Source organism: Pecten maximus, chromosome 8, assembly GCF_902652985.1.
Source record: "Pecten maximus chromosome 8, xPecMax1.1, whole genome shotgun sequence".
NCBI classification, from domain to species: Eukaryota; Metazoa; Mollusca; class Bivalvia; order Pectinida; family Pectinidae; genus Pecten; species Pecten maximus.
Genome location: NC_047022.1, coordinates 28,669,740 through 28,741,828, shown reverse-complemented (window position 1 = coordinate 28,741,828; position 72,089 = coordinate 28,669,740). Strand labels below are relative to the sequence as shown.

The following is a 72,089-nucleotide window of genomic DNA, read 5'->3' as shown; positions in this document are numbered from 1 at the left end:
GGTAAACCAAGCACGACTTTACATACATTGTATCAAACAATGTTTGTCTCATCCTAGATTACCTATTGTATAAACAATTCTGTAAATTTCGTCGTCGTAAGAGAAGGTATTATAAAAATAATATATAAATTGACGTGATCGTTGTCCAAAGATACATTACTTCAACAGTGTTTGTTTTAATTCAAGCAGATATAAAGTTTACGACTATTTAATAGCCGATTATTATACTCATTCATATTGTCAACTCTGACTTACAACAATAGGGGCCTTTTTTAGTTACAACTTCTTCGTTATTATTATCTATTGTAATCAGTTTACGGAACAGAGGTTGCCTGCTTAATACGCAATAACAAATAAGTAAACAAATAATTATTAACAAATAACAAAGAAATATTAAGAAATAGGTTATAACAAATAAGTTTTAAGAAATATGCAATAACAAATAAAAATTAACGAACTAGAAATTACCAAACAAACAAATAACAAAAATTGAATTAAATAGTTTTCAGACAATAAATGCCCGACGATACACAACGGAACACAAACGGATCAGTCTACATGAATACTTGATATGAAACATCAAAGATAATATTAGTGATATAATACATAGTTATCAAAACAAAATGATTAGTACATTTGTATTTATAATGTTTTTTTAATTATCAATAAATATATCGTAATAAATACACGCTAACAATTTAGTTGTAACTAAGAATTCCATCAGGAGCCTCCTTAGGTTTATATGACGGAAGTATTAAAGTGTGAGGGAACAGATCACGAGTTCGAGATAACAACAAAACTGAAGAACACTTAGTAAAGACACGTCAACAGTAAATACTGTAGGATTATTTGTAGACATGTCAACAGACATACTGACCGCTACCCGATGTGGTTCAGGAACATTATTGTGATACCGGAAGTGTAATACTTTGTTTTCTATGTCAAACTCTGAACTGACAAAATATATATTCACATATTATCGCTGTCTCCTGATGCTCCTCGGTAAGGAAAGTCATGGTTTCTGTCATTGCTATTTTTAATTACTCTGTTTTCCAAGAAAACTTGTTTACATATAGCCGGAAAGGCCCCGTGTCCCATATTTGTCTGTTATTTATAATACGTTTCGACGTCCATACAACTAGTTGCGGGTATCATCGAGAGACGCTTACTATCCTGGACACCTGGTCTTATGTTCCTTGTAAAATCAAACGGTTATACACATCTTTTATCGATTTTGATTTAGATTACACTATCGTTGTAAAGTTTATAATCTTTTGTTGTTTTCATAACGCATTAGGCTTTGTCGAGTGATCGACATCAGTGCTTTTTAAAAGGTGAGTCGGACAAAAAGGGAATAGAACAGTAATGTTTCGGGTTATAAGGTTTGGTGCCGGTAATTGATATGCAGTAGGTTTCATTTATAATACTAAAATAAAAAGGTCTCTTTATTTTGTTCTGTTTAATTAGATATTATATATATAGCTGGCATGATACTTTGTAGTTTGTTCCTCGTGGTTTATACAATTATATTTTATCATTTTCTTGGTCATGAACAGGATCGTTAGAGATTATTTTTTTACGTTTTATGAAATGTTACTTTAAAAAAGAGTATTACATTGTATTCAAATATTTGAATTTGCACCATCAAATTGTTTAGCCACGCACCTGCTATGTACTGCATGACCCAGGTGTAGATAAACAGAGTATTTTGTAATTCTATACTAGATCCTGAATCTATAATCTACACAAAAGACGTACGTTAACCAGCTCGGACGGGATCACTGGATTAAGATAATTGTTTTTGTATACTCAATCATCATTACAGACGGCGGTAAATTTTGCCTGAAGAGACATGTTTTGACCGACTTTTTGAAATATCCGGTAATTTTCCACACGGGCCCAGCTATTGTTCTTCGCTTCGATCGTAAACATCGGCAAATTTCAATGAGGTGAATACAAAAGTTCGCTCGGATTGGTCAAAAATGGAAACTTACATTTTCACTGCAAAATCTTACATTTTCACTGCTATGTCGCTGCAGTGAAAATATAAGTTTTATTAGTATGATAAATTTCTATATTTCACTGGCAAAAGTGCAATAAAAGTTTTCGTTTGTGACCAATCAGAACGAACCTTTGTATTCAACTCATTGAAACTTGCTGATTAATTGGTTATTTTGCTGTATTTCTGAAATATTCAGATTAGTTTTTGACAAAACACTCACTTGACGTTAGCTTTTCATGCACAAATTCTCCGATAACAGTAGAATAAGCTAAAATTGCGCTGATCAGTCCTTTTAAAATGGCGCCGTCAAGTTGACGTGGAGTAACGTCACAAAAAGATGACGTCATGAATTATGTTAATGATTCCCGCACTTTCTGACACTATTAATTTTTCGATGTTTTTAAGTACTATATAAAATGCAATAAACAGAGAATTGAATGGTTTCCCGTTCTCGTATGACAGAATATTTCGATATTTTTCACTCGTGCTTCGTGAAAATATCGATATTCTGTCATACTCGTGAAATATATGTTATATTGAACGGGAAACCATTCAATATCTACAGTTTGCATAACAAGAACAAAATACATGGATGATGTGTCTGGTTACAGTCCCTTGTTTATCCCACAGTTCACCGGTTTATCTCCCGTTTTAGACGTGAGAGATTGCTCTGTCAACCCCTAGGGTGTGGCAGATTGCATGCGCTAATCTTCTGAACCGGAAGTACTTACGGAAGTACTTTTTGAGTGACGTCACTAATAGTTCCCGCGTTGTTAATGTTTAATATGCGCATGAGTTTTATGAAATGAGAAGATGTTCTGTTGTTAACATCAGAATAGTATCACTGATACCTTATTTCAGTGTCTTTTTGAATAAGTATTGTGAATTAATTTTAGACCTATGTTTTCTTGTGTAATGATAATGGGATGCATTTTTTGGGGTTGTGATTGGTACTTCTTCAAATTAGGATATTCGTGCGCCGACCATGTGCATTTGTTTCAACCATTGGGGAAATCCATGAATTCTCCCTCGTGTTGAAATTTCTTTGACACACCTCCAAGGCAGGGAAAGATTCTATTAATCAATAGTATATCACAACTTAACCAAGTTCCTTATGATGAAAGATTGTTCAAAATACATCAGAGCCGGGATGGAGATGGGGAGATAATTTTCAATATTGAATTCACTATTCAAATGACATGCTGCTGAAAAAAAGATCACGGCGAACCCAATTCAACCACCAGTATCTACAACCTGCAATCTCAAAGGATTTTACAAAAGACAGATCTATTACTTTAAAGCATCCATCAATGCAAATCGGGAGTTACATACAGTAGAACCAAAAATGAATTTGACTACATCATACAGCTGTTTCGTCCATCTAAGAATCGTCAGTGATGTTATGGGCATACAGTTACTTCGTCTTTCTAAGATTCGTCAGTGATAGTAGGGACATCATACAGCTATTTCGTCCTTCTAGGACTCGTCAGCGATGTTAGGAACATGCCGACTTTCATATATCGATGAAGAATACTCAAAGGATGAAATAAAAATGTAGTTGTGCAATACAGTTTTAATTGTTATCCGACATAATAATAAGCCTGCATGTACAGATTTTTTATTGAATCAATATTCAAAGATGATATTCAGCCATGTTTGCCTTTTGTAAAAGCCATTATACATACGTCTTCAAATTGAATTGTGTATTATGTAATGAGATATGACATTGTGTGAACAGGTCAGCTTGATTTGGAGAGGGCGCGATCTAGTGGGGTATAACCGATATAGGTGTCGACATTGTGTCAGCTGGTCCGTGCACCAAATTCTTCGCCAATATTAGAGTTTAATTACAATGTATTGAACGAGTAGAATTATCAATGGAATTGTCTAAAGAGACATGGTTGTGTTCAGAGGTTTCGTAATTGCTAATTAATCATTTGCCCCTTTGATCAAACTTGATCCATTGTTAACAAGCATTGATAATTAAAATCCTGAACTAGATAAGGTCCCATTGTCTCCGTGTATTGGCCTAGATATAAGTATAGAGATATAACACTTTGTTAATGCCTTTTCCCCTAAATATTTTGCCTACAGAGCGAAAAGCTACAATATGTTCCAAAAGTATATGCAATTTAAATCTAAATATAGAAAAATATACCAAGTATTTTATTTCTTTATAGCATGCCCCATTAGATAACACATGATATGTTTTGAAGAACTGCGAGGATAAACTTCCAGTTCTGTTAAAGAGCCAATTCTCAACTAATGCCTTTCGGAACGTTATCAACAGCAGTTTATTTTTACGATGTAATTTTAAAAATTCCACATTATCACGACGTTATTGTTTCCAGTTTGTCGTTAATCAATCAGGTGAGTGGCTTAGAAATATGTCTGTAAGCATGTGCTGTAACAGATCTCGGACACCTGTGACGACATGACGACTGAATCATACTTGTCAATGTATTGGCAACCAGTGGTAAAAAAATAACGTCAGCTCGTCCCAAAACATATAGTGACAACCCCTAACATATAATGACAACCCCTAACACACACTGACAACCCCTTACATATAGTGACAACCCCTAACACACACTGACAACCCCTTACATATAGTGACAACCCCTAACATATAGTGACAACCCCTAACACACACTGACAACCCCTGACATATAGTGACAACCCCTAACACACACTGACAACCCCTAACACACACTGACAACCCCTAACACACACTGACAATCCCTAACACACACTGACAACCCCTAACACACAATGACAGCCCCTAACACACAGTGACAACCCCTAACACACACTGACAACCCCCTAACACACAGTGACAACCCCTAACATATAGTGACAACACCTGACATATAATGACAACCCCTAACACACGCTGACAATCCCTAACATATAGTGACAACCCCTAACATATAGTGACAACCCCTAACACACACTGACAACCTCTAACATATAGTGACAATCCCTAACACATAGTGACAACCCCTAACATATAGTGACAACCCCTAACACACACTGACAATCCCTAACACACACTGACAATCCCTAACACACACTGACAACCCCTAACATATAGTGACAACCCCTAACACACACTGACAACCCTTAACACACGCTGACAACCCCTAACATATAGTGACAACCCCTAACACACACTGACAATCCCTAACATATAGTGACAACCCCTAACACAGTGACAACCCCCTAACATATAGTGACAACCCCTAACACACACTGACAACCCCTAACACACACTGACAACCCCTAACATATAGTGACCATCCCTAACATATAGTGACAATCCCTAACACACACTGACAACCCCTAACATATAGTGACAATCCCTAACATATAGTGACAACCCCTAACATATAGTGACAACCCCTAACACACATTGACAACCCCTAACACACACTGACAACCCCTAACATATAGTGACAACTCCTAACACACACTGACAACCCCTAACACACGACATGACGACTGAATCATACTTGTCAATGTATTGGCAACCAGTGGTAAAAAATTAACGTCAGCTCGTCCCAAAACATATAGTGACAACCCCTAACATATAATGACAACCCCTAACACACACTGACAACCCCTTACATATAGTGACAACCCCTAACACACACTGACAACCCCTGACATATAGTGACAACCCCTAACACACACTGACAACCCCTAACATATAGTGACAACCCCTAACACACACTGATAACCCCTAACATATAGTGACAACCCCTAACATATAGTGACAACCCCTAACATATAGTGACAACCCCTAACACACACTGACAACCCCTAACATATAGTGACAACCCCTAACACACACTGACAACCCCTTACAAACACTGACAACCCCTAACATATAGTGACAACACCTGACATATAATGACAACCCCTAACACACACTGACAACCCCTAACATATAGTGACAACCCCTAACACACAGTGACAATCCCTAACACACACTGACAACCCCTAACACACACTGACAACCCCTAACATATAGTGACAACCCCTAACATATAGTGACAATCCCTAACATATAGTGACAACCCCTAACATATAGTGACAACCCCTAACATATAATGACAACCCCTAACACACACTGACAACCCCTAACATATAGTGACAACCCCTAACATATAGTGACAACCCCTAACATATAATGACAACCCCTTACACACGCTGACAACCCCTAACATATAGTGACAACCCCTAACACACACTGACAGCCCCTAACATATAGTGACAACCCCTAACATATAATGACAACCCCTAACATATAGTGACAACCCCTAACACACGCTGACAACCCCTAACACACAATGACAACCCCTAACACACAGTGACAACCCCTAACACACACTGACAACCCCTAACACATAGTGACAACCCCTAACATATAGTGACAACCCCTAACACACACTGACAACCCCTAACATATAGTGACAATCCCTAACACACACTGACAACCCCTAAAATATAGTGACAATCCCTAACATATAGTGACAACCCCTAACATATAGTGACAACCCCTACCATATAGTGACAACCCCTAACATATAGTGACAATTCCTAACACACATTGACAACCCCTAACACACACTGACAACCCCTAACACACACTGACAACCCCTAACATATAGTGACAACCCCTAACATATAATGACAACCCCTAACACACTGACAACCCCTAACATATAGTGACAACCCCTAACACACACTGACAACCCCTAACATATAGTGACAACCCCTAACACACACTGACAACCCCTAACATATAGTGACAATCCCTAACATATAGTGACAACCCCTAACATATAGTGACAACCCCTAACACACACTGACAACCCCTAACATATAGTGACAACCCCTAACACACACTGACAACCCCTAACATATAGTGACAACCCCTAACACACACTGACAACCCCTAACATATAGTGACAATCCCTAACATATAGTGACAACCCCTAACACACACTGACAACCCCTAACATATAGTGACAACCCCTAACACACGCTGACAACCTCTAACACACACTGACAATCCCTAACATATAGTGACAACCCGTAACATATAGTGACAACTCCTAACACACACTGACAACCCCTAACACACACTGACAACCCCTAACATATAGTGACAACCCTAACATATAATAACAACCCCTAACACACACTGACAATCCCTAACACACACTGACAACCCCTAACATATAGTGACAACCCAAAGCACACACTGACAACCCCTAACATATAGTGACAACCTCTAACATATAGTGACAACCCCTAACACACACTGACAACCCCTAACATATAGTGACAACCCCTAACACACAGTGACAACCCCTAACATATAGTGACAACCCCTAACATATAATGACAACCCCTAACATATAGTGACAACCCCTAACATATAGTGACAACTCCTAACACACACTGACAACCCCTAACATATAATGACAACCCCTAACACACAGTGACAACCTCTAGCACACACTGACAACCCCTAACATATAGTGACAACCCCTAACATATAGTGACAACCCCTAACATATAGTGACAACCCCTAACACACACTGACAACCCCTAACATATAGTGACAACCCCTAACACACACTGACAACCCCTAACATATAGTGACAACACCTAACACACACTGACAACCCCTAACATATAGTGACAATCCCAAACACACACTGACAACCCCTAACATATAATGACAACCCCTAACACACACTGACAACCCCTAACATATAGTGACAATCCCTAACATATAGTGACAACCCCTAACATATAGTGACAACCCCTAACATATAATGACAACCCCTAACACACGCTGACAACCCCTAACACACACTGACAACCCCTAACGCACACTGACAATCCCTAACATATAGTGACAACCCCTAACACACAGTGACAACCCCTAACATATAGTGACAACCCCTAACACACAGTGACAACCCCTAACATATAGTGACAACCCCTAACACACACTGACAACCCCTAACATATAGTGACAACCCCTAACATATAGTGACAAACCCTAACATATAATGACAACCCCTAACACACAGTGACAACCCCTAACATATAGTGACAACCCCTAACACACACTGACAACCCCTAACATATAGTGACAACCCCTAACACACACTGACAACCCCTAACACACACTGACAACCCCTAACATATAGTGACAACACCTAACACACATTGACAACCCCTAACACACAGTGACAACCCCTAACATATAGTGACAACCCCTAACACACACTGACAACCCCTAACACACACTGACAACCCCTAACATATAATGACAACCCCTAACATATAGTGACAACCCCTAACATATAATGACAACCCCTAACACACACTGACAATCCCTAACATATAGTGACAACCCCTAACACACACTGACAACCCCTAACATATAGTGACAACCCCTAACACACACTGACAACCCCTAACACACACTGACAACCCCTAACGCACACTGACAATCCCTAACATATAGTGACAACCCCTAACACACAGTGACAACCCCTAACATATAGTGACAACCCCTAACACACACTGACAACCCCTAACATATAGTGACAACCCCTAACACACACTGACAACCCCTAACACACACTGACAACCCCTAACATATAGTGACAACACCTAACACACATTGACAACCCCTAACACACAGTGACAACCCCTAGCATATAGTGACAACCCCTAACACACAGTGACAACCCCTAACACACACTGACAACCCCTAACATATAGTGACAACACCTAACACACATTGACAACCCCTAACACACAGTGACAACCCCTAGCATATAGTGACAACCCCTAACACACAGTGACAACCCCTAACACACACTGACAACCCCTAACATATAGTGACAACCCCTAACACACAGTGACAACCCCTAACATATAGTGACAACCCCTAACATATAGTGACAACCCCTAACATATAATGACAACCCCTAACGCACACTGACAACCCCTAACACACACTGACAACCCCTAACATATAGTGACAACCCCTAACACACAGTGACAACCCCTAACATATAGTGACAACCCCTAACATATAATGACAACCCCTAACATATAATGACAACCCCTAACAACTAGTCTAGTTGCCCTACCATGGAGCTACCATTAGCCAAGTTGTATCACCATATAACTACGACTAATCTAGTCTTGAATCAATTTCTTACTTTTATTTTTCCTCGATATTTTTTTAGAAGTGAACATGAAGTATGTGTGTGTATAGCTGATACTCAGAATGTATCAACCGTCCAACTAACGCCAACAGATCTAGAGACGTTGGGGCGGCTGGATAATTAACACTTCTAAAAGAGTTCTTATCACCGATTGCGTGCATTACATCTGAAGTGAACACACAAACTTTTTATCTGTTAATGACACTGTCTTAGCACTCCATGTTACAATTTAGGGCTGTCAATTCAACTCTTGTAAATTAGACTAAAGCGTTTAAATTTTAAATTGTATAACATTGTAATCGACACTGATCGCCTCCCCGTCAATTCGCCATTACAACTACAACTTCTGGTTAGAAAGTATTGTATATAATCGTATATTAGAGAATTACCACTATAGAATACCCAGAGTATTAGTACATATCGTCCTCCCATTGACTCGATAATTACATTTTCACTATAACATCCCGATATCCAAGGCCACTCTCCTATTGACTCGGTAATTACATTTTCACTATAACATCCCGATATCCAAGGCCACCCTCCTACTGACTCGGTAATTACATTTTCACTATAACATCCCGATATCCAAGGCCACCCTCCTACTGACTCGGTAATTACATTTTCACTATAACATCCACATATCCAAGGTTACCCTTCTATTGAATCAGTAATTACATTTTCACTATAGCATCCCGATATCCAAGGCCACCCTCCCATTGACTCAGTAATTACATTTTCACTATAACATCCCGATATCCAAGGCCACCCTCCCATTGACTCAGTAATTACATTTTCACTATAACATCCCGATATCCATGATTACCCTCCCATTGACTCAGTAATTACATTTTCACTATAACATCCCGATATCCAAGGCCACCCTCCCATTGACTCAGTAATTACATTTTCACTATAGCATCCTGATATCCAAGGTTACCCTCCCTTGGAATCGGTAACTACCAAGGTACATTTCCGCTATAGAATCCCCATAGCCTAGACCAGCCTCCCATTGACATAGTAATTACATCTTTGCTTTAGAATCCCCATTCCCTGGGCCACCTTCCTATTGACTTATCAATATACCATAACCTATGGGCAACCTTTCTATAAAACCGGGAATCATCAAAGATATTATAATTACCGGAGAAGTGTTTGCCTGGTACCAAGCTCACAACCGCATTCTTACATAGAGTGTTACTGGTGCCTAATAGGGTCAATGCGTTGTCTACAATACCGTGTAGTGTATTGTAAACTATGATAACACTACCCTTATTTCCCTAAAAAGCTGTGACATAAGCAGAAACACACCTGGAGGGTAACTGTACTACACTTTTGTTTTTATTCTCTTTTCTTCTCGACATCAAACGTAACTTACAAGTTTCAAGTTGTATTTATAACTTTAGGCCATTAGCCATACAGAACAGTGACGGTTTACAGGAAACCAGCAGTGTGTATAATCTGTTAGGATAAACTTATCTCAGATAGAATATACAGGTAAATACTTCGAATTACCTAGTTTCTTTTTTCGCGATCAATACGGTGTTTATGTAGATCTGGCTTTTATGTAACTTTAATTTCTTTAAGGACAGACACACTAAATAAAATTCTGTTATGAATCAATAACAGCTAGGATATTTACACGTTAGAGATTTCAGACACCAAACAAGGCGTGGTATTAAAGTCTCGTCAGATATTCATAAACCGAAAGTATGGAATAATAATTGACATCAACAAATAATCTAAAATAAAATTGACATCAACACTATCCTCAGTCTAGAGACTAGTTATCCTCAGTCTAGAGACGAGCTATCCTCAGTCTAGAGACTAGCTATCCTCAGTCTAGAGACTAGCTATCCTCAGTCTAGAGCCTAGCTATCCTCAATCTAGAGACTAGCTATCCTCAGTCTAGAGACTAGTTATCCTCAGTCTACAGACGAGCTATTCTCAGTCTAGAGACTAGTTATCCTCAGTCTAGAGACTAGCTATCCTCAGTCTAGAGACTAGCTATCCTTAGTCTAGAGACTAGTTATCCTCAGTCTAGAGACGAGCTATCCTCAATCTAGAGACTAGCTATCCTCAGTCTAGAGACTAGCTATCCTCAGTCTAGAGACTAGCTATCCTCAGATAAGAGACTAGTTATCCTCAGTCTAGAGACGAGCTATCCTCAGTCTAGAGACGAGCTATCCTCAGTCTAGAGACTAGCTATCCTCGGTCTAGAGACGAGCTATCCTCAGTCTAGAGACTAGTTATCCTCAGTCTAAAGACTAGCTATCCTCAGTCTAAAGACGAGTTATCCTCAGTCTAGAGACTAGCTATCCTCAATCTAGAGACTAGTTATCCTCAGTCTAGAGACGAGCTATCCTCAGTCTAGAGACGAGCTATCCTCAGTCTAGAGACTAGCTATCCTCATTCTACAGACGAGCTATCCTCAGTCTAGAGACTAGCTATCCTCAGTCTAGAGACTAGCTATCCTCAGTCTAGAGACTAGCTATCCTCAGTCAAGAGACTAGTTATCATCAATCTAGAGACTAGCTATCCTCAGTCTAGAGACTAGCTATCTTCAGTCTAGAGACGAGCTATCCTCAGTCTAGAGACTAGCTATCCTCAGCCAAGAGACTAGTTATCATCAATCTAGAGACGAGCTATTCTCAGTCTAGAGATTAGTTATCCTCAGTCTAGAGACTAGCTATCCTCAATCTAGAGACGAGTTATCATCAATCTAGAGACTAGCTATCCTCAGTCTAGAGACTAGCTATCATCAATCTAGAGACGAGCTATACTCAGTCTGCAGACTAGCTATCCTCAGTCTAGAGACTAGCTATCCTCAGTCTAGAGACTAGTTATCCTCAGTCTAGAGACTAGCTATCCTCAATCTAGAGACGAGTTATCATAAATCTAGAGACTAGCTATCCTCAGTCTAGAGACTAGCTATCATCAATCTAGAGACGAGCTATACTCAGTCTGCAGACTAGCTATCCTCAGTCTAGAGACTAGCTATCCTCAGTCTAGAGACTAGCTATCCTCAGTCTAGAGACTAGTTATCCTCAATTTAGAGACGAGCTATCCTCAGTCTAGAGACGAGTTATCCTCAGTCTAGAGACTAGTTATCCTCAGTCTAGAGACTAGCTATCCTCAGTCTAGAGACTAGCTATCCTCAGTCTAGAGACTAGTTATCCTCAGTCTAGAGACTAGTTATCCTCAGTCTAAAGACGAGTTATCCTCAGTCTAGAGACTAGCTATCCTCAATCTAGAGACTAGTTATCATCAGTCTAGAGACTAGTTATCCTCAGTCTAGTGACTAGCTATCCTCAATCTAGAGACTAGATATCCTCAATCTAGAGACTAGATATCCTCAGTCTAGAGACTAGCTATCCTCAGTCTAGAGACTAGCTATCCTCAGTCTAGAGACTAGTTATCCTCAGTCTAGAGACGAGCTATCCTCAGTCTAGAGACTAGCTCTCCTCAGTCTAGAGACTAGTTATCCTCAGTCTAGAGACTAGTTATCATCAGTCTAGAGACTAGTTATCCTCAGTCTAGAGACGAGCTATCCTCAGTCTAGAGACTAGTTATCATCAGTCTAGAGACTAGTTATCCTCAGTCTAGAGACTAGTTATCCTCAGTCTAGAGACGAGCTATTCTCAGTCTAGAGACTAGTTATCCTCAGTCTAGAGACTAGCTATCCTCAGTCTAGAGACTAGTTATCATCAGTCTAGAGACTAGTTATCCTCAGTCTAGAGACGAGCTATCCTCAGTCTAGAGACTAGTTATCCTCAGTCTAGAGACGAGTTATCCTCAGTCTAGGGACTAGCTATCCTCAGTCTAGAGACGTGCTATCCTCAGTCAAGAGACTAGCTATCATCAATCTAGAGACGAGCTATCCTCAGTCTAGAGACTAGTTATCCTCAGTCTAGAGACTAGTTATCCTCAGTCTAGAGACGAGCTATTCTCAGTCTAGAGACTAGTTATCCTCAGTCTAGAGACTAGTTATCATCAGTCTAGAGACTAGTTATCCTCAGTCTAGAGACGAGCTATCCTCAGTCTAGAGACTAGTTATCCTCAGTCTAGAGACGAGTTATCCTCAGTCTAGGGACTAGCTATCCTCAGTCTAGAGACGAGCTATCCTCAGTCTAGAGACGTGCTATCCTCAGTCAAGAGACTAGCTATCATCAATCTAGAGACGAGCTATCCTCAGTCTAGAGACTTTAAACCTCAGTCAGAGACTTGCATCCTCATTCAGAACGAGCTATCCAGTCTAGAGACTAGTATCCTCGTTGAGATAGCTTCCCCTCTAGCGCGAGTATCCCCAGTTAAAAACTACATCCAGTTACAGACGGTATCCTCAATCTAGAGACGATATCCCAATTAGAGAAAACATCCTCGTCTAGGAGAGCTATTTAGTCTAGGTAGTTATCCCCAGTCTAAGGGCTAGCTACCTCAGTCAGAGAGAGATTCCAGTTAAGAAGTTATCCTCATTAGAGACTAGTATCCTCAGTCAAAGACTAGATCATCATTAGAGATAGTTACCTCAGTCTAGAGACGAGCTATCCTCATCTAGAGATATTTCCTCAGTCAGAGACAGTTATCCCCAGTCTAGGGAAGCTATCCTCAGTCTAGGAGTGCTTTCATTAGAGCGTGATCCTCAGTCAAAGAGAACTATCATCAACTAGAGACAGTATCCCAGTTAAGTAGTTTCCTAGTCTAGAGACGAGCTATCCTCAGTCTAGAGACTAGTTATCCTCAGTCTAGAGACTAGTTATCCTCAGTCTAGAGACTAGCTATCCTCAATCTAGAGACTAGCTATCCTCAGTCTAGAGACTAGTTATCCTCAGTCTAGAGACTAGCTATCCTCAGTCTAGAGACGAGCTATTCTCAGTCTAGAGACTAGTTATCCTCAGTCTAGAGACTAGCTATCCTCAGTCTAGAGACGAGCTATCCTCAGTCTAGAGACTAGCTATCCTCAGTCTAGAGACTAGCTATCCTCAATCTAGAGACTAGCTATCCTCAGTCTAGAGACTAGTTATCCTCAGTCTACAGACGAGCTATTCTCAGTCTAGAGACTAGTTATACTCAGTCTAGAGACTAGCTATCCTCAGTCTAGCGACGAGCTATCCTCAGTCTAAAGACTAGCTATCCTCAGTCTACAGACGAGCTATCCTCAATCTAGAGACGAGCTATCCTCAATCTAGAGACGAGCTATCCTCAATCTAGAGACTAGCTCTCCTCAGTATAGAGACTAGTTATCCTCAGTCTAGAGACTAGCTATCATCAGTCTAGAGACGAGTACCCCAGTCTAGGAGGGGGTTTCCCCTTTTAGGACTACTATCCCCATCTAGAACGAGCTATCCAGTTAGAACGGTTTTCCTCAGTTAGGAAATATTTTTCCTCGTCTGGGGAAAATTCCTCAATTTAAAATAGTTTTCCTCATCTAGAGACTATTTTCCCCGTCTGTGCTAGCTATCCCCCAAACTAGAGCTAGCTATCCCTTTGAGATAGATTCTCAGTCTAGAGACGAGCTATCCTCAGTCTGAGACAGCTATCCTCGTCTGAGACTAGTTTTCCTCATCTACAGACGAGCTATTCTCCTTAGAGACTAGTTTTTCCTCAGTCTAGGACGCTATCCTCTTAGAGATAGTTATCATCTCTGGGACTAGTTATCCTCGTCTGGGAAAATTCTCGTCTAGAGAGTGCTATCCTCAGTCAGAGAGTCTTCCTCAGTCAGAACTAGCTTCATCAATCTAGAGACGAGGATCCCCAGCTAGAACTAGTACCTCATTAGAGACTAAACTATCCTCAGTCAGAGACGGCTATTCTAGAGGACAGTTATCCCCAGTCTAAGATAGCTATCCTCAGCTAGGACGAGATTCTCATCTAAGTGTTATCTCAGTCTGAGATAGCTTTCCCCAGCTAAAAAATAGTTAACAGTCTAGGACTATTTTTCCCAGTCTAGAGACGAGCTATCCTCATTAAGAACTATTACCCCGTCTAGGAACGGGTTTTTCCTCTTAGGGGGAAATTCCCCGTCTAGAGACGGCTTCCTCGTCTAGAGACGTGCTACCTCATAAGAGACTGCTTCATCAAACTAGAGACAGCTATCCTCAGTCTAGAGACTATTATCCTCATCTAAGCTGTTTTCCTCAGTCTAGAGAGAAACTATCCCAGTCTAGAGGGTAGTTTCCTCGTTAGGACTAGCTATCCTCATCTGAGACTAGCTATCCCCGTCTAAGACTAGTTTTTCCTCAGTTAAATCTATCCCCAGTCTAAGACTGCATCCTTAGTCTAGAGACTAGTTATCCTCAATCTAGAGACTAGCTATCCTCAGTCTAGAGACTAGTTATCCTCAGTCTAGAGACTAGCTATCCTCAGTCTAGAGACGAGCTATTCTCAGTCTAGAGACTAGTTATCCTCAGTCTAGAGACTAGCTATCCTCAGTCTAAAGACTAGTTATCATCAGTCTAGAGACTAGTTATCCTCAGTCTAGAGACGAGCTATCCTCAGTCTAGAGACTAGTTATCCTCAGTCTAGAGACGAGTTATCCTCAGTCTAGGGACTAGCTATCCTCAGTCTAGAGACGTGCTATCCTCAGTCTAGAGACGTGCTATCCTCAGTCAAGAGACTAGCTATCATCAATCTAGAGACGAGCTATCCTCAGTCTAGAGACTAGTTATCCTCAGTCTAGAGACTAGTTATCCTCAGTCTAGAGACGAGCTATCCTCAGTCTAGAGACTAGTTATCCTCAGTCTAGAGACTAGCTATCCTCAATCTAGAGACTAGCTATCCTCAGTCTAGAGACTAGTTATCCTCAGTCTAGAGACTAGCTATCCTCAGTCTAGAGACTAGCTATCCTTAGTCTAGAGACTAGTTATCCTCAATCTAGAGACTAGCTATCCTCAGTCTAGAGACTAGTTATCCTCAGTCTAGAGACGAGCTATTCTCAGTCTAGAGACTAGTTATCCTCAGTCTAGAGACTAGCTATCCTCAGTCTAGCGACGAGCTATCCTCAGTCTAAAGACTAGCTATCCTCAGTCTACAGACGAGCTATCCTCAATCTAGAGACGAGATATCCTCAATCTAGAGACTAGCTATCCTCAGTATAGAGACTAGTTATCCTCAGTCTAGAGACTAGCTATCATCAGTCTAGAGACGAGCTATCCTCAGTCTAGAGACGAGTTATCCTCAGTCTAGAGACTAGCTATCCTCAATCTAGAGACGAGCTATCCTCAGTCTAGAGACGAGTTATCCTCAGTCTAGAGACTAGTTATCCTCAGTCTAGAGACTAGCTATCCTCAATCTAGAGACTAGTTATCCTCAGTCTAGAGACTAGTTATCCTCAGTCTAGTGACTAGCTATCCTCAAGCTAGAGACTAGCTATCCTCAATCTAGAGACTAGATATCCTCAGTCTAGAGACGAGCTATCCTCAGTCTAGAGACTAGCTATCCTCAGTCTAGAGACTAGTTATCCTCAGTCTACAGACGAGCTATTCTCAGTCTAGAGACTTATTATCCTCAGTCTAGAGACTAGCTATCCTCAGTCTAGAGACTAGTTATCAGCAGTCTAGAGACGAGTTATCCTCAGTCTAGGGACTAGCTATCCTCAGTCTAGAGACGTGCTATCCTCAGTCTAGAGACGTGCTATCCTCAGTCAAGAGACTAGCTATCATCAATCTAGAGACGAGCTATCCTCAGTCTAGAGACTAGTTATCCTCAGTCTAGAGACTAGTTATCCTCAGTCTAGAGACGAGCTATCCTCAGTCTAGAGACTAGTTATCCTCAGTCTAGAGACTAGCTATCCTCAATCTAGAGACTAGCTATCCTCAGTCTAGAGACTAGTTATCCTCAGTCTAGAGACTAGCTATCCTCAGTCTAGAGACTAGCTATCCTTAGTCTAGAGACTAGTTATCCTCAATCTAGAGACTAGCTATCCTCAGTCTAGAGACTAGTTATCCTCAGTCTACAGACGAGCTATTCTCAGTCTAGAGACTAGTTATCCTCAGTCTAGAGACTAGCTATCCTCAGTCTAGCGACGAGCTATCCTCAGTCTAAAGACTAGCTATCCTCAGTCTACAGACGAGCTATCCTCAATCTAGAGACGAGATATCCTCAATCTAGAGACTAGCTATCCTCAGTATAGAGACTAGTTATCCTCAGTCTAGAGACTAGCTATCATCAGTCTAGAGACGAGCTATCCTCAGTCTAGAGACGAGTTATCCTCAGTCTAGAGACTAGCTATCCTCAATCTAGAGACGAGCTATCCTCAGTCTAGAGACGAGTTATCCTCAGTCTAGAGACTAGTTATCCTCAGTCTAGAGACTAGCTATCCTCAATCTAGAGACTAGTTATCCTCAGTCTAGAGACTAGTTATCCTCAGTCTAGTGACTAGCTATCCTCAAGCTAGAGACTAGCTATCCTCAATCTAGAGACTAGATATCCTCAGTCTAGAGACGAGCTATCCTCAGTCTAGAGACTAGCTATCCTCAGTCTAGAGACTAGTTATCCTCAGTCTACAGACGAGCTATTCTCAGTCTAGAGACTTATTATCCTCAGTCTAGAGACTAGCTATCCTCAGTCTAGAGACTAGTTATCAGCAGTCTAGAGACTAGTTATCCTCAGTCTAGGGACTAGCTATCCTCAGTCTAGAGACGTGCTATCCTCAGTCTAGAGACGTGCTATCCTCAGTCAAGAGACTAGCTATCATCAATCTAGAGACGAGCTATCCTCAGTCTAGAGACTAGTTATCCTCAGTCTAGAGACTAGTTATCCTCAGTCTAGAGACTAGCTATCCTCAATCTAGAGACTAGTTATCCTCAGTCTAGAGACTAGTTATCCTCAGTCTAGTGACTAGCTATCCTCAATCTAGAGACTAGCTATCCTCAATCTAGAGACTAGATATCCTCAGTCTAGAGACGAGCTATCCTCAGTCTAGAGACTAGCTATCCTCAGTCTAGAGACTAGTTATCCTCAGTCTACAGACGAGCTATTCTCAGTCTAGAGACTAGTTATCCTCAGTCTAGAGACTAGCTATCCTCAGTCTAGAGACTAGTTATCATCAGTCTAGAGACTAGTTATCCTCAGTCTAGGGACTAGCTATCCTCAGTCTAGAGACGTGCTATCCTCAGTCAAGAGACTAGCTATCATCAATCTAGAGACGAGCTATCCTCAGTCTAGAGACTAGTTATCCTCAGTCTAGAGACTAGCTATCCTCAGTCTAAAGACGAGCTATTCTCAGTCTAGAGACTAGTTATCCTCAGTCTAGAGACTAGCTATCCTCAGTCTAAAGACTAGTTATCCTCAGTCTAGAGACGAGTTATCCTCAGTCTAGGGACTAGCTATCCTCAGTCTAGAGACGTGCTATCCTCAGTCTAGAGACGTGCTATCCTCAGTCAAGAGACTAGCTATCATCAATCTAGAGACGAGCTATCCTCAGTCTAGAGACTAGTTATCCTCAGTCTAGAGACGAGCTATCCTCAGTCTAGAGACTAGTTATCCTCAGTCTAGAGACTAGTTATCCTCAGTCTAGAGACTAGCTATCCTCAATCTAGAGACTAGCTATCCTCAGTCTAGAGACTAGTTATCCTCAGTCTAGAGACTAGCTATCCTCAGTCTAGAGACGAGCTATTCTCAGTCTAGAGACTAGTTATCCTCAGTCTAGAGACTAGCTATCCTCAGTCTAGAGACTAGCTATCCTCAGTCTAGAGACTAGCTATCCTCAGTCTAGAGACTAGCTATCCTCAGTCTAGAGACTAGCTATCCTCAATCTAGAGACTAGCTATCCTCAGTCTAGAGACTAGTTATCCTCAGTCTACAGACGAGCTATTCTCAGTCTAGAGACTAGTTATACTCAGTCTAGAGACTAGCTATCCTCAGTCTAGCGACGAGCTATCCTCAGTCTAAAGACTAGCTATCCTCAGTCTACAGACGAGCTATCCTCAATCTAGAGACGAGCTATCCTCAATCTAGAGACGAGCTATCCTCAATCTAGAGACTAGCTATCCTCAGTATAGAGACTAGTTATCCTCAGTCTAGAGACTAGCTATCATCAGTCTAGAGACGAGCTATCCTCAGTCTAGAGACGAGTTATCCTCAGTCTAGAGACTAGCTATCCTCAATCTAGAGACGAGCTATCCTCAGTCTAGAGACGAGTTATCCTCAGTCTAGAGACTAGTTATCCTCAGTCTAGAGACTAGCTATCCTCAATCTAGAGACTAGTTATCCTCAGTCTAGAGACTAGTTATCCTCAGTCTAGTGACTAGCTATCCTCAATCTAGAGACTAGCTATCCTCAATCTAGAGACTAGATATCCTCAGTCTAGAGACGAGCTATCCTCAGTCTAGAGACTAGCTATCCTCAGTCTAGAGACTAGTTATCCTCAGTCTACAGACGAGCTATTCTCAGTCTAGAGACTAGTTATCCTCAGTCTAGAGACTAGCTATCCTCAGTCTAGAGACTAGTTATCATCAGTCTAGAGACTAGTTATCCTCAGTCTAGGGACTAGCTATCCTCAGTCTAGAGACGTGCTATCCTCAGTCTAGAGACGTGCTATCCTCAGTCAAGAGACTAGCTATCATCAATCTAGAGATGAGGTATCCTCAGTCTAGAGACTAGTTATCCTCAGTCTAGAGACTAGCTATCCTCAGTCTAGAGACGAGCTATTCTCAGTCTAGAGACTAGTTATCCTCAGTCTAGAGACTAGCTATCCTCAGTCTAGAGACGAGCTATTCTCAGTCTAGAGACTAGTTATCCTCAGTCTAGAGACTAGCTATCCTCAGTCTAAAGACTAGTTATCATCAGTCTAGAGACTAGTTATCCTCAGTCTAGAGACGAGCTATCCTCAGTCTAGAGACTAGTTATCCTCAGTCTAGAGACGAGTTATCCTCAGTCTAGGGACTAGCTATCCTCAGTCTAGAGACGTGCTATCCTCAGTCTAGAGACGTGCTATCCTCAGTCAAGAGACTAGCTATCATCAATCTAGAGACGAGCTATCCTCAGTCTAGAGACTAGTTATCCTCAGTCTAGAGACTAGTTATCCTCAGTCTAGAGACGAGCTATCCTCAGTCTAGAGACTAGTTATCCTCAGTCTAGAGACTAGCTATCCTCAATCTAGAGACTAGCTATCCTCAGTCTAGAGACTAGTTATCCTCAGTCTAGAGACTAGCTATCCTCAGTCTAGAGACTAGCTATCCTTAGTCTAGAGACTAGTTATCCTCAATCTAGAGACTAGCTATCCTCAGTCTAGAGACTAGTTATCCTCAGTCTACAGACGAGCTATTCTCAGTCTAGAGACTAGTTATCCTCAGTCTAGAGACTAGCTATCCTCAGTCTAGCGACGAGCTATCCTCAGTCTAAAGACTAGCTATCCTCAGTCTACAGACGAGCTATCCTCAATCTAGAGACGAGCTATCCTCAATCTAGAGACGAGATATCCTCAATCTAGAGACTAGCTATCCTCAGTATAGAGACTAGTTATCCTCAGTCTAGAGACTAGCTATCATCAGTCTAGAGACGAGCTATCCTCAGTCTAGAGACGAGTTATCCTCAGTCTAGAGACTAGCTATCCTCAATCTAGAGACGAGCTATCCTCAGTCTAGAGACGAGTTATCCTCAGTCTAGAGACTAGTTATCCTCAGTCTAGAGACTAGCTATCCTCAATCTAGAGACTAGTTATCCTCATTCTAGAGACTAGTTATCCTCAGTCTAGTGACTAGCTATCCTCAAGCTAGAGACTAGCTATCCTCAATCTAGAGACTAGATATCCTCAGTCTAGAGACGAGCTATCCTCAGTCTAGAGACTAGCTATCCTCAGTCTAGAGACTAGTTATCCTCAGTCTACAGACGAGCTATTCTCAGTCTAGAGACTTATTATCCTCAGTCTAGAGACTAGCTATCCTCAGTCTAGAGACTAGTTATCATCAGTCTAGAGACTAGTTATCCTCAGTCTAGGGACTAGCTATCCTCAGTCTAGAGACGTGCTATCCTCAGTCTAGAGACGTGCTATCCTCAGTCAAGAGACTAGCTATCATCAATCTAGAGACGAGCTATCCTCAGTCTAGAGACTAGTTATCCTCAGTCTAGAGACTAGTTATCCTCAGTCTAGAGACTAGCTATCCTCAATCTAGAGACTAGTTATCCTCAGTCTAGAGACTAGTTATCCTCAGTCTAGTGACTAGCTATCCTCAATCTAGAGACTAGCTATCCTCAATCTAGAGACTAGATATCCTCAGTCTAGAGACGAGCTATCCTCAGTCTAGAGACTAGCTATCCTCAGTCTAGAGACTAGTTATCCTCAGTCTACAGACGAGCTATTCTCAGTCTAGAGACTAGTTATCCTCAGTCTAGAGACTAGCTATCCTCAGTCTAGAGACTAGTTATCATCAGTCTAGAGACTAGTTATCCTCAGTCTAGGGACTAGCTATCCTCAGTCTAGAGACGTGCTATCCTCAGTCAAGAGACTAGCTATCATCAATCTAGAGACGAGCTATCCTCAGTCTAGAGACTAGTTATCCTCAGTCTAGAGACTAGCTATCCTCAGTCTAGAGACGAGCTATTCTCAGTCTAGAGACTAGTTATCCTCAGTCTAGAGACTAGCTATCCTCAGTCTAGAGACGAGCTATTCTCAGTCTAGAGACTAGTTATCCTCAGTCTAGAGACTAGCTATCCTCAGTCTAAAGACTAGTTATCATCAGTCTAGAGACTAGTTATCCTCAGTCTAGAGACAAGCTATCCTCAGTCTAGAGACTAGTTATCCTCAGTCTAGAGACTAGCTATCCTCAGTCTAAAGACTAGTTATCATCAGTCTAGAGACTAGTTATCCTCAGTCTAGAGACGAGCTATCCTCAGTCTAGAGACTAGTTATCCTCAGTCTAGAGACGAGTTATCCTCAGTCTAGGGACTAGCTATCCTCAGTCTAGAGACTAGTTATCCTCAGTCTACAGACGAGCTATTCTCAGTCTAGAGACTAGTTATCCTCAGTCTAGAGACTAGCTATCCTCAGTCTAGCGACGAGCTATCCTCAGTCTAAAGACTAGCTATCCTCAGTCTACAGACGAGCTATCCTCAATCTAGAGACGAGCTATCCTCAATCTAGAGACGAGCTATCCTCAATCTAGAGACTAGCTATCCTCAGTATAGAGACTAGTTATCCTCAGTCTAGAGACTAGCTATCATCAGTCTAGAGACGAGCTATCCTCAGTCTAGAGACGAGTTATCCTCAGTCTAGAGACTAGCTATCCTCAATCTAGAGACGAGCTATCCTCAGTCTAGAGACGAGTTATCCTCAGTCTAGAGACTAGTTATCCTCAGTCTAGAGACTAGCTATCCTCAGTCTAGAGACTAGTTATCCTCAGTCTAGAGACTAGCTATCCTCAGTCTAGAGACTAGCTATCCTCAGTCTAGAGACTAGCTATCCTCAGTCTAGAGACTAGCTATCCTCAGTCTAGAGACTAGCTATCCTCAGTCTAGAGACTAGCTATCCTCAGTCTAGAGACGAGCTATTCTCAGTCTAGAGACTAGTTATCCTCAGTCTAGAGACTAGCTATCCTCAATCTAAAGACTAGCTATCCTCAGTCTAGTGACTAGTTATCCTCAGTCTACAGACGAGCTATTCTCAGTCTAGAGACTAGTTATCCTCAGTCTAGAGACTAGCTATCCTCAGTCTAGCGACGAGTTATCCTCAGTCTAAAGACTAGCTATCCTCAGTCTACAGACGAGCTATCCTCAATCTAGAGACGAGCTATCCTCAATCTAGAGACGAGCTATCCTCAATCTAGAGACTAGCTATCCTCAGTCTAGAGACTAGTTATCCTCAGTCTAGAGACTAGCTATCATCAGTCTAGAGACGAGCTATCCTCAGTCTAGAGACGAGTTATCCTCAGTCTAGAGACTAGCTATCCTCAATCTAGAGACGAGCTATCCTCAGTCTAGAGACGAGTTATCCTCAGTCTAGAGACTAGCTATCCTCAGTCTAGAGACTAGTTATCCTCAGTCTAGTGACTAGCTATCCTCAATCTAGAGACTAGCTATCCTCAATCTAGAGACTAGATATCCTCAGTCTAGAGACTAGCTATCCTCAGTCTAGAGACTAGTTATCCTCAGTCTAGAGACTAGTTATCCTCAGTCTACAGACGAGCTATTCTCAGTCTAGAGACTAGCTATCCTCAGTCTAGAGACTAGCTATCCTCAGTCTAGAGACTAGCTATCCTCAGTCTAGAGACTAGCTATCTAGAGACTAGCTGTAGATTGTTAGAAGACAGGATTGGTATCAACAAGTTGAAGTTTCCTTTCACGTGACGGAGCTGGTAACCATAGTAAACACTTCGTTACTCCCATTAACACCCACAATTTATTAGAAATATATCAAGATTCACAGGAAACCAGCCAGAAACATAAAGCACGATTTTCTTCATTGCTGTAAGCCTGTGGTTTGAAATATTTATGGTGGGGTACAAGTATGTATCGTAAAGTTCGGCGACAACTCGCATTGGAGAATGTTCATCGCAGAATATATACATCATCACACATCAACACATTAAAGTCATCCAATAAATATTTTGTTTTGCATATAAATATAAATAGTATTGCTTGGGGAATGAAGACATTAAAGACAGTGAAATTGTCAAGACTTCTGCCGCAGACATGTAATCACGAGAAGACCTCGCCACTGGGTGTTTAACAACGAGCGATAAATGGCCAGGCCCGCCGGACGGATTCACGACTGGGAGATGTAGGTCAGAGAGACCTACATACAAACGGAAACAAGACAATGGGATATCTAAGTTATAATGACTATTGTTCCCTCACGTCCCCGTTTCTAATTCTACTCAATAAATCAAACGAGTTTTCTTTTGTTGTCCATTTCATATACGACGTTTTGTTTTGTTTTTGTATTTTGCTTCTTCTTTTTTTATTTGATGGGGGGTAGGGGGGGGGGGGGGGGGGGGGGGGGGGTGGATACGCATTAAAAATTGTTTTGTATCCAAATACGATACATGTTAAACTATAATGTACAATTTACTTAACAGCAGAACAAACACATGATAAATAAAGTTTGAATTATGACCAAACAGTAAAATCATAAAGCAATCTCGTATATACTTATGCTTACGTCATACTTGCGAAAGTGTCCAGATTAGATATATAATACCAGTCCTAGATAAGCACCTTTATTTAAAGTCATCCCCATACAAAATGTACAGGAAAATATCATATTAAGGTAGAGATAACTTATTAATTACTGACAAAATGATCCTGCCGTCGGAACAGCAGTTATGGTATAAGCTACGGGTATTTCTGGCTAGGCGATTGGGTGCCGTAGATCGTGAGTTCGAGGCCCGGTCAGGGCACGAGTCAAAAAGTTGTCTTCCTTCGTCATTTGTGTTGCTAAGTTATATATCTATTTATTAGCACAATGTATCATATACACTATGTGTTGGTGATCCGAAGATATAGATTTGAATTTCCTGTCGTAGTTGTACCGAGAGAAATATATATAATATATGTACAATTCGTATCCATGTATGTAAATACATCTACATTGCGATCCAGGTATTCATATCATCTAATAGACGACTTCCACAATGATCATGTCAGGGTATCGGGCCGACCATCACTGCGCCATTGAAACGTTCTTTTTTAAGAGCGCCGATGTGGCGCAGTGGTATAAGCTGCGGGTATTTCTGGCTGGGCGATTGGGTGCCGTAGATCGTGAGTTCGAGGCCCGGTCAGGGCACGAGTCAAAAAGTTGTCTTCCTTCGTCATTTGTGTTGCTAAGTTATACATGTGCATTGTATTATATATACACCAGTGTATACATTAACATTGTATTATATATATACACCAGTGTATACATGTACATTGTATTATATATACACCAGTGTATACATTAACATTGTATTATATATACACCAGTGTATACATTAACATTGTATTATATATACACCAGTGTATACATGTACATTGTATTATATAAACACCAGTGTATACATTAACAGTGTATACATTAACATTGTATTATATATACACCAGTGTATACATTAACATTGTATTATATATACACCAGTGTATACATTAACATTGTATTATATATACACCAGTGTATACATGTACATTGTATTATATAAACACCAGTGTATACATTAACAGTGTATACATTAACATTGTATTATATATACACCAGTGTATACATTAACATTGTATTATATATACACCAGTGTATACATGTACATTGTATTATATATACACCAGTGTATACATGTACATTGTATTATATATACACCAGTGTATACATGTACATTGTATTATATATACACCAGTGTATACATGTACATTGTATTATATATACACCAGTGTATACATTAACATTGTATTATATATATACACCAGTGATTACATGTACATTGTATTATATATACACCAGTGTATACATTAACATTGTATTATATATACACCAGTGTATACATGTACATTGTATTATATATACACCAGTGTATACATGTACATTGTATTATATATACACCAGTGTATACATTAACATTGTATTATATATACACCAGTGTATACATGTACATTGTATTATATATACACCAGTGTATACATGTACATTGTATTATATATACACCAGTGTATGCATGTACATTGTATTATATATACACCAGTGTATACATGTACATTGTATTATATATACACCAGTGTATACATGTACATTGTATTATATATACACCAGTGTATACATGTACATTGTAATATGGTTAAAGAACTATCAGAGCTACAGCATTTTTTCTACTTGATACATGAACAATAAATAATTTGGATTACATGGGTATAACAAGATGTCGGAACAGAGAGCTGAAATAGCACCTGTTGTAAAGGTCGAGTTTGACAAAGTCTGAAGCAAGACATATTGAAAATTCCTCCACTCACATATAAAGTCAAACTGCTTGAAAACAGACACATATCGGTCCATCGAATGTGAGGGGTTCTGACATTGATAATGCCTGCTACAAAACTTAATGGTTTTACACTCTTTTGCACAATATTTTGACAAGCCATTGACCGACACTTTTAATTTATTAGAAATTAATACATATGGTTTAACGTTCTTCTTTAATCCAATATTAAAGAATATGGAATGTATTGAGTTACCACTCTAGTCATCGTTTTGAGTGCGCCTCCTCGTCCAGATTTTGATATTTCTTTTGATCTTTTAAGAGTGCAGCCGCCTCTTATACTAATTACGTATGCCCGTAGCATCACTGACGAGTCCTAGAAGGACGAGACAGCTGTATGGTGTCCCTAGTATCACTGACGAGTCCTAGAAGGACGATACAGCTGTATGGTGTCCCTAGCATCACTGACGAGTCCTAGAAGGACGATACAGCTGAGTGGTGTCCCTAGTATCACTGGCTAGTCCTAAAAGGACGATACAGCTGTATGGTGTCCCTAGTATCACTGACGAGTCCTAGAAGGACGACACAGCTGTATGGTGTCCCTAGTATCACTGGCTAGTCCTAAAAGGACGATACAGCTGTATGGTGTCCCTAGCATCACTGGCTAGTCCTAGAAGGACGATACAGCTGTATGGTGTCCCTAGCATCACTGGCTAGTCCTAGAAGGACGATACAGCTGTATGGTGTCCCTAGCATCACTGGCTAGTCCTAGAAGGACGATATAGCTGTATGGTGTCCCTAGTATCACTGGCTAGTCCTAGAAGGACGATACAACTGTATGGTGTCCCTAGCATCACTGACGAGTCCTAGAAGGACGACACAGCTGTATGGTGTCCCTAGTATCACTGGCTAGTTCTAGAAGGACGATACAGCTGTATGGTGTCCCTAGTATCACTGACGAGTCCTAGAAGGACGATACATCTGTATGGTGTCCCTAGTATCACTGGCTAGTCCTAGAAGGACGAGACAGGTGTATGGTGTCCCTAGCATCACTGACGAGTCCTAGAAGGACGATACAGCTGTATGATGTCTCTAGTATCACTGACGAGTCCTAGAAGGACGATACAGCTGTATGGTGTCCCTAGTATCACTGACGAGTCCTACAAGGACGATACAGCTGTATGGTGTCCCTAGCATCACTGGCTAGTCCTAAAAGGACGATACAGCTGTATGGTGTCCCTAGCATCACTGGCTAGTCCTAGAAGGACGATACAGCTGTATGGTGTCCCTAGCATCACTGACGAGTCCTAGAAGGACGATACAGCTGTATGATGTCTCTAGTATCACTGACGAGTCCTAGAAGGACGATACAGCTGTATGGTGTCCCTAGTATCACTGACGAGTCCTAGAAGGACGATACAGCTGTATGGTGTCCCTAGCATCACTGGCTAGTCCTAAAAGGACGATACAGCTGTATGGTGTCCCTAGCATCACTGGCTAGTCCTAGAAGGACGATACAGCTGTATGGTGTCCCTAGCATCACTGGCTAGTCCTAGAAGGACGATACAGCTGTATGGTGTCCCTAGCATCACTGGCTAGTCCTAGAAGGACGATATAGCTGTATGGTGTCCCTAGTATCACTGACGAGTCCTACAAGGACGATACAGCTGTATGGTGTCCCTAACATCACTGACGAGTCCTAGAAGGACGAGACAGGTGTATGGTGTCCCTAGCATCACTGACGAGTCCTAAAAGGACGATACAGCTGTATGATGTCCCTAGTATCACTGACGAGTCCTAGAAGGACGATACATCTGTATGGTGTCCCTGGTATCACTGACGAGTCCTAGAAGGACGATACAGCTGTATGGTGTCCCTGGTATCACTGACGAGTCCGAGAAGGACGATACAGCTGCATGGTGCAGTTTAATTTGTTTTGACATGTGCGATGTGTTGGACTCGGATCGGAGTATTTACGATAGAACATCAATGTAAATTGATAGATTATGTTATTTATTCAAATATGGCAGTTATCCTTTCTAAATTGTAGTCTAGAGTCACGTTTATCAAAACACAATTTGACCCTGACTTCCTACATGATTTCCTGTCACATAGATGACAAGTGACCCTTCACTAGGCCGTAAGTATCTGGCTTCCTGGACAGTAGGTCGGTCATCGGGTCGTAAGGATGGCGGGAAATCCGTGGAAAGGTCCGTAAACAAAGTCATATCCGACCAAAGCTCTCCATAAATCCTCAACAAGCCTTACCAATATAGACTGGCAACATTCAAATCTTGGTCTAATGGTTCACATTCCGAATGTATGATGCAAAACATTCAGGAGTATCTGTACATGGACCACCATTGTATCTTCTTTCTCCCATTCTAAACATACTGGATTTAACTACTAAAACTTGATTTAAGTGTTATACTTGAAAAAATTGATGGTAGGGTACCAACTCTGGGGCCAGTTTAATCAATATTCATTAGGGTAAGGACATGTTGTGGGGATATTGGTGTTGTGGGTATTTTGGTGTTGTGGGTAAATTGGTGTTGTGGGTATATTGGTGTTGGTATATTGGTGTTGTTGGTATATTGGTGTTGTGGGTATATTGATGTTGTGGGTATATTGGTGTTGGTAAATTGGTGTTGTGGGTATATTGGTGTTGGTATATTGGTGTTGTGGGGATATTGGTGTTGTGGGTATTTTGGTGTTGTGGGTAAATTGGTGTTGTGGGTATATTGGTGTTGGTAAATTGGTGTTGTGGGTATATTGGTGTTGGTATATTGGTGTTGTGGGTATATTGGTGTTGTGGGTATATTGGTGTTGGTATATTGGTGTTGTTGGTATATTGATGTTGTGGGTATATTGGTGTTGAGGGTTTCCTTTGGTATATTGGTGTTGTGGGTTTTCCTTTGGTATATTGGTGTTGTGGGTATATTGGTATTGAGGGTTTTCCTTCGGTATATTGGTGTTGTGTGTTTTCCTTCGGTATATTGGTGTTGTGGGTTTTCCTTTGGTATATTGGTGTTGAGGGTTTTCCTTTGGTATATTGGTGTTGTTGGTATATTGGTGCTGTGGGTATATTGGTGTTGTGTGTTTTCCTTCAGTATATTGGTGTTGTGTGTTTTCCTTCGGTATATTGGTGTTGAGGGGTTTCCTTTGGTATATTGGTGTTGAGGATTTTCCTTCGGTATATTGGTGTTGTGGGTTTTCCTTCGGTATATTGGTGTTGTGGGTTTTCCTTCAGTATATCGGTGTTGTGGGTATATTGGTGTTGTGGGTATATTTGTGTTGAGGATTTTCCTTCGGTATATTGGTGTTGTGGGTTTTTCTTCGGTATATTGGTGTTGTGGGTATATTGGTGTTGAGGGTTTTCCTTCGGTATATTGGTGTTGTTGGTATATTGGTGTTGTGGGTATATTGGTGTTGTGGGTATATTGGTGTTGTGGGTTTTTCTTCAGTATATTGGTGTTGAGGATTTCCTTTGGTATATTGGTGTTGTGGGTTTTCCTTTGGTATATTGGTGTTGTGGGTATATTGGTATTGAGGGTTTTCCTTCGGTATATTGGTGTTGTGTGTTTTCCTTCGGTATATTGGTGTTGTGGGTTTTCCTTTGGTATATTGGTGTTGTGGGTATATTGGTGTTGTGGGTTTTCCTTCGGTATATTGGTGTTGTGTGTTTTCCTTCGGTATATTGGTGTTGTGGGTTTTCCTTTGGTATATTGGTGTTGAGGGTTTTCCTTTGGTATATTGGTGTTGTTGGTATATTGGTGCTGTGGGTATATTGGTGTTGTGTGTTTTCCTTCAGTATATTGGTGTTGTGTGTTTTCCTTCGGTATATTGGTGTTGAGGGGTTTCCTTTGGTATATTGGTGTTGAGGATTTTCCTTCGGTATATTGGTGTTGTGGGTTTTCCTTCGGTATATTGGTGTTGTGGGTTTTCCTTCAGTATATCGGTGTTGTGGGTATATTGGTGTTGTGGGTATATTTGTGTTGAGGATTTTCCTTCGGTATATTGGTGTTGTGGGTTTTTCTTCGGTATATTGGTGTTGTGGGTATATTGGTGTTGAGGGTTTTCCTTCGGTATATTGGTGTTGTGTGTTTTCCCTCGGTATATTGGTGTTGTGGGTATATTGGTGTTGTGGGTATATTGGTGTTGTGGGTTTTTCTTCAGTATATTGGTGTTGAGGATTTTCCTTCGGTATATTGGTGTTGTTGGTTTTCCGTCGGTATATTGGTGTTGTGGGTATATTGGTGTTGTGGGTTTTTCTTCAGTATATTGGTGTTGAGGATTTTCCTTCGGTATATTGGTGTTGTTGGTTTTCCGTCGGTATATTGGTGTTGTGGGTATATTGGTGTGGTTGGTTTTCCTTCGGTATAATGGTGTTGTGGGTATATTTGTGTTGTGTGTTTTCCTTCAGTATATTGGTGTTGAGGGTTTTTCTTCGGTATATTGGTGTTGTGGGTATATTGGTGTGGTTGGTTTTCCTTCAGTATATTGGTATTGAGGGTTTTTCTTCGGTATATTGGTGTTGTTGGTTTTCCTTCGGTATATTGGTGTTGTGTGTATATTGGTGTTGTAGGTATATTGGTGTTGTTGGTATATTGGTGTTGTTGGTATATTGGTGTTGTGGGTATATTGGTGTGGTTGGTTTTCCTTCGGTATATTGGTGTTGTGGGTATATTGGTGTTGTTGGTATATTGGTGTTGTGGGTATATTGGTGTGGTTGGTTTTCCTTCGGTATATTGGTGTTGTGGGTATATTGGTGTTGTGGGTATATTGGTGTGGTTGGTTTTCCTTCGGTATATTGGTGTTGTGGGTATATTGGTGTTGTGGGTTTTCCCTTCGTATATTTTTTGCTGAATTTAGTGTACCGTCGGAAATTCCATTTCCTTAAATGCAATATAAAGTTAGAAGCGTTTGTTGCCCGTTCATATGCTGGGTACTTCCGTTCTTACAATCCTTGCCTTTTAATGATATTTTCTAGTGTGTTGTTTGAACGATAATGCTTTATTTTCTTAGCCAAACTTTTTTGTTTGTTTTTGATTTAATTTAATTTAACAATAATAAATGCTTTTCTTGTGGGAAGGGAGCTTACTAAGAAATTATGCATTGTACAGTGCAGCAGGAGTTATTTCCCCTGGTTCGAAGGAGAACCGTCTACATTTTGATTTACATTTAGGCCTACAATCACTATTAAAATGAAGAAATAAGTAACATTTGATTGGATATTGACATTTCATTGTTTCTCCTTGTTTGCTTCTTGAAAAGATTTTCTGACAGAATAATCCATGCAATATCAAAATATTGAACTTTAAATAACATAGTTTTTTCACATAGTAAGAATATGGCAATCGAGTTCAAGTTTAAAGAGGATTGCATTGCCAATTATCATTCATTACATAATAAAAGGGATAATGGTACGGTTTCTTTTCAGCATGACTGTTTTCAAGATATATGTATATGTATATGTATATACAATATTTCGTACACTGATATATGGTTTCGTATTCACATATTTATTTGCTCTTCAAAAGAAAGTGAAATTAACGTGAAATGTATTTGAGAGCGGTTCGTCGAGAAAACAATTCAACACCGGAGTACAGTGTCAGCTAGGTTATATGTATTCAACACCGGAGTACAGTTTCAGCTATGTTATCTGTATTCAAGACCGGAGTACAGTTTCAGCTATGTTATCTGTATTCAACACCGGAGTACAGTTTCAGCTAGGTTATCTGTATTCAACACCGGAGTACAGTTTCAGCTATGTTATCTGTATTCAACACCAGAGTACAGTGTCAGCTATGTTATCTGTATTCAACACCGGGGTACAGTGTCAGCTATGTTATCTGTATTCAACACCGGAGTACAGTTTCAGTTATATTATCTGTATTCAACACCGGGGTACAGTTTCAGCTAGGTTATCTGTATTCAACACCGGAGTACAGTTTCAGCCATATTATCTGTATTCAACACCGGAGTACAGTTTCAGCTAGGTTATCTGTATTCAACACCGGAGTACAATTTCAGCTATGTTATCTGTATTCAACACCGGAGTACAATTTCAGCTAGGTTATCTGTATTCAACACCGGAGTACAGTTTCAGCTAGGTTATCTGTATTCAACACCGGAGTACAGTTTCAGCTAGGATATCTGTATTCAACATCAGCAATCAAATGACATCGTTACAGTTGACGGAGTAACTCGCAGCATCGCTCTTACATAAGGAATATCCAGCAAAATCCAGCAAAGCAACACCTAGGCATGTGAACTCCAACTCCCCCTCCACTCTTGCTCTCGCCCCGTTTATACAGAAACCTGCAAGGGGCGCTCACAGGAGTATCCTGCTCCCGTGAAGGTCGGCTTTTTTTTTTACCTAAATGTGACAAACAATTAGCGGCGAGTAAATGTTAACCTTGTGTAATATAAATATGGACATCACAGGAGCCCCTTATATTGCTGTATCCGTCTGTTACGTGATTATAACAGAAAGACGAAACCTAGCAGCTACATGTAAGTTCAAAACACAATCCCATGGTTCAATGTATATGTAACAGAGCGCATGATTAATTAATCTAAATTACTGCCTCCGTTAGAGGTCAAACCCGGGACCTCTGGCTTACTAGTCTTACGTTCAACCGATCGAACTAAAGAGAAGATCTCTCTAGCCGAGCGGTTTATTGCGACTAGTATTTACCAGCGTTACATATACAAAACTAAGTAAGTTACAGAGATAATTCACAGTTAAGTGGTGTACAAGGTGGTGTATTAAATCAACACTGTTAATTACTTATCTTATAACAGCAGTCCTTAAGGAATCCTTTCCTGCCCTTTCCTCCAGAACTAAGAATGTTTATAAATCCAACACTTCATAGTTCCAGGCAATCCAGGCAATAATCCAACATAATCCATATAGTTCTCCTTGATAATTGTAAACCAGTTCTGAATAACAATTTGTCTCTTGTGGTATTAATACGACATTGCCAAATCTTTCAAGTACATTATCCAGCCATCTCTTTTTTGGAATTCAAACATGAGCCATAAGGTCCTAAGAGTTATTTCCCTTAGGTAAATCACATACATACATATTACATTTCTGTAAGGGTTGTCTCCCTTTAATCATTAGTATATATAACAATCTGCAGACAATAAAGGGATTGAGAGGCGATAAATATTATACTTCTTTAACAGGGGGAATAAAAGCGGACGATTAGTGCCACGGAAGTGAAGAATAAATTACTTCAGGGATTAACGATCCGGCGTGTCCCTCATCTAATCACCATCCGTCAACAGACATGCGCTATTAAAATAAAGTACAGCAATAATTGTAGAATAAAGAAAATTACTAGAATTTCTACATTTATCCATTTATTTATTCATTCATTTACTTATTTAAAAAATTTTTTCTTTCGTTAATAAAGCAAAACTATTCGACTAAGTATCTAAAAAAAATACCACTCTCCACAACACATAAAGAGGCCCTTATCGGTGTCTAAGCATACTGTACTTTTAAATGTACTGGGCGGCAATTATGACAACATGCACCTGTCAACAGAACTCTTCGGCTTTGAAGGTGCGAATACTACATGTGGATGAACTTTGGAGTAAAGTGAATAGTTTGTGTCCGTGGTCACGTATGACGTCAAGATTTGTCTAATGTGATATCGAACCTTGTTTCTGTGACCGATAGATAACCTGATTATTAACCCTTGTATGTATATCTGATAACCACCGTACATGTACTCCCATTACGCCATTAGTGTGCTGGACTGACACATTCCTAGGAGTAGGATGCGGGATCGTCGAGTGAAATTAGAACCATCAGCTGGAACCCAAGAAGGACTGGACCCTGCTGTGGTTGTCCCTGGCTCTGACAATATGCCGGTAGAGTTGTCTGATATTCAACTCCTAAAGGACCCACCACCGGGTCCGTTGGACGTGTACAGGAAGCAGGCTTCTTTTGACTGGAAGAGGATGAGATTGTTCATGGATGGGGAAGAAATTATCAGATACAAGGTGCATATTGGAATAGAATGATGTTATATTAATATAATTCCACTATGTTCAGTAGTAATTAGGTAAACATGAAATTTATGTAACGGTGTGCTCCTACGGCTTTCATCTGTCAGGTGAAAGCCGTAGGAGCACACTGTTACATAAATCGGGCTGATCGTAATTATATAAGGTCTAACATGTTAGAGTATATCACTTATCATAAGTCAACACATAGATGATACAAATATTCCTTTTTTCTGAGGAAAGTAATGTTATGGAACAGCATCTCTCCAGACACCACCGGAGACATTCCTAGGATATATTCAAGACGAGGCTGTTACTCAACAGATATATAAAGAGACACTGAGGTGGTGTCTATGGTTTAAATACAAACTTTTTTGACACTTGTCATTCTTTTAAAAGTACATGCCACACATGTGCAATCAGCGAAATATCCCTGGTATGTTGCTGATTTAAATTCAGATCTAGATCTAGATCCAGATATTTTTTTTCATCCCCTAGAATTAGATTTAATTGCTGAATGGCAAGAGTAAAATGAAAGTCATGTCCCATACCTGCAATAGTAGTGATCATGAGTGCATGTTGTGTTAAATGACAACAACCACAGTTTCCAAAACTCTTATCTATCAGAATTTTGGAGCCTGCAATATGGTCAGTTTTAGTGGACTAATGTTTGTTTCCTATCCAATTTTGAAAGCTGTTTATAAGGTAAGGTATTCTTCCAATAAAGGACCAAACTCTGCAACAAGAATTTTTCCCTGATGTGAACCTCCTTGCTTGTTTGAAATTACCTCCTGGTTCAAATGTCCTTCCTGATTTGAGCTTCCTTCCCGTTTTTGTTTTATTTTACTTTTTTTTTGGCATTTGTATATTACGTATACTCTGTCATGAAAATTATAAGTCCATATCTTCAGGTGCAAATGCTGTGTGTGAATATGTAATATATAGGAAGGAGCAATGAAAAATACCTTGTCTGTAATGCATGTGCATGCATGGCTTTGAAATAGCAACCTCTTACAATTGAGGCAAACATTCGATATCCTACCACTATATATAGGCTAGAGGGAAATTCCTGCCAGTCTGAGCTTGTAAGGTGACCTTATTATATATATATATTATATATACTCTCTACTTTTACAAATGTACTGAGTGATGGGCCATCATTAAAAACATTATCAGTTCATGTCTAAATAAGTAAAATTGTAATACAAATTTGACCGATGATCTTTATTAAATTATAATAAAAAAAAATTCTTTCATATGAAAACAGAAAACAACAAATATAATACAACACTTTTAACCATTTCAGTATGAAATGAATTTTGGATTTTGGCAATCTATGATCATTCACATGACTCACTCTAATCTGTGAGCTGATATATATGTATGTATGACATGTTTATATTTTAAGTAAACTACAATGTACATTGTATGTTTACTTTCAATTTTATTTCTTCTGTTTTGACTTTTCAATTTAGAATATGATATGGACCACAATGGAAAAAGATCCACTATTCTCGCAACCAATGGTAACAGAAACTGTTGAAAAACAACGAGAATCAACATTTTACCGATGTAAGCGACTTTTTGAATACAATTTCCTGTCTGATGATGACCTCTTTGCCAATCCACTGAAGCACAAGATTCTGACTGACTGTCTGGGCATGTATAACTGGTCCCTGGGAGCCAAGTATCAGCTGGATGTAGAAATGACTGGAGGTACTGTTCAGTCTACAGGATCTGCCAGACATGGAGATATTGTAGAAAAGATAAAGAATTTTGATGTAAGTTTCAAATAATGTACCGTTATGCATATACCTGTGTCATGTTTTAAAGGAAAATGTGGCTGTTTAAAACTTACTGTTTGGTGTATTTTTTTCAGATAAAAGACTAAAAAGTCAATAAAAAACAGGAAGATTTTCACTATAAAATTTGATATTGATAAGTAGACTGGCCCCCTGTCTCTAGAATATTAGAATTATAAAGAAAACAGGTTTTTTTTATGTTTGTCCCTAGGATATGTCTGATTGAACTAGGGGGAGATAATCTAGTATCAGAATTAACATTTAGCTTTGTAATTCTTAACACAAAAAACTTAGGGTCTGGTTGCCTGTCTAGAGAATAAGGTAATACATGTACATATAGAATTCAGAGTTGTCTAGTTGAAAACTGTTGCTTCATTAAGAGAAAATAAATAGAACCCTAATTGGAAAGTTGGGGTACCTTTAATATACAAAATACAGAAAAGAACCAGAAAAACTAGTGTTAAGAGGATGTTAACTTTATCTGGCATTGAATATTACTGAAACAGAGACATCTATTTTACACTGGAGATTGACAGATAAAGTGAAATAAACTGGAGGCTTGACAGGTATATGGTATCTACTGTGTTTAATGTATCATGATGACATTGGTGTACATTCTGTTGTAGTATTTTGGTTGTTTTGCCCTCACTGAACTGAGTCATGGCAGCAACACCAAGGCAATGAGAACTACAGCAACATACGACCCCAAAACACAGGTATGTCAACATAATACTTCACCCCAAAACACAGGTATGTCAACATGATATATCACCTCAAAACACAGGTTTGTCAACATGATACTTCACCTCAAAACACAGGTATGTCAACATGATACTTCACCCCAAAACACAGGTATGTCAACATGATACTTCACCTCAAAACACGGGTATGTCAACATGATACTTCACCTCAAAACACAGGTATGTCAACATGATACTTCACCCCAAAACACAGGTATGTCAACATGATACTTCACCCCAAAACACAGGTATGTCAACATGATACTTCACCCCAAAACACAGGTATGTCAACATGATTTGTCACCCCAAAATACAGGTATGTCAACATGATACTTCACCCCAAAACGCAGGTACTTGTATGTCAACATGATGCATCACCCCCAAAACACAGGTATGTCAACATGATACATCACCCCAAAACACAGGTATGTCAACATGATATATCACCTCAAAACACAGGTTTGTCAACATGATACTTCACCTCAAAACACAGGTATGTCAACATGATACTTCACCCCAAAACACAGGTATGTCAACATGATACTTCACCTCAAAACACGGGTATGTCAACATGATACTTCACCTCAAAACACAGGTATGTCAACATGATACTTCACCCCAAAACACAGGTATGTCAACATGATACTTCACCCCAAAACACAGGTATGTCAACATGATACTTCACCCCAAAACACAGGTATGTCAACATGATTTGTCACCCCAAAATACAGGTATGTCAACATGATACTTCACCCCAAAACGCAGGTACTTGTATGTCAACATGATGCATCACCCCCAAAACACAGGTATGTCAACATGATACATCACCCCAAAACACGGGTATGTTAACATGATACTTCACCCCAAAACACAGGTATGTCAACATGATTTGTCACCCCAAAACACAGGTATGTCAACATGATACTTCACCCCAAAACACGGGTATGTTAACATGATACTTCACCCCAAAACACAGGTATGTCAACATGATTTGTCACCCCAAAACACAGGTATGTCAACATGATACTTCACCTTAAAGCACAGATATGTAAATATGTCACCATCTTAAAGTACCTATATCAGCTTATTATTCAAATCTTTTTCTTGCAACTCTCTACAATCGTTATGATATTTAAGGTAAAATCTATACATTAGAATCTATTTGGCTTGAAGTTTCTTCAAAGTTTTCCCATATCATTAAAAAATTGACTGGTGAAAATCAATAATTATCACCCATGGAAACCAGGAACTGACATTGATGAATAAATTGTTCTTAACATGTATTGAAAATATTATGTTTGTGAAAAAGTATACTAATTTTTTTAGGAATTTATTCTGCGAACCCCTGATTTTGAGGCAACAAAGATTTGGTCAGGAAACATGGGAAAGATGGCGACACATTCCATTGTTTATGCTCAGCTGTACACCCCTGATGGCAAGTGTCATGGTCTTCATTCCTTCATCGTGCCCATCAGGGACCCCAATACACTGCTGGCCTACCCAGGAGTTATCGTCGGTGATATGGGGGAGAAGCTGGGACACAATGGACTCGATAATGGGTAAACTTGGATATTTATCTATAAAGTAGAATGCCATTATACATTCAGAGAAAGATGAACATCTTTGTGTTTTTATATCCTCGCTAAGTAAGATATTAGGTATAGTAATAAGTAGGGTGGATACTGTATGTCAGAAAAGCTCCCAAGTTCAACTTTTCATCACAATTATAATCCCTGTGTGTTTGTTGAAGATTTTTGACTTTCACAACAGCTGAGGTCATATGAAGATGGATTCCACAGATGACCATTTATAGTGTTATCACAGTAAAATGATATCACTGGACACAGTAGGATGACAGTGTCACACCCTGCTGGGCCTCATCATACTGACAACAGGCTAACCAGTCTTTACTGTCAAACTGATTTTCAGCTGAATATCAAGTATTTTATTGACTCTGGTTTATCTGAGTCAGGGGACTGAATTCAAAACCTTCCTCACTCGAGCAGCCAACTATAAAAATGAGGTGTCGCTAAGTAAAGCATTAGTGGCAAGAAACTTTAGATACCTTATGTTGCAGAAAGTTGTCTTCTCATTTTATTGTTCTCAAAGGAATACGAGCAAATAGATCCCCTATTCTATAGGAGGCTCCATTATTAGTTGCCTATTACAACAGGCAATGAAAACAGCGATTAATTATATTATATTCTCTTCTTAAAATCCCATTTGTATATAGGTTCCATGCCGTGGTACACTTAGCCGTAGCATCATGTAAGGAAAAATAAAAAGTTATGTTTAAAAATCTTTGACTTTATAGGTTCATGGCTTTCAATGATTATCACATCCCTCGGGAGCTGCTGTTGAATAGGACTGGTGATGTCAAGCCAGACGGTACATATGTCACTCCATATAAGGTAATCATACCCTGTTCTATTGGATTTATATAACCTGCTCTGAATAATAGTTATCCCCCATTTACCCAGCTCAGTATCTGTCTGTTATGTTAAAATGACAGTTATCCCCCCTTACCCAGTTCAGTACCTGTCTGTTATGTTAAAATGACAGTTATCCCCCCTTACCCACAGTTCAGTATCTGTCTGTTATGTTAAAATGACAGTTATCCCCCCTTACCCAGTTCAATACCTGTCTGTTATGTTAAAATGACAGTTATCCCCCCTTACCCACAGTTCAGTATCTGTCTGTTATGTTAAAATGACAGTTATCCCCCCTTACCCACAGTTCAGTACCTGTCTGTTATGTTAAAATGACAGTTATCCCCCCTTACCCAGTTCAGTACCTGTCTGTTATGTTAAAATGACAGTTATCCCCCCTTACCCAGTTCAGTACCTGTCTGTTATGTTAAAATGACAGTTATCCCCCCTTACCCACAGTTCAGTATCTGTCTGTTATGTTAAAATGACAGTTATCCCCCCTTACCCAGTTCAGTACCTGTCTGTTATGTTAAAATGACAGTTATCCCCCCTTACCCACAGTTCAGTACCTGTCTGTTATGTTAAAATGACAGTTATCACCCCTTACCCAGTTCAGTACCTGTCTGTTATGTTAAAATGACAGTTATCCCCCCTTACCCAGTTCAGTACCTGTCTGTTATGTTAAAATGACAGTTATCCCCCCTTACCCACAGTTCAGTACCTGTCTGTTATGTTAAAATGACAGTTATCCCCCCTTACCCAGTTCAGTACCTGTCTGTTATGTTAAAATCACAGTTATCCCCCCTTACCCACAGTTCAGTACCTGTCTGTTATGTTAAAATGACAGTTATCCCCCCTTACCCAGTTCAGTACCTGTCTGTTATGTTGAAATCACAGTTATCCCCCCTTACCCACAGTTCAGTACCTGTCTGTTATGTTAAAATGACAGTTATTTCCCCCTTACCCACAGTTCAGTACCTGTCTGTTATGTTAAAATGACAGTTATCCCCCCTTACCCACAGTTCAGTACCTGTCTGTTATGTTAAAATGACAGTTATTTCCCCCTTACCCACAGTTCAGTACCTGTCTGTTATGTTAAAATGACAGTTATCCCCCCTTACCCACAGTTCAGTACCTGTCTGTTATGTTAAACTGACAGTTATCACCCCTTTCCCAGTTCAGTACCTGTCTGTTATGTTGAAATCAAAGTTACCCCCTTACCCAGTTCAGTACTGTTCTGTTATGTTGGAATCAAAGTTACCCCCTTACCCAGTTCAGTACCTGTCTGTTATGTTGAAATCAAAGTTATCCCCCTTACCCAGTTCAGTACTGTTCTGTTATGTTGGAATCAAAGTTACCCCCTTACCCAGTTCAGTATCGGTCTGTTATGTTAAAATGACAGTTATCCCCCCTTACCCAGTTCAGTACCTGTCTGTTATGTTAAAATGACAGTTATCCCCCCTTACCCACAGTTCAGTATCTGTCTGTTATGTTAAAATGACAGTTATCCCCCCTTACCCAGTTCAGTACCTGTCTGTTATGTTAAAATGACAGTTATCCCCCCTTACCCACAGTTCAGTATCTGTCTGTTATGTTAAAATGACAGTTATCACCCCTTACCCAGTTCAGTACCTGTCTGTTATGTTAAAATGACAGTTATCCCCCCTTACCCAGTTCAGTACCTGTCTGTTATGTTAAAATGACAGTTATCCCCCCTTACCCACAGTTCAGTACCTGTCTGTTATGTTAAAATGACAGTTATCCCCCCTTACCCAGTTCAGTACCTGTCTGTTATGTTAAAATGACAGTTATCCCCCCTTACCCAGTTCAGTACCTGTCTGTTATGTTAAAATGACAGTTATCCCCCCTTACCCACAGTTCAGTATCTGTCTGTTATGTTAAAATGACAGTTATCCCCCCTTACCCAGTTCAGTACCTGTCTGTTATGTTAAAATGACAGTTATCCCCCCTTACCCACAGTTCAGTACCTGTCTGTTATGTTAAAATGACAGTTATCCCCCCTTACCCACAGTTCAGTATCTGTCTGTTATGTTGAAATCACAGTTATCCCCCCTTACCCAGTTCAGTATCTGCCTGTTATGTTAAAATGACAGTTATCCCCCCTTACCCACAGTTCAGTACCTGTCTGTTATGTTAAAATGACAGTTATCACCCCTTACCCAGTTCAGTACCTGTCTGTTATGTTAAAATGACAGTTATCCCCCCTTACCCAGTTCAGTACCTGTCTGTTATTTTAAAATGACAGTTATCCCCCCTTACCCACAGTTCAGTACCTGTCTGTTATGTTAAAATGACAGTTATCCCCCCTTACCCAGTTCAGTACCTGTCTGTTATGTTAAAATCACAGTTATCCCCCCTTACCCACAGTTCAGTACCTGTCTGTTATGTTAAAATCACAGTTATCCCCCCTTACCCACAGTTCAGTACCTGTCTGTTATGTTGAAATCACAGTTATCCCCCCTTACCCACAGTTCAGTACCTGTCTGTTATGTTAAAATGACAGTTATTTCCCCCTTACCCACAGTTCAGTACCTGTCTGTTATGTTAAAATGACAGTTATCCCCCCTTACCCACAGTTCAGTACCTGTCTGTTATGTTAAAATGACAGTTATTTCCCCCTTACCCACAGTTCAGTACCTGTCTGTTATGTTAAAATGACAGTTATCCCCCCTTACCCACAGTTCAGTACCTGTCTGTTATGTTAAACTGACAGTTATCACCCCTTTCCCAGTTCAGTACCTGTCTGTTATGTTGAAATCAAAGTTACCCCCTTACCCAGTTCAGTACTGTTCTGTTATGTTGGAATCAAAGTTACCCCCTTACCCAGTTCAGTACCTGTCTGTTATGTTGAAATCAAAGTTACCCCCTTACCCAGTTCAGTACTGTTCTGTTATGTTGGAATCAAAGTTACCCCCTTACCCAGTTCAGTATCGGTCTGTTATGTTGAAATCACAGTTATCCCCCTTACCCACAGTTCAGTATCTGTCTGTTATGTTGAAATCAGTTATCTCCCCTTACCCAGTTGAGTATCTGTCTGTTATATCCTCCTTACCAAGTGCAGTGCCTGTTCTGTTATGTTATGTAAAAATGACAGTTACACCCCCCCCCCCCCCCCCCCCCCTCCATAATCAGTGCAGTGCCTGTGTTCTATTACATTAAAATGACAGTTATCTCCCTTCTACCCAGTACAGTACCTGTTCTGTTACATTAAAATTGATAATTATCCCCCCTTATTCAAGACAGGTTTATCTAGCATCCATAATGATATCTGCCTATTGAATCTGTGTAATTCACTGTTATATAAATAGCTGATTGCTTGTTTTATGAAGGATCCCAGTAAGAGGTTTGGAGCTTCACTTGGTGCTTTGTCAGGGGGACGGGTCGGGATTACTGGAATGGCTACCTGTAACCTCAAGCTATGTATGCCAATCGCTGTGAGGTATTCAGCAGTCAGGAAACAGTTTGGTCCACCTGGAGGAGAGGAGATACCCGTGCTGGAGTATCAATTACAGGTATCTCACAGCCACATGGAGTACGGTTATCTTAACCTTATGTTGAAGGGGATCTATTTTTCACACCTGATGTTGAAAGGAATCTATTTTTCAGAATTTCAAAGAATAGAATAAAATAGCAAAAAATAAATTTAAAAATTATTATCACAGTCAATTTAAAAAAAAAAACTTTCTGCTTCAATGCTTCTAACTTACAGCAAATCCATGAAAATACCAATCATTACTGTATTTAGACTCTAGGTATGTTGGTTCTTATTTTTATCTCATAACTTTAAAAAATAAAAGTAATGTTCGTATGCGTACATATATTTGGTTTGGTCAAAGTTTATTCCTGGAATTCATATGGTATATCACTTGAATTGTACATTTTCCAAAAGTGTTATGCAAGACTCAGAGCAGTTATAAAATATGTCAAATGTACTGTAAAATTTCTATTTATTTCTGGTAATCAGTTTAAACAGTATTTTATTTAATAGTTTCACAGTATATATATTACGTACAAACATTTTCATTAAGGTTGTTAGTATTAGATATGAAATTGTATTGCAGCAATGGCGACTTATCCCCTATTTGGCTGCTACCTATGCATTGGAACACTTCAGCGACTCCTTTTTCATGGACTTTGTGGGGATCCGTGTGGGTATGATGCTAGGTGACAATTCTGACTGGCAGGCTGAGCTAGGCAGAGAGATCCATGCCCTGTCATGTGCCAGTAAACCTTTGGCTGCCTGGATTGCCAGGGATGCTATTCAGGAATGTCGTGAAGCATGCGGAGGACATGGATTCTTCAAAGGTATAGCATCAAGGTTACATATATGTTTAACAAATCATTTTTTACATGTGATATATTAAATTATTGAATTGTTTATGGTATTTATCTTCAAATACACCCCGTCCCTTAGTGTAAAAATAGTTTGGGAGGGCTTATTTGTGGCAGGGGATTATTCGCAGATAGATATGGTAGTACATTAATTATTACTCTGTAACATGAAATGCTTGTGTATTAAAAGTCACAATTTTTGTGGTGGATAAGGAACCAAGGTAATGAGAAGTCAAATTCAGATGAGAGTACTAGACTACTATTTGTTTGCATGGAGTACCCACAAAAGTTTGCTCCATTAGACTATAGAAACAGCTTGAAATCCCAAAACAAGGCCCCAGTGACTCTATCAGTCGGATGTGTTTTTCAGTAAATCGTCTGGGAGAGATCCGTGATGACCATGACCCCAACTGTACATATGAAGGGGACAACAATGTAATTTTACAGCAGACTAGCAACTACCTGTTAGGTCTACTGGACTCCAACATCAGGAAAGGTAATACTGTAGGTCTACTGGAAAGGTAATACTGTAGGTCTACTGGAAAGGTAATACAGTAGGTCTACTGGAAAGGTAAAACTGTAGGTCTACTGGACTCCAACACCAGGAAAGGTAATACTGTAGGTCTACTGGACTCCAACATCAGGAAAGGTAATACTGTAGGTCTACTGGAAAGGTAATACTGTAGGTCTACTGGAAAGGTAATACTGTAGGTCTACTGGAAAGGTAATACTGTAGGTCTACTGGAAAGGTAATACTGTAGGTCTACTGGAAAGGTAATACTGTAGGTCTACTGGAAAGGTAATACTGTAGGTCTACTGGAAAGGTAATACAGTAGGTCTACTGGAAAGGTAATACAGTAGGTCTACTGGAAAGGTAATACAGTAGGTCTACTGGAAAGGTAATACAGTAGGTCTACTGGAAAGGTAATACAGTAGGTCTACTGAAGTACTGTAGGTCTACTGGACTCCAACATCAGGAAAGGTAATACTGTAGGTCTACTGGACTCCCAACATCAGGAAAGGTTAACTGTAGGTCTACTGGACTCCAACATCAGGAAAGGTAATACTGTAGGTCTACTGGACTCCCAACATCAGGAAAGGTAATACTGTAGGTCTACTGGACTCCAACATCAGGAAAGGTAATACTGTAGGTCTACTGGAAAGGTAATACAGTAGGTCTACTGAAGTACTGTAGGTCTACTGGACTCCAACATCAGGAAAGGTAATACTGTAGGTCTACTGGACTCCCAACATCAGGAAAGGTAATACTGTAGGTCTACTGGAAAGGTAATACAGTAGGTCTACTGTAGGTCTACTGGACTCCCAACATCAGGAAAGATAATACTGTAGGTCTACTGGACTCCAACATCAGGAAAGGTAATACTGTAGGTCTACTGGACTCCCAACATCAGGAAAGGTTAACTGTAGGTCTACTGGACTCCCAACATCAGGAAAGGTAATACTGTAGGTCTACTGGACTCCAACATCAGGAAAGGTAATACTGTAGGTCTACTGGACTCCAACATCAGGAAAGGTAATACTGTAGGTCTACTGTAGGTCTACTGGACTCCCAACATCAGGAAAGGTAATACTGTAGGTCTACTGGACTCCCAACATCAGGAAAGGTTAACTGTAGGTCTACTGGACTCCCAACATCAGGAAAGGTAATACTGTAGGTCTACTGGACTCCAACATCAGGAAAGGTAATACTGTAGGTCTACTGGACTCCAACATCAGGAAAGGTAATACTGTAGGTCTACTGTAGGTCTACTGGACTCCCAACATCAGGAAAGGTAATACTGTAGGTCTACTGGACTCCCAACATCAGGAAAGGTAATGCTGTAGGTCTCCTGTAGGTCTACTGGACTCCAACATCAGGAAAGGTAATACTGTAGGTCTACTGGACTCCCAACATCAGGAAAGGTAATACTGTAGGTCTACTGGACTCCAACATCAGGAAAGGTAATACTGTAGGTCTACTGGACTCCCAACATCAGGAAAGGTAATACTGTAGGTCTACTGGACTCCCAACATCAGGAAAGGTAATACTGTAGGTCTACTTGACTCCCAACATCAGGAAAGGTAATACTGTAGGTCTACTGGACTCCCAACATCAGGAAAGGTAATACTGTAGGTCTACTGGACTCCCAACATCAGGAAAGGTAATACTGTAAGTCTACTGGACTCCAACATCAGGAAAGGTAATACTGTAGGTCTACTGGACTCCCAACATCAGGAAAGGTAATACTGTAGGTCTACTGGACTCCCAACATCAGGAAAGGTAATGCTGTAGGTCTACTGGACTCCAAACATCAGGAAAGGTAATACTGTAGGTCTACTGGACTCCAAACATCAGGAAAGGTAATGCTGTAGGTCTACTGGACTCCCAACATCAGGAAAGGTATAATACTGTAGGTCTACTGGACTCCCAACATCAGGAAAGGTAATACTGTAGGTCTACTGGACTCCCAACATCAGGAAAGGTAATACTGTAGGTCTACTGGACTCCCAACATCAGGAAAGGTAATACTGTAGGTCTACTGGACTCCAACATCAGGAAAGGTAATACTGTAGGTCTACTGTAGGTCTACTGGACTCCAACATCAGGAAAGGTTAAACTGTAGGTCTACTGGAGTCCAACATCAGGAAAGGTAATACTGTAGGTCTACTGGACTCCCAACATCAGGAAAGGTATTACTGTAGGTCTACTGGACTCCAACATCAGGAAAGGTAATACTGTAGGGCTACTGGACTCCAACATCAGGAAAGGTAATACTGTAGGTCTACTGGACTCCAACATCTGGAAAGGTAATGCTGTAGGTCTACTGGACTCCAAACATCAGGAAAGGTTAACTGTAGGTCTACTGTAGGTCGACTGGACTCCCAACATCAGGAAAGGTTAAACTGTAGGTCTACTGGAGTCCAACATCAGGAAAGGTAATACTGTAGGTCTACTGGACTCCAACATCAGGAAAGGTAATACTGTAGGTCTACTGTAGGTCTACTGTAGGTCTACTGGACTCCAACATCAGGAAAGGTAATACTGTAGGTCTACTGGACTCCCAACATCAGGAAAGGTAATACTGTAGGTCTACTCGACTCCAACATCAGGAAAGGTAATACTGTAGGTCTACTGGACTCCAACATCAGGAAAGGTAATACTGTAGGTCTACTGTAGGTCTACTGGACTCCAACATCAGGAAAGGTTAAACTGTAGGTCTACTGGAGTCCAACATCAGGAAAGGTAATACTGTAGGTCTACTGGACTCCCAACATCAGGAAAGGTATTACTGTAGGTCTACTGGACTCCAACATCAGGAAAGGTAATACTGTAGGTCTACTGGACTCCAACATCAGGAAAGGTTAACTGTAGGTCTACTGTAGGTCTACTGGACTCCCAACATCAGGAAAGGTTAAACTGTAGGTCTACTGGAGTCCAACATCAGGAAAGGTAATACTGTAGGTCTACTGGACTCCAACATCAGGAAAGGTAATACTGTAGGTCTACTGTAGGTCTACTGTAGGTCTACTGGACTCCAACATCAGGAAAGGTAATACTGTAGGTCTACTGTAGGTCTACTGGACTCCCAACATCAGGAAAGGTTAAACTGTAGGTCTACTGGACTCCCAACATCAGGAAAGGTAATACTGTAGGTCTACTGTAGGTCTACTGGACTCCCAACATCAGGAAAGGTTAAACTGTAGGTCTACTGGACTCCCAACATCAGGAAAGGTAATACTGTAGGTCTACTGTAGGTCTACTGGACTCCCAACATCAGGAAAGGTTAAACTGTAGGTCTACTGGAGTCCAACATCAGGAAAGGTAATACTGTAGGGCTACTGGACTCCAACATCAGGAAAGGTAATACTGTAGGTCTACTGGACTCCAACATCAGGAAAGGTAATACTGTAGGTCTACTGGACTCCCAACATCAGGAAAGGTAATGCTGTAGGTCTCCTGTAGGTCTACTGGACTCCAACATCAGGAAAGGTAATACTGTAGGTCTACTGGACTCCCAACATCAGGAAAGGTAATACTGTAGGTCTACTGGACTCCAACATCAGGAAAGGTAATACTGTAGGTCTACTGGACTCCCAACATCAGGAAAGGTAATACTGTAGGTCTACTGGACTCCCAACATCAGGAAAGGTAATACTGTAGGTCTACTTGACTCCCAACATCAGGAAAGGTAATACTGTAGGTCTACTGGACTCCCAACATCAGGAAAGGTAATACTGTAGGTCTACTGGACTCCCAACATCAGGAAAGGTAATACTGTAGGTCTACTGGACTCCAACATCAGGAAAGGTAATACTGTAGGTCTACTGGACTCCCAACATCAGGAAAGGTAATACTGTAGGTCTACTGGACTCCCAACATCAGGAAAGGTAATGCTGTAGGTCTACTGGACTCCAAACATCAGGAAAGGTAATACTGTAGGTCTACTGGACTCCCAACATCAGGAAAGGTAATGCTGTAGGTCTACTGGACTCCCAACATCAGGAAAGGTAATACTGTAGGTCTACTGGACTCCCAACATCAGGAAAGGTAATACTGTAGGTCTACTGGACTCCCAACATCAGGAAAGGTAATACTGTAGGTCTACTGGACTCCCAACATCAGGAAAGGTAATACTGTAGGTCTACTGGACTCCAACATCAGGAAAGGTAATACTGTAGGTCTACTGTAGGTCTACTGGACTCCAACATCAGGAAAGGTTAAACTGTAGGTCTACTGGAGTCCAACATCAGGAAAGGTAATACTGTAGGTCTACTGGACTCCCAACATCAGGAAAGGTATTACTGTAGGTCTACTGGACTCCAACATCAGGAAAGGTAATACTGTAGGTCTACTGGACTCCAACATCAGGAAAGGTTAACTGTAGGTCTACTGTAGGTCGACTGGACTCCCAACATCAGGAAAGGTAAAACTGTAGGTCTACTGTAGGTCTACTGGACTCCAGCATCAGGAAAGGTAATACTGTAGGTCTACTGGACTCCCAACATCAGGAAAGGTAATACTGTAGGTCTACTGGACTCCCAACATCAGGAAGGGTAATATTGTAGGTCTACTGTAGGTCTACTGGACTCCCAACATCAGGAAAGGTTAAACTGTAGGTCTACTGGAGTCCAACATCAGGAAAGGTAATACTGTAGGTCTACTGGACTCCAACATCAGGAAAGGTAATACTGTAGGTCTACTGTAGGTCTACTGTAGGTCTACTGGACTCCAACATCAGGAAAGGTAATACTGTAGGTCTACTGTAGGTCTACTGGACTCCCAACATCAGGAAAGGTTAAACTGTAGGTCTACTGGACTCCCAACATCAGGAAAGGTAATACTGTAGGTCTACTGTAGGTCTACTGGACTCCCAACATCAGGAAAGGTTAAACTGTAGGTCTACTGGACTCCCAACATCAGGAAAGGTAATACTGTAGGTCTACTGTAGGTCTACTGGACTCCCAACATCAGGAAAGGTAATACTATAGGTCTACTGGACTCCCAACATCAGGAAAGGTTAAACTGTAGGTCTACTGGAGTCCAACATCAGGAAAGGTAATACTGTAGGGCTACTGGACTCCAACATCAGGAAAGGTAATACTGTAGGTCTACTGGACTCCAACATCAGGAAAGGTAATACTGTAGGTCTACTGGACTCCCAACATCAGGAAAGGTAATACTATAGGTCTACTGGACTCCCAACATCAGGAAAGGTTAAACTGTAGGTCTACTGGAGTCCAACATCAGGAAAGGTAATACTGTAGGGCTACTGGACTCCAACATCAGGAAAGGTAATACTGTAGGTCTACTGGACTCCAACATCAGGAAAGGTAATACTGTAGGTCTACTGGACTCCCAACATCAGGAAAGGTAATGCTGTAGGTCTACTGGACTCCAACATCAGAAAAGGTTAACTGTAGGTCTACTGGACTCCCAACATCAGGAAAGGTAATACTGTAGGTCTACTGGACTCCCAACATCAGGAAAGGTAATACTGTAGGTCTACTGGACTCCCAACATCAGGAAAGGTAATACAGTAGGTCTACTGGACTCCCAACATCAGGAAAGGTAATACTGTAGGTCTACTGGACTCCCAACATCAGGAAAGGTAATACAGTAGGTCTACTGGACTCCCAACATCAGGAAAGGTTAAACTGTAGGTCTACTGGACTCCCAACATTAGGAAAGGTTAAACTGTAGGTCTACTGGACTCCCAACATCAGGAAAGGTAAAACTGTAGGTCTACTGGACTCCCAACATCAGGAAAGGTAATACTGTAGGTCTACTGGACTCCAACATCAGGAAAGGTAATACTGTAGGTCTACTGGACTCCCAACATCAGGAAAGGTAATACTGTAGGTCTACTGGACTCCCAACATCAGGAAGGGTAATATTGTAGGTCTACTGTAGGTCTACTGGACTCCAAACATCAGGAAAGGTTAAACTGTAGGTCTACTGGACTCCAACATCAGGAAATGTTAAACTGTAAGTCTACTGGACTCCAACATCAGGAAAGGTAATACTGTAAGTCTACTGGACTCCCAACATCAGGAAAGGTAATACTGTAGGTCTACTGTAGGTCTACTGGACTCCCAACATCAGGAAAGGTAATACTGTAGGTCTACTGGAGTCCAACATCAGGAAAGGTAATACTGTAGGTCTACTGGACTCCAACATCAGGAAAGGTAATACTGTAGGTCTACTGGACTCCAACATCAGGAAGGGTAATATTGTAGGTCTACTGGCCTCAACATCAGGAAAGGTAATACTGTAGGTCTACTGGACTCCAACATCAGGAAAGGTAATACTGTAGGTCTACTGGACTCCAACATCAGGAAAGGTAATACTGTAGGTCTACTGGACTCCAACATCAGGAAAGGTAATATTGTAGGTCTACTGGCCTCAACATCAAGAAAGGTAATACTGTAGGTCTACTCGACTCCAACATCAGGAAAGGTAATACTGTAGGTCTACTGGACTCCAACATCAGGAAAGGTATAATACTGTAGGTCTACTGGACTCCAACATCAGGAAAGGTAATACTGTAGGTCTACTGGACTCCAACACCAGGAAAGGTAATACTGTAGGTCTACTGGACTCCCAACATCAGGAAAGGTAATACTGTAGGTCTACTGGACTCCCAACATCAGGAAAGGTAATACTGTAGGTCTACTCGACTCCAACATCAGGAAAGGTAATACTGTAGGTCTACTGGACTCCAACATCAGGAAAGGTAATACTGTAGGTCTACTGGACTCCAACATCAGGAAAGGTAATACTGTAGGTCTACTGGACTCCAACATCAGGAAAGGTAATACTGTAGGTCTACTGGACTCCCAACATCAAGAAAGGTAATACGGTAGGTCTACTGGACTCCAACATCTGGAAAGGTAATACTGTAGGTCTACTGGACTCCAACATCAGGAAAGGTAATACTGTAGGTCTACTGGACTCCCAATATCAGGAAAGGTAATACTGTAGGTCTACTGGACTCCAACATCAGGAAAGGTAATACTGTAGGTCTACTGGACTCCCAACATCAGGAAAGGTATAATACTGTAGGTCTACTGGACTCCAACATCAGGAAAGGTAATACTGTAGGTCTACTGGACTCCCAACATCAGGAAAGGTAATACTGTAGGTCTACTGGACTCCCAACATCAGGAAAGGTAATACTGTAGGTCTACTCGACTCCAACATCAGGAAAGGTAATACTGTAGGTCTACTGGACTCCAACATCAGGAAAGGTAATACTGTAGGTCTACTGGACTCCAACATCAGGAAAGGTAATACTGTAGGTCTACTGGACTCCAACATCAGGAAAGGTAATACTGTAGGTCTACTGGACTCCCAACATCAAGAAAGGTAATACGGTAGGTCTACTGGACTCCAACATCTGGAAAGGTAATACTGTAGGTCTACTGGACTCCAACATCAGGAAAGGTAATACTGTAGGTCTACTGGACTCCCAATATCAGGAAAGGTAATACTGTAGGTCTACTGGACTCCAACATCAGGAAAGGTAATACTGTAGGTCTACTGGACTCCCAACATCAGGAAAGGTATAATACTGTAGGTCTACTGGACTCCAACATCAGGAAAGGTAATACTGTAGGTCTACTGGACTCCCAACATCAGGAAAGGTAATACTGTAGGTCTACTGGACTCCCAACATCAGGAAAGGTAATACTGTAGGTCTACTGGACTCCAACATCAGGAAAGGTAATACTGTAGGTCTACTGGACTCCCAACATCAGGAAAGGTAATACTGTAGGTCTACTGGACTCCCAACATCAGGAAAGGTAATACTGTAGGTCTACTGGACTCCCAACATCAGGAAAGGTAATACTGTAAGTCTACTGGACTCCAACATCAGGAAAGGTTAAACTGTAGGTCTACTGGACTCCAACATCAGGAAAGGTAATACTGTAGGTCTACTGGACTCCCAACATCAGGAAAGGTAATACTGTAGGTCTACTGGACTCCCAACATCAGGAAAGGTTAAACTGTAGGTCTACTGGACTCCCAACATCAGGAAAGGTTAAACTGTAGGTCTACTGTAGGTCTACTGGACTCCCAACATCAGGAAAGGTTAAACTGTAGGTCTACTGTAGGTCTACTGGACTCCCAACATCAGGAAAGGTAATATTGTAGGTCTACTGGAAAGGTAATACTGTAGGTCTACTGTAGGTCTACTGGGCTCCAACATCAGGAAAGGTAATACTGTAGGTCTACTGGACTCCCAACATCAGGAAAGGTAATACTGTAGGTCTACTGGACTCCAACATCAGGAAAGGTAATACTGTAGGTCTACTGGACTCCCAACATCAGGAAAGGTAATACTGTAGGTCTACTGGACTCCCAACATCAGGAAAGGTAATACTGTAGGTCTACTGGACTCCCAACATCAGGAAAGGTAATATTGTAGGTCTACTGGAAAGGTAATACTGTAGGTCTACTGTAGGTCTACTGGGCTCCAACATCAGGAAAGGTAATACTGTAGGTCTACTGGACTCCAACATCAGGAAAGGTAATACTGTAGGTCTACTGGACTCCCAATATCAGGAAAGGTAATACTGTAGGTCTACTGGACTCCAACATCAGGAAAGGTAATACTGTAGGTCTACTGGACTCCCAACATCAGGAAAGGTATAATACTGTAGGTCTACTGGACTCCAACATCAGGAAAGGTAATACTGTAGGTCTACTGGACTCCCAACATCAGGAAAGGTAATACTGTAGGTCTACTGGACTCCCAACATCAGGAAAGGTAATACTGTAGGTCTACTCGACTCCAACATCAGGAAAGGTAATACTGTAGGTCTACTGGACTCCAACATCAGGAAAGGTAATACTGTAGGTCTACTGGACTCCAACATCAGGAAAGGTAATACTGTAGGTCTACTGGACTCCAACATCAGGAAAGGTAATACTGTAGGTCTACTGGACTCCCAACATCAAGAAAGGTAATACGGTAGGTCTACTGGACTCCAACATCTGGAAAGGTAATACTGTAGGTCTACTGGACTCCAACATCAGGAAAGGTAATACTGTAGGTCTACTGGACTCCCAATATCAGGAAAGGTAATACTGTAGGTCTACTGGACTCCAACATCAGGAAAGGTAATACTGTAGGTCTACTGGACTCCCAACATCAGGAAAGGTATAATACTGTAGGTCTACTGGACTCCAACATCAGGAAAGGTAATACTGTAGGTCTACTGGACTCCCAACATCAGGAAAGGTAATACTGTAGGTCTACTGGACTCCCAACATCAGGAAAGGTAATACTGTAGGTCTACTGGACTCCAACATCAGGAAAGGTAATACTGTAGGTCTACTGGACTCCCAACATCAGGAAAGGTAATACTGTAGGTCTACTGGACTCCCAACATCAGGAAAGGTAATACTGTAGGTCTACTGGACTCCCAACATCAGGAAAGGTAATACTGTAAGTCTACTGGACTCCAACATCAGGAAAGGTTAAACTGTAGGTCTACTGGACTCCAACATCAGGAAAGGTAATACTGTAGGTCTACTGGACTCCCAACATCAGGAAAGGTAATACTGTAGGTCTACTGGACTCCCAACATCAGGAAAGGTTAAACTGTAGGTCTACTGGACTCCCAACATCAGGAAAGGTTAAACTGTAGGTCTACTGTAGGTCTACTGGACTCCCAACATCAGGAAAGGTTAAACTGTAGGTCTACTGTAGGTCTACTGGACTCCCAACATCAGGAAAGGTAATATTGTAGGTCTACTGGAAAGGTAATACTGTAGGTCTACTGTAGGTCTACTGGGCTCCAACATCAGGAAAGGTAATACTGTAGGTCTACTGGACTCCCAACATCAGGAAAGGTAATACTGTAGGTCTACTGGACTCCAACATCAGGAAAGGTAATACTGTAGGTCTACTGGACTCCCAACATCAGGAAAGGTAATACTGTAGGTCTACTGGACTCCCAACATCAGGAAAGGTAATACTGTAGGTCTACTGGACTCCCAACATCAGGAAAGGTAATATTGTAGGTCTACTGGAAAGGTAATACTGTAGGTCTACTGTAGGTCTACTGGGCTCCAACATCAGGAAAGGTAATACTGTAGGTCTACTGGACTCCCAACATCAGGAAAGGTAATACTGTAGGTCTACTGGACTCCCAACATCAGGAAAGGTAATACTGTAGGTCTACTGGACTCCCAACATCAGGAAAGGTAATACTGTAGGTCTACTGGACTCCCAACATCAGGAAAGGTAATACTGTAGGTCTACTGGACTCCCAACATCAGGAAAGGTAATACTGTAGGTCTACTGGACTCCCAACATCAGGAAAGGTTAAACTGTAGGTCTACTGTAGGTCTACTGGACTCCCAACATCAGGAAAGGTAATATTGTAGGTCTACTGGAAAGGTAATACTGTAGGTCTACTGTAGGTCTACTGGGCTCCAACATCAGGAAAGGTAATACTGTAGGTCTACTGGACTCCCAACATCAGGAAAGGTAATACTGTAGGTCTACTGGAGTCCAACATCAGGAAAGGTAAAACTGTAGGTCTACTGGACTCCCAACATCAGGAAAGGTAATACTGTAGGTCTACTGGACTCCCAACATCAGGAAAGGTAATACTGTAGGGCTACTGGACTCCCAACATCAGGAAAGGTAATACTGTAGGGCTACTGGACTCCCAACATCAGGAAAGGTAATACTGTAGGTCTACTGGACTCCAACATCAGGAAAGGTAATACTGTAGGGCTACTGGACTCCAACATCAGGAAAGGTAATACTGTAGGTCTACTGGACTCCAACATCAGGAAAGGTTAAACTGTTTTTATTAATTTAGATTATGAAAGGGCGTGTGAACTTGTACAATCTATCATTAGCCATCGGCCATCTAGCCTACCTCCTTCTGGCATCAACTTTGCACTTTTAACAACTTTTAGAATTACAATAACCAAAAGGAAAGGCCAGGATCATGATATTATACAAATGAATGACCTTTACCTATTTTGAGGGTCACACAGGGAATGTGCTTAAATCTTCTTCAAAATAACAAAACAAGAGGCCCAGGAACATGATGTTAGGACTGTAGAATGAAAGGCTACAGAGTTGTTAAAACAAATGAACTTTGCCTACTCTCATACTGGAATCAAGAGGTATACAACTTTGCATTCACCTCAGTAATACAGGTCCGCTGGCTTCTGTATATTAATACACAAGAGTAACTGTCTGTGACATCTGGTATCTGTTACGTGTGAGAATTACTAAATGTTTACTTCTTACATAGATATAATTACATGTGAGAATTACTAAATGTTTACTTCTTACATAGATATAATTACATGTGAGAATTATTAATGTTTACATCTTACATAGATATAATAACGTGTGAGAATTACTAAATGTTTACTTCTTACATAGATATAATTACATGTGAGAATTACTAAATGTTTACTTCTTACATAGATATAATTACATGTGAGAATTACTAAATGTTTACTTCTTACATAGATATAATTACATGTGAGAATTACTAAATGTTTACTTCTTACATAGATATAATTACATGTGAGAATTACTAAATGTTTACTTCTTACATAGATATAATTATGTGTGAGAATTACTAAATGTTTACTTCTTACATAGATATAATTACATGTGAGAATTCTGATAATTCACTGTTATAGGAGAGACCATCAACACACCACTTAAAAGTGTCAATTTCCTCAATGACCTAGAGGGGCTGCTCCAGACCACATTTGAGGCACGCACAGTTGAAGACTGCTTCAATCCTGAAGGTAAAGTTTTGTTGTATGTGCAGGCATTCAGGAGATAAATGTAGGTATCCCTGAAGGCTTACACCATGTCATCTTTGTAACAGTGACACAGATGTTTGTCTTGACTGTGACGAAAAAAATATGGTGTCGCTTTACCAACAGTGACTGTGTCATTATCAGTGTTTCCCTTGTAAGCTTTGTGTTAAGTCTGCTGCACAAAAAATGTAAGTCCAACTTTAACCAAACTTGGTGTGTAGTTAGATCCTACAGTGAACATCTCAACACACACTTCATTTACACACTATAGATATATCAATCCAGAATATATGGTCCAATAACTGGAAATTAGGGACGCTGGAATCTGGAATTTACAATTTTGTGTTGAGCTCAGTTTCTCAAAAAGCATCTGTGTTATTTCAACCTCACTTTGAAGATATACATAGTACCAATGGTACTAGTAATTGCATTGTAGTATGGACATCTAAACACACCCTATAGAGTATGTGAATTGTTTTTTTCCTTGGGTGGGGGTGGTTTGTATTTTTGGATAAAAACCTCATATTATGCTTCTCTATTTCATTTACAAATTAGTTTATAATCAGATTGGAACAAGTTCTGTGTAATATACACATGTATCAGATGTAGATTTGTGTTTTTATTCTCACTCTTCGGAAGAGTTATTTTTTAGGTAGAAATGTCATGTTAGGGTAAATATGAGAACTGGTGGTTTTGCAAAATTTGTAATTTCTTTTGCAATACATCAATAATTATAGACATCTTTAGGTAAACGGGTGCTAAAATGTATCACTTTATTAATATGGAGGTTTGTTTGGTTGTTTTGGTGGAAATACCGAAATTTAAGTGAATTTTACTCAAAACTTACTTTACTGACAAATTAAAGTGGGACAGGCAAGACATTTAATTACACAGAATTCTTGTTTATGTTTACCTGTTAGTCTCTTAATCCATGACAGCATAATATACTGTCTCTGTGAGTACCTAAGTCTCTGTGAGTACCTAAGTCTCTGTGAGTGGCTGAGTCTCCGTGAGTGCCTGAGTCTCTGTGAGTACCTGAGTCTCTGTGAGTACCTGAGTCTCTGTGAGTGTCCGAGTCTCTGCGTGTACCTGAGTCTCCGTGAGTGCCTGGGTCTCTGTGAGTACCTGAGTCTCTGTGGGTATCTGAGTCTCTGTGAGTGCCTGAGTCTCTGTGAGTGCGAGTCCCCATGAGTACCCGAGTCTCTGTGAGTACCTGGGTCTCTGTGAGTGTCTGAGTCTCTGTGAGTGTCTGAGTCTCTGTGAGTACCTGAGTCCCTGTGAGTACCTGAGTCCCTGTGAGTACCTGGGTCTCTGTGAGTACCTGAGTCCCTGTGAGTACCTGGGTCTCTGTGAGTGTCTGAGTCTCTGTGAGTGTCTGAGTCTCTGTGAGTGTCTGAGTCTCTGTGAGTGTCTGAGTCTCTGTGAGTGCCTGAGTCTCTGTGAGTACCTGAGTCCCTGTGAGTACCTGAGTCCCTGTGAGTACCTGGGTCTCTGTGAGTGTCTGAGTCTATGTGAGTACCTGAGTCTCTGTGAGTGCCTGAATCTCTGTGAGTACCTTAGTCTCTGTGAGTGCCTGAATCTCTGTGAGTACCTTAGTCTCTGTGAGTGCCTTAGTCTCTGTGAGTACCCGAGTTTATGTGAGTACCTTAGCATCTGTGAGTACCCGAGTTTATGTGAGTACCCGAGTCTCTCTGAGTACCTGAGTCTCTGTGAGTGTCTGAGTCCCTGTGAGTACCTGAATCTCTGTGAGTACCTGAGCCTCTGTGAGTGCCTGAGTCTCTGTGAGTACCTGAGTCTCTGTGAGTACCTGAGTCTCTGTGAGTACGTGAGTCTCTGTGAGAACCTGTGTCTCTGTGAGTACCTGAGTCTCTGTGAGTACGTGAGTCTCTGTGAGTACCTGAGTCTCTGTGAGTACCCGAGTCTCTGTGAGTACGTGAGTCTCTGTGAGAACCTGTGTCTCTGTGAGAACCTGAGAACATTATTAAGAGTTAAGATTTTTCTGTTTTTGTCAGTCCCTAAGATCTTTTCCTTTCACTGGTGTTTTTCATGCGAGTAAAAGTTACACTTTGGTATCGTGACAGTGTCCTTGCGAGCATATAAATGGCTGGTTGGCCGTTTGTTAGTGGACAGTGCTGAACGTCTAAAGGAGCAGGGACAGTCCGGTAAAGATGCCTTCTCCGCGAGGAATGACAGTCAGGCCTACTACTGTCGTAGTCTAGCTCTAGCCTACATAGAGGTGAGGATCGGGGATAGAGAAAGATCGCCAATGTGATGTAACTTTTAGTGTTGACTTATTAGAATGGTGCTTTCTTAGATGTAATTGAAGCAAAGGTAGAATTATACCTGTTTGCTGTACAATTTGCTGGATACACTACACATTATTGGTTACTGATATGCAAGCAAAATTTACCAGGTACGTGTCAAAGAAGAATATGGTGACACATATATTGTGTAAAGCAGCCCATTCCAAACTTGTCATACCTAAAATTAGAATAAGATATCGGAGATTAACTTACTGATTCCTACCACACCTCTTTAGCTCACCTGATCCAAAGGACTGTCGAGTTTATGCCGTCCAAATTTGGTGTGGAGCATTCTTGGATGAAGAAGAACCCGTTTGGTGTAAACTATGGGCATGACCCCTAGGGGCGTGAGGGACAGGGTCATGCAGAGAAAATATGCACCAAATTGGTTAAAATCCTTCTTCTGTATGAATGAAAGGATTCAGTCCATATTTGGTCTGAAAAATCCTTGGGTCTCCAACATTGAGGCCTCAAGAGCGGGGTCCAATAGGGGAAACCGAGGCAGGGTGGTCAAGTTGCCATGGTAGGATGCAGGGATATTGGACATAACCGAAGGGTGGCTAGTGCAAGTCCTGGCACCAGTGCTGTGTTGTATCCTTGGACAAGATACTTTACTCTGTTGTGTTCCAGTCGACTCAGCTGTAAATGAAGACATTGTAGGGCTGTACAAGGAATGTGGTGTGTAAGCTGTTATCTCCGAAATGGCAGCTCCGGCTGTATGCTCCTCCAGGGAGTTGAGAAAGACATTTGGTGGCTTCTAAAGGCCCAATAACCACGAATAATGATTTGTTAACCCCTCTATTATTATTATATGTAGCAATCACTTTAAAATCCTTCTTCTTCTGTAGTAATGATAGGATTTTGTCCATATTTGGTCTGAAACATCCTTGAGTGAAAGAGAACCAATTTTGTATAAAAAAAGTGGGTGTCAAACATGGGAAATAAAGCAAATTCTTCAAAATCCTTCCTCTGTAGAAATGTAGAGTATTTTCATACATTTGGCAGAACAGTCTGATATTTAGGCATGCTCATGGAAAAGATATATAGTCTTCCAGTAGTGATATTACCTGGTATATATAGGTCACTGTGACCTATACACTGGTAGTGTATATTACATGTAGGTCAATTATTGTGACCTATTATATATAGTGTTAATTTTTTATGTAGGTCAGTAAATGATGATAAATAGTAAGAATGACACAGGAAAATTTGTTTTTTATGTAACAATTAGATTTATTTTAACTTTAAAAACATTTTTTATTGAAAGCACACTGTCCTGGACAGATTCCATCAACTGGAGACCGAGAGCAGGAATGGTGACACACCTCCAGAACTCAAACCAGTCCTCAATAAAATGTGTGCTCTGTTTGGACTATGGAGGCTGGAGAAACACTTGTCAACATTATATCAAGGTAAATAACTTGTTTTATATATAAAGTTATTACTATTGAATTATAGATTTGAGAAACAGTGTTGACACTAGTGTACTCTAAAGGTAGATAACTCCACAATACCATCCCATTTAATGAGGTCATCACTCTCAACCAGAATCATCATTTTTTTCTTTTTTTTTTCTTTTTTTTCTTTTTCGTCTTACTCATGATCCCAATTTTCATAAATATATATGTACATATTAATCTGAAAACGATCGTGTCGACATTGAGATAATACATTCAGACATGATGTATCTATGCATAAAATAATCATACTAGTCCTAAGTATATGATTCCATTACCTATCAATAGGGGGATATATCAAGGGAAGCAACCCTCCAAAACTGATCCAGGAAGCTATCCTCAGACTTTGTCATGCACTCAAGGGTGAAGCTGTCTCATTGGTCGATGCTATTGCCCCAACAGACTTTGTACTGAACTCTCCCATTGGTCGGTCAGATGGACAGGTAAGATGTCATTGTCCTTTTTAAGGGGGAGACATATATAGTAGCTTATGTTATTAGAAAACATCTCCAGTTTACCTATGATTTGTGTGTCTTTATCGTGTACCAAATCTCTGCAGCTCATATGGATGTGTTGTGTCGTTTAACCCAAGGTCATATCTCCAAGGTCAAGGTCATGAAACATGCATATCTTAACAGAGTGTATAGGACATATGACCATTATTGTATAGTATCATGGGTGTTTATTTATTGGTATTGCTGGTTGGTGTCAACTTCCTAACTGATCATTCCGTAGTTTTATCAAACTCCAGCTTCTAACATTGATTCTTAACTGAGAGTACTTACTTGAGATTTGAGAAGTCAGAAGATCAAATGTTGGTCATCTTGAATAGTTGAGGGCATCCACACTAAACAAGAGGTATAAATATTGGATTCCTCTTCATTGCTTTTCTCACTATTTCCTGTACAATTGTATTAATGAAAGCTATACAAAATGTATAATTTATGTACATGATAAAACAAATGGATTAGCCCCTCTGTACATATGGCATTATGTTTGTCAATTTAAATGTTTCCTTTCAATTTCAGATCTACAAGAACCTATATGGAGCAATGATCCAAGGACCGAACGCTTTAGAGCGGCCTGTTTGGTGGAAGGACTTTGTCGATGATAAACCTGTTGTTGGCTCCAAGTCAAAATTATAGACAGAATTTACAGGCTATGTATAACTGTGTACATCCTCCTCAACAGGGTATGTGTTGTGGTAGACATCCTCCTGTAAACCACAACTGGATATGTGTTGTGGTAGACTACGAACCATTTACAGACCAATACATGTGATTTAATACAAACCATGGACAAGATGTTGTGAGTTTATCAGGACACAAAATACTTGATATGGGGTCTTCACTACACCAGACAATGTAGGATACTGTATTATTTATTGTGTTCAAGTGTGAATCACATAGCAATTTCTGTATTTGTGACAGAAAAAGATAATAGTGAGTTACAATCATTAATGGTATCTTGTTAAATAGCTTTTAATCATTACTGAGACAATGATGTGAAATGACATGTGAATATTATGGTTTGAAATTCATACAGTTTTGTGCTGACGAAAAATTGACATTATTGAAATCTTACAGCACACTTTGGTAACAATAATATATATAATAAGATATAATTACTTCCACACATGTTTGACTGATTGTGACAAATTTATTAAAGATATCGGAAAACCCATTCACCAAACCTGAAATAAAAGCCGAAGAATTGTCATTAATTCAATACATTATATATCATTCAATATTAGATTATTTATTTATAGTATATACATTTTATTGATAAGATATACATGTATTGTAATCTATCTTATGAAGACTTTGTTCAATTTCAAACAACAAAACCTGAAAATATTGATGACAATCAACTCTCTTAGCTTATAAAATTGTATATTACACTAGATCCCTACAAATGGATGTTTGTTGAATGTTATTCACTTTATACAAATATAATCAGTAATTATAACTCATTAATGTGGACGACATTTAAATCTTCAGTAATGCCAATCTTTTATGAAGACATGTTAAATGATGGACCAGAACTGGGTAAGAGTGGATAGCTCCAAAAATCTGTATCTTATCCCGCTGTTGAAATAAGTTCTTTTTCTTATACAAATCTATTTATATACCCTGTATAAGTAGGTTTTTATTCTGATAGATGGGAGTGTGTAATACACATCATTATAGAGCCATTCCAGGTTGTACCAGTTATCCAATTCAATCACAATATATCTTATAAATATTCAAATTTCAATTCCTGTAAGTTGTTTCGAAATAGCTATATATATATATATATAGAATGAGTACAGGGTTTCACTCTGTGACCTGGCAATATGTTTTGTGGATATTTATGTTTGGAATGTATGTTGGTGTATTTTATTGTCTGTTCAAATATTTACATACACGTACATAGATGTATATGTTTTCCAGTTCACTAGCTGGAATAGTCCAAATATTTCCACATTTCCATGGTAACCATGTCTAGTGCTTGCTCAAGAAATCTATAGTCTAGTTGCATTCCAGTCATAAATCCTAGAGTACTGTTGTTGATTTGAATATCCAATCAGAGAATGCTCTTATTGTCAGACTTTATAACTTACACCATTGTTTGAATTATGACCTGAATAATAAAATTACAAACTGGCAGAAAGTCTATGATCAATTATCATTTTGAACACATTTGATCATGCACCCACTCATTAATACCTTGTAGATGCTATATAACTGTATAATTCTACACACCAGCTTTATATCACATCTAATTAGTAATATGACAGAGAACTGATCATGTGTGTGTTACGTCACAAGATGTTTACGTTGTCCACGTGACTACTATATATCTTTAACCGTTTTCTCGCATTAAACACCTATGATATTTAGTCAAGGTCACTTGTCTGGTAATTGAACAAATCTTGCCAAATTAGTTAACTAAAACGCAATGAGGAAGCCTTTGGAGGTTTTTATTCCAAACTTGTGACCTTAATTATTGGTCAGTGACATTGGTAGCCCTTCAATTCTGTTAACTTCTGAACTTAACAGCCTCTTGGCCTTGTAGTACATTCAAGTTAATATTGGTCTCAGAACTTTGTTCATCACATTTTCTCAACTTCCAAAACATGCTACAGCCAAAATGTTACAACTTCAGGCATCGCAATTCTGTAGAACGAAGTCTTCGAACATTTATTATTAAGCCTCTAAGCGAGTCAAAATATTCTATTTTTAAATCAATATGTACGTATATGTACCTCCTGATACATGTTAGTACCAGACTTCCTCTACAAAACCATAAGGATTAGTATTGCATTGTGTTTTAGCATACTAATTAGGCGAGAGGCTATATATCAACATCAATTATCAATTATCAGACACATGACCAATTCTTACAAGTTATGGGGGAAATGTCTTTGTTTATGTATGATAATGTAACAGAGCGCATGATAAATGTATTTCAATGCCTCTGGGAATTACCCAGGACCTCCAGCATAATACTAAGTCTTGCACTCAATCAATTGAGCTATAGAAAAGATCCCTCTTGCCGAGTGATATATTGTGGCTAGTATTTACTAGGGTTATATGTAATACCTTTACTCTACACTTGCGGGTCTGTAAAAGTCCTTTTCATGCAAGGTTGAGGATAAACATTCGTCACATCTCAGCTCATAGGAAATCTAGAACGGGATGTCTCCATATATAGCTCCATATTTTCTGCGGTACATATTTAAATTGTGAATCCCTATAATACACACAGAAAGGTCGCCATAGATTAACATAATGGCAAACAGTTCAGCAATATATCCAGCTCCTATTTTCAGAAAAGGTAATAAGTTGGTATGATTCGTGTTTTGGAGCCAGGCCTACATTTGGCAATAAGCCCCTTCCCCAGCTGATTGCCAGTTGAGTACAGTACAGCTGTAATATGCACAGTGACTTGAAATCATCTTCACAAACACTTTGTGAATGTTCAACTTTAGAGTATCTACCATCAAAGTAGAAAAATGAATACTGCCAATAAAAATGAGACAACAAGGAGTTAACAAGGAGGATTGTTTATTTGATCGACTTGGTCAAAACAACCTAATTATCATACAAGACTATGTATTTAAGTATTGTTTACACAAAACAGTATGTAATGAAGAACTTTAAAATGTCTTAAAGTACCAAACTACCATACAAGTGTAATGACATGTAGATTTATAATAACAAGTTGGTTCTACTTGGAACTAAGAATAATAAATAAATTATATGACAACTTTAAAAAATATTTCAGAAAATCTTTTAAATTTTTCATAATAACATATGCTCAAAAGCAACAGACATATTAACATGATACTTGTACCATTATGGAAATGTAATTTTGTACCACCAGCCAAAATGTTGAGTGTATGTCTGTTAACAATATCAGGTAGTACTGCCGTTAAAAGGTTTTCATCTAAATATTGTGTATCTATATATAGGTATTGTACTCCTCTAGGCATGATACAATTAAGTATGAAAGCAGATATTGTAGGTACATGTATATTACAATTCACACAATATATTCTCTGACAAAGCTTAGTGAACTTAAATTAGACAAGATTATATTTGTATTGCTTGAAAATATTTCGGGTTCAATTTCAGTAATTAGGTGTTAAATATATTATGATCACATTTCCAGTTGTAGAAAAAAAAGTTATTACCAGGGAGGTATGATATATTGCAATCTAATTCAAAATTATACTTGTAATTTCCGCTTCTCTACGAATATTGACCGTACTGGTCCACTGAAGTTACAGCTTTCCCTCAATTGAATATTTAAATATCTGCTGGGCACATCACAAAGATTCAGATTTTTTTTTAAATCTCTGCTGAGAGCAACATCAAGATTCAGAAAATTACTCAACTCTTTGCCCAATTCACGAGTAAACATATCTTACCTTTGATACTGACAGTGATGTAGATGCGAGAGATAGGACATTCTTTATCTTAGGCGACCATAACAGTGGTGTTAGTATGGGAAATAGGAAAATCTTAACGCTGGAGTCTTTAACAGTTATGTAGGGGTGGAGGATGGGAATTTACCAGAGGGTGTAAAATTTAGTTAGTACTAAACTTCCGCAATACCTTGGAAATTCTCAGTTCAGACTTGAATTCCTCGGATAGAATTTCCTACAGATGACTGAATCTTGACCACCACCTTTTACTTGTGAATATAGATAAATCAACAGTACCTCCAGAAAACAACAAATATACATGTACAGCTAAATAATGCATGAGTTTGCATGGACAGAAGAGGAATTGGAACGGCCAGTTGAAGATTGTTTTGGTGGAAGTCTTGTTTTGGTGGAAGTCTTCTGCTCATCAAAATGTAAGCGTTATGATATCGATGTTGTCTATAACTTATGATTGAATATTTAAAACTTTACATTTGTGTCATGGCACTCCCTAGTCAGATTTTAGGAAAATTGTCAATGGACAATAACTGTAGTATACACAGTATTATGTACAACACCATAGTCAAAGCAACAGGAGCAACACCACTATGGATTTTAGACAATTTCTTTAAACAAGTCATCGGTCAACAGTAGGTCCATCTGAATTTCACTGATCATATAATAAAATAACCTCACTGTAACCTTTTGTAATATTGATACATATATCAACCCTTAGATGGTGATATAAACTTGTTTTTGGTTGGTTAATATCACAATCTTCAGGTTAATAAATATTCACACCCTCCTCATCCAAAGACAAGAGTTGTATTATGACCAAAAACTAGAAATTCCTGATAGAACATATATATATATAAAGTATATATATTCAGTGTTTATTTCAATAACTTAAAAGAAAGCATTCTACAAAATGGCATCTGACGCAGAAAATTTCACAAATAAATACATTTTAGTTAAGATTTTAATAACTTCACATAAAACTATTTAAAACTTAGTCCTGCTGAGTATACTTAAACAATCACTAAAAACTAATTAACAACCAAATACAACTAGGCAGCTTAAAACATGCTCACAAACCTTCAGTCTTTCAAACCATGTGTACTTTCACAATTAACAAGAAAAAAAAATAAATTCTAATTAACTGGTAAATACAAGTGTCCTATTAATTTTGTTTTAATCAATATAAATATCAGTACAAATATTTCAAATGCAGAATAATGGCCTAATATATATATAACAGACTGGTTTTGGAAGTGATATTTGGACCATGTGTTTTGAATTTATGTTTATATTTATCACTGTTATTTTGTAAGTCACCAGGGCACAATATTTTATAAATTAAAACATTTTGTACACATTCATCACCTGCATTTTGTACACATTCAACACGTGTGATAAAAAGAAAAGACACTTTCACAAATAAATTCAACAATTGAAAACAAGATATCCCTGAAATCTACATACCGTACAAGCACATTGTACTAGGTAACATACAGTCTTAAAAATCCTGTCGTTACAATCAATATTAAATTAATTTCCAGAAAATCTCTGTATTTGCTTCTTATTTTTTTAAGTGAGATAAATAATCTGAAAATTTGATAAATATAAAGTATACTTTTACCAGTAAAAAGTTCCAAAACAAGACCCTACCACCAATGTTGTGGACATAACAAATTGTATGACCCAATTACGACAATTGGAAATTGAGTAAGTTAAGAAACTTCATGTCAAATTAAGCATGATTTTTTAAAACATTTAGCCTGTTATAACACTAAATGTCTGTACACTACTGTATATCTACAACATGTTCCTCTCCTCAGATACATATCATGACAATGTTTCTCTCATTGTCAACTTTAACAGACACTAACACCTTGTGTAAACGAATCCTATTTATTTATCAAGACTTTTTGTTCATTTCCAGACAGTATTGCTTACTACAATATACAAAAATATTACTGACACTAACTCCAGATAAAATATGACCATCACCAAGGTAGGATGTGGCCATGGGAGTGAGTTAACTAGCATACACCCTTATACAAAACTCTCTTTGTAAAAACATTTTGCGTAAGACACAATTTAATTGGTATAATACATTAAGGAACTACACATATCAAATGGACTTTGCTGAATTTCACATCTATTAACTTATCAGACTTTGCTATAGAAGTTACTTGTGAGGTTAACCGGTGACAATTGTTAGTAATTCTGAGTATTCTGTGTTTTCACTATAGTATGTATATTGCCATCATTAAAATAACTGACATTAAACCCCGATAATACATTACCATACAATTCAGGAAACTTCAAAGCCTGTACAGCTTCAAAACCATTTGATGAAAATGTTTCTATCACCAGTATTCTGTTAAAATCTATGTACATGTATTACTGTTTGAGTATTAGAATATATGGTTACATAGATAAACAGTTACATACACACCATCACACTGGCACATCCTTGTATCCCCTCCCCCCTAATACTCATCCTCTAACGCCAACTCTCTTTTTTTCACACTAACTCTTATCTTTTCACCTTAACTCTCATACTCTCACCCTAACTCTTATCTTTTCACCTTAACTCTCATCCCCTCACCCTAAATCTCATCCTCTTACTCTAAACTCATCTTTTCACCTTAACGCTCACCCAACTCTCATCCCCTTACCCTAAATCTCATCCTCTTACTCTAAACTTATCTTTTCACCTTAACTCTCACCCTAAATCTCATCCTCTTATTCTAAACTCATCTTTTCACCTTAACTCTCACCCATCACCCCAACTCTCATCCCCTCATCCTAAATCTCATCCTCTAACTCTAAACTCATCTTTTCACCTTAACTCTCATCCCTCACCCTAACTCTCATCCTAGCTCTCACCCTAAACTCATCTTTTCACCTTAACTTCCATACTCTCGCCCCAACTCTCATCTTCTCGCCCTAAACTCATCTTTTCACCTTAACTCTCATCCTAACTCTCATCTTCTCACCCTTCTTTCATCTTCTCACCCTTCCTCACACCCTAACACTCATTCTCCTTCATACAGTCTCACCATCTTCTCTACAAGGCTAAAACCTTAAATCATCTCAAAATACATATTGAACATCAAAGACTTTACTCTGGTTACTAACAGAGAGGTGCCTCTAAGCAGTGAAGTATTTCTCTGACTCAGAGACAAGCTACACACACTTGTGTCGCCATGACAACCAATAAATAACCAGACTTGTTATAAGATATTATCATACAATAGCTATATATATATATAGCTAGTGCACGTGGTTGTAATAGAAACAAACTTAATTCTTTGATTTTGAGCCTTGATCTGGATATTTAGTAATTTCACCACCTTGTTTCTTTTGCCGTCATCTCATTGTGGACAGATTCTATTACTAAGTAATTATTATATAATCTGCTGTGTATATTATGTGTTGACGTTTACATATTTCCAATAAGTAAGGGACCAAATCAGATCAAATTGATTATGTTGACGAACCAGTGGTCAATTTTGAAATGAGACAGCCTGGAAGCAAGATAATTGGGCTGTCCTTATTCTGTCAGGCTAACAAGGTCTAACTAGGTACAGGAAGTAAGATAATTGGGCTGTCCTTATTCTGTCAGGCTAACAAGGTCTAACTAGGTACAGGAAGTAAGATAATTGGGCTGTCCTTATTCTGTCAGGCTAACAAGGTCTAACTAGGTACAACTTCACCACTCATCTCATGATCAAATGTTTTGGAGAGTAAATCAAGTAGATCTATAACAAATATGTATACCACTTGTGCTATTAACAATGAGTTCCTCTGCCGTACCTATATATCTATAATTATATACAGGTACCAGTTACTGACCAGTCTATAGTGTAAACAATATATACAATCTTACTGTTCCTCATACAATGATCTGTGAACAAAAATCTACACTCTATGTTATGTACAAATCTTCTGATACAATATGAGAACAATTAAAAAGTCTATGAATACCTGTAAGTGAATTCTGTGCTTACACCAATCAGTAAATGAGTGATACCATATGTATTATGGCAAGATGAAAACCCATGTAAATCTATGTTACAAGTAACTGTTAACAATGTACTTCCTGGTGAAGATTTGTGCTGTGTGCAATAATAACTAAAAAGTCATTTCCTGTTTGGAAGTACATGTACCCAGTTAATAATTATTCAGTTATCTCAGAATTTTTCATTTCAAAATAAAGAATAAACATACACATATTAAATAAATGTAAAATTGTCAATTAACATTGAAAATGTACCTGATAAAAGAAAACTTTCTATAACTACATGTAGATTTACATGAAAATGTGTTATTGTTTTTTTTTGTATTTCAAATGTAAGAAAATAAAATATAGCAAATATACTGCTCCATAAATAACCGATAAAGACATGTAATGACATAACAGGAATTATTACTGTATTAAGATTTTGATTATCAAAGGCACCAAATACTGGTATAGTATTGCTACATGTATTTCTTGGCGATACATTGGTACACAGACCAAATCTGGTAACTTAATTATAACATGGCTAGATATCGTCATGTTCCTATCTAATTTTAAATAGTGTCAAGTCCCAATTTAATTTATTAGATAATCATGGAACAGAAGAGGAAAATTTGCAATGACCAAACAGGGACTCACACTCCAGTACAGGCAGGGTATTTTTTAGTTGGAGTCCCAGTACTGGCAGGGTATTTTTTAGTTCGAGTCCCAGTACTGGCAGGGTATTTTTTAGTTTGAGTCCCAGTACAGTCAGGGTATTTTTTAGTTCGAGTCCCAGTACTGGCAGGGTATTTTTTAGTTTGAGTCCCAGTATGGGCAGGTATTTTTTAGTTGGAGTCCCAGTACTGGCAGGGTATTTTTTAGTTGGAGTCCCAGTACAGACAGGGTATTTTTTAGTTGGAGTCCCAGTACTGGCAGGGTATCTTTCATCATTCCTTCCTTTTAAGATAAGTACAATAAAACTGACCTGATCTGAGTTTTCTGATATTCTGTCATATCTGATATACTACTACACATGTACAGCTACATAACGTAAAACATGTGTATGGTGAATACCTGCCTGATCCATTGTGTAGGATCCTAGAGAGTTTTGGGTAAGACACATGTACCTGGTTTCATGTACAGTAGACAAAATATGGTAAAGACAAGATAACAGAGACTAAACCCAAAATATGTAGGATGGATGAGCATGTGATGATAGACAACATGTGTATGACTTAGGAACAACAACGACCAATCATACATTGGGAACATGATGAGGATGTGAGCATTTATGAACAAGATGGTTCATTTGTCAGATACATGTGTTTGGTTATATTAAGCTTTTACAATAGTTTTTTCTTAAATATATATTTTCTATTTAAATACAAAATGATATAAATGGGCACTTGGATGTTTAAATATAATGCTTATTTTAGACATGATATTTTCATCAATTCTGATGTACTAAAATGAAACTATCAATATGCGAAATAACTTTTTTTTTTTAAATGAATAAGGATGTTTAAGCTATTCTTTAAAGTTGAGAGATATACTTGAAGATCTTTATACATTGCTCATTATTTTACAAGTTATGCTTTGTCATGAAATTACAACACACACTGACCAAGCCTATATGAAATATTGTTTTACTGTAGCAGCTGATATAAAATACCAAAAGCTACAGAGCATCAATAATTTTGATTTCGTAATATACGGGAGATGAAATGTGGTAAAAGTAATATACAATATAAAACATAAAAGTTTTCTGTTTCCCTATAAATATTTATTGAGGACAATTGATGTAGGCACTGAAAATGGCTGAGATTCTTTAAGAATACCATAATAAATATAATTATAACTCTGGGCTTGATGTCATTCCATCGCTCTGGTAACGTACTTACTGCAACAATGTTAAGAGGATTACACAGCAAGAACATGTATGACAGGCGCTTTGCAACCAAATAATTAGCCAAAGACTTTTAGCTAGCTGTTATACATAGTAACTTACGTTACACAGTTTTCTAATGTGACTGTATATTATCCTTTTAACATGTTAAATGGCATTTGGCTTTAAGTTAGGCTAAGACATAAACAAGAGATCCCAGAGGGATCTTGGCGCCCACCATTGAATGATCTTCATAGGTTCCATGTCAGATTGATCTTTTCTCTACTTTTCCCTTCATTTTACTAATCTGTGCAAATTGAGACATCCCTCCAGTACTTTTCAAACAAGGGAATCCTAGCTATATAAGAAATTTGAGATTTAACGATAATGGTTGTAGATTTAACGATAATGGCTGTTTGTTTGCCAGGTTGTTTTCAGGACAGACTGGTCCAAAAATGCAATGCAATGGACCAAGGGGAACCTACTTATGAAATTTGAGAAAGATCCATTGGGTACTTTCTCAGAAATAGTGATAACAAACTTCAATTGTCAAAATCCAAGATGGCTGCCTGTTGGCCATGTTGTTTTCAGATTGGTCTCAAAACACAATATGCATAACTAGGCACCAAGGGAAACCTACATATGAAATTTCAGAAAGATCCATTCAGTACATTCTCAGAAATAGCGATAACAAACTTCAATTGTCAAAATCCAAGATGGCTGCCTGTCAGCCATGTTGTTTTCGAATTGGTCTCAAAACGCAATATGCATAACTAGGCACCAAGAGAAACCTACATATGAAATTTGAGAAAGATCCCTTCAGTACTTTCTTAGAAATAGCGATAACAAACTTCAATTGTCAAAATCCAAGATGGCTGCCTGTCAGCCATGTTGTTTTCGAATTGGTCTCAAAACGCAATATGCATAACTAGGCACCAAGAGAAACCTACATATGAAATTTGAGAAAGATCCCTTCAGTACTTTCTTAGAAATAGTGATAACAAACTTCAATTGTCAAAATCCAAGATGGCGGTCTGTCGGCCATATTGTTTTCCAATTGATCTCAAAATGCAATAAGCATAACGAGGCACCAAGGGGAACCGCCATATGAAATTTGAGAAAGATCCCTTCAGTACTTTCTCAGAAATAGCGATAACAAACTTCAATTGTCAAAATCCAAGATGGCTGCCTGTCGGCCATGTTGTTTTCAGATTGGTCTCAAAACGCAATATGCATAACTAGGCACCAAGGGAAACTTACATATGAAATATGAGAAAGATCCATTCAGTGCTTTCTCAGAAATAGTGATAACAAACTTCAATTGTCAAAATCCAAGATGCCTGCCTGTCGGCCATGTTGTTTTCTGATTGGTCTCAAAACGCAATATGCATAACTAGGCACCAAGGGAAACCTACATATGAAATTTCAGAAAGATCCATTCAGTACAATCTCAGAAATAGTGATAACAAACTTAAATTGTCAAAATCCAAGATGGCTGCCTGTCGGCCATGTTGTTTTCCGATTGGTCTCAAAACACAATATGCATAACTTCGCACCAAGGGAAACCACCATATGAAATTTCAGAAAGATCCATTCAGTACAATCTCAGAAATAGCGATAACAAACTTCAATTGTCAAAATCTAAGATGGCTGCCTGTCGGCCATGTTGTTTTCAAATTGGTCTCAAAACGCAATATGCATAACTAGGCACCAAGGGGAACCTATA

At 39.5% G+C, this 72,089-nt stretch overlaps 1 protein-coding gene and 1 long non-coding RNA gene across 3 annotated transcripts; one reads left to right on the top strand and one right to left on the bottom strand.

Annotated features, from left to right (window-relative positions):
- The first annotated feature begins 33,719 nt into the window (after positions 1-33,719).
- On the top strand, positions 33,720-62,202 carry LOC117333086 (peroxisomal acyl-coenzyme A oxidase 3-like). Of its 2 annotated transcripts, XM_033892214.1 has the most exons (14): positions 33,933-34,157; positions 35,636-35,941; positions 36,589-36,678; positions 38,029-38,261; positions 39,017-39,113; positions 42,482-42,664; positions 43,214-43,457; positions 43,855-43,980; positions 55,669-55,779; positions 57,876-58,030; positions 59,365-59,509; positions 59,843-59,997; positions 60,583-60,731; positions 60,765-62,202. In XM_033892214.1, exons 1-13 carry the CDS (start codon positions 33,933-33,935, stop codon positions 60,697-60,699), a joined length of 2,187 nt encoding a protein of 728 aa, XP_033748105.1. In that variant the 3' UTR covers positions 60,700-60,731; positions 60,765-62,202. The 2 variants fall into 2 exon arrangements, with proteins under 2 accessions (XP_033748104.1, XP_033748105.1); XM_033892213.1 differs by having other exon boundaries at positions 33,720-34,157; positions 60,583-62,202.
- A 1,384-nt stretch (positions 62,203-63,586) lies between these two features.
- On the bottom strand, positions 63,587-67,748 carry LOC117333085. Its single transcript, XR_004533826.1, has 2 exons — positions 67,241-67,748; positions 63,587-67,189 (listed from the first exon to the last, which is right to left on the bottom strand). It is a non-coding gene; the product is annotated as an uncharacterized LOC117333085 (long non-coding RNA).
- Positions 67,749-72,089: the final 4,341 nt, after the last annotated feature.

What these genes read in the sequence shown, in the direction of transcription:
- LOC117333086 (XM_033892213.1), top strand. Translation starts at nt 33,933, where the DNA reads ATGCGGGATCGTCGAGTGAAATTAGAACCATCAGCTGGAACCCAAGAA. An exon ending in CATATGTCACTCCATATAAG is followed by an intron (nt 39,114 to 42,481) that starts GTAATCATACCC and finishes TGTTTTATGAAG; the next exon opens with GATCCCAGTAAGAGGTTTGG. An exon ending in AGACTGCTTCAATCCTGAAG is followed by an intron (nt 55,780 to 57,875) that starts GTAAAGTTTTGT and finishes GTATCGTGACAG; the next exon opens with TGTCCTTGCGAGCATATAAA.